The sequence below is a fragment of the Dermacentor albipictus genome, chromosome 7 (genome assembly GCF_038994185.2).
Source record: "Dermacentor albipictus isolate Rhodes 1998 colony chromosome 7, USDA_Dalb.pri_finalv2, whole genome shotgun sequence".
NCBI lineage: Eukaryota > Metazoa > Arthropoda > Arachnida > Ixodida > Ixodidae > Dermacentor > Dermacentor albipictus.
Window position 1 is genome coordinate 48,773,577 of NC_091827.1, and position 72,089 is coordinate 48,845,665.

General features: G+C 45.9%; 1 protein-coding gene across 1 annotated transcript; it reads right to left on the minus strand.

Moving 5' to 3' along the window:
* Nucleotides 1-11,956: 11,956 nt before the first annotated feature.
* Nucleotides 11,957-30,378, minus strand: LOC139047421 (uncharacterized). Its single transcript, XM_070521248.1, has 5 exons — nt 30,273-30,378; nt 26,762-26,891; nt 20,739-20,891; nt 19,145-19,276; nt 11,957-12,432 (listed from the first exon to the last, which is right to left on the minus strand). The coding sequence occupies exons 2-5, from the start codon at nt 26,870-26,872 to the stop codon at nt 12,289-12,291; spliced, it is 540 nt and encodes a 179-aa protein (XP_070377349.1). The 5' UTR covers nt 26,873-26,891; nt 30,273-30,378; the 3' UTR covers nt 11,957-12,288.
* Between the last annotated feature and the right edge of the window lie 41,711 nt (nt 30,379-72,089).

Here is a 72,089-nt window from a genome sequence, read left to right on the forward strand (position 1 = left end):
GCACGCCGTATAGTAGAAGACTGGGGATTAATTTTGACAACGTCAACATGCCTCCAATGTAATGGACAGGGATTTCGCTTCCGTCAACATGTGGCCACAGCATCCGGGATTTGATGCTGTGGGCAGTCACCGAAAAAAAGAACAAGTACAAATGTCAATATGACATCACTAGGTTTCAAAGCGTTTCCTATAGGAACACTGAAGCTATTGAATTCAAGGGCGTTATTCTCGGATCATCAGTTTTGAGAATTCTGTTGCCAAACGTTGTATGACAAGTGCCAGACCTGTCGGCGTGCAACCATTTCCAGCTTTCTGAACGCAATGTATATATATCGTAACAGTTGCACTTCAAGACAGTTTGCGTGGCATCAAAGAACTCTTTAATTAGGCGAGGTCTTCATAAGTGTATTTAAAAGACCTCATAGTAGAGGGGACAGTTCAATTTGACATCCTGAGTCCCCTCGCACCACCAAGAGAGTAACGTCTTTTGGATATTTCTTTTTTTTTTTACTGTGAGTTCCACCATAAGGGCTGCTGCACACAACTGCTATCTATTCTGATTTCGAGTGAGTGTGGTTTGGCCTAATTGCAATTACTGAGTGAATTACATGTATTTACGATCTCTGCATGCAATCGGCAATGTTTCAGTCCTCTATTTATGTTGTTAATTATTAGAAGAGCATTTTTTCTTAAGTCGTTAGCATTGCTACTGGACTAGAAGCAATAATGAGACGCATTCAATTCATTGGCATTTCACCCACCGCGTGCTTGGCATTGGGCCAAGAATGCTTTCGCTCGTTGGCGGCAGGCACACACCGTCGACTGGCACAAATCGCGCGAAATACCGCGACTGGCGATACCGGAGCCCCTCACTGTGACCGATGTTAGGACCGGCGAGAGCAACATGCCCGTCCGAACACGGAAATGAAAACGCATCCCCTTTGGAACTCTTCACGTACGTCTTTCTGCTCGCACAGTTATTAGAGCCTAAAATTGCCATAAACGTATTTCGATGTCAAGGTCCTGCACCGCACTTGGTTTAATAGATTTGTGATTCCACTCACAAAGCTGATGAGAAAAATTGGTCATTGAATGACGTCATGAAATTATTCACTTTTTATTAAAGCGACCATTTAGGACTCTTTCTTTGCTACAAGATTCCTAGCGCGGCATTCATGACTTTGCACTTGTCAATGTACACGTTGGCGTCCGGCGTTAGTCATGTTAAATCTCGCGGGAATTCAACCTTCACAAAAATGGTCGTATGGCAATGAGGCCCTAGGCTACGCGGCCCGTTTCAAGTTTTCCGACCAAATCAGCACCAAAGCAAACCATTCATCCATGAATCAGGTATCTGGATGGATAGCTTGAGTTAGTGTCACTCACGTTGCTATAATTTACAATGTTATTGTTGAAATCGCAACTTTCGTATTCTCGTGTCGCACTCAAAAGCGCGCCGGTGCAGGACAATGGTCAATCGAGATATCATGTTCAATCAATGTTCAATCAATCAATGAATGTTCAATCAATGTTCGATGTTCAGTGTTCAATCGAGATAGTACAGTGACTCACTGTCGTGTAAAAGTTGCGATTGCCGCATTGGCATGTGTGTTTTACTTACCCGACTGCGACACCTCGGACATCATTGATTCCTCCCCTAGAAAAACAAAAGAACCAAGAAACCGGTCAATGGATATGCGTGGTTTAACAGGTTGCAAAGTTCTTTAAAAACATCAGTATTTTCAATACTTTAGCGAAAGTTGAAAACAGGTATTGAAGACGTGGTTGTCAAATTATTATTATTCATATCAAAATATTATTATTATTATTATTATTATTTTTCTATATCATATTATGAGAAAATGATTAGCCAAATCTACCTAAAGGGCCAGCACATTTTAAACCTCATATCTACTTCCAACCACACTGCACGCAGATAACATCAAATTAGGAAAAAAAAGACATTTTATTCTCAACGTGAGCATCAACGAGTTTCACATTATAGTTTCAGATCACTGTTTTTTACAACTAAAGACCATGCTTGAAATGCATACAGTTAGCAACTGTCCTTGCGCAGGAAAATACAGGCAATGGTCAGCTGATCTTAAAAATATTTAAAAACCTTGGTTGATGCGTTATATACATGTCGAATATTTGATTTTATAGTAGAAGTTATAAGGCGTTCGCCAGGTATCATTCGAAGGCAAATAATTTCTAAGCGGGGTATGTTCTTAGCAAAGTAATAGCGATAAAGTGAAATTTCGAAAATCCATAGTGCCTAAGGCGGCGCTAACTTGACCTTCATTATAGGAACCCAATTAAAGCGCCGTCTGCAATTAAAGGGGAGAGATATACAGAAATAGGGCAGGTCAAGTTGAGAGTGTATCGCCATATGGGTAGGGGTTGTATGTCAGCTTGGCTTGTAGGCTTCCCTATGTGCCGCCATTCACCTTCCCTTTTTTTTTAGCTGTTTGCATCCTTTAGCATCTGTTCCCACTTTGCGGTATATCAGTATGTATCTGCTATTTTATGTATAGCTAACTCCGCTGCTAACCTCTGCGCTGCCTACATGGGTCACTGGTTAATCGATGGTCAAATTGGTAGAGCATGGCCATGCTGTCCTGGGGGAGCCCGCCTCAAAACCGACCATTGTGCCAGTTTGGTTCACTGGGTATGCGTCCCTGGACATATGCCGCGTTTCACAATAGTTATTACATGAAGCATATCTTGGGCTATTGTGAAGTAGCCTTCAGATGTATAACCAGTACCCTTGAAGTTGAAAACCAGCTATAAATTGTAAACGAACCACCAGCGTCCCCCCCCCATTGTGAAGGAAAACACAACGAACCCGGACGTGACGAGCAGGCTTCCCCAATGTCGAGGCGGCTCCGCGTTTGTGGCTTCCTTAAGGTGCACCCAGTGCGTGCGTGATTGCAGACGTCACGTCGCAGCCTTACCGCTGATTAAACGTGTGGCCTAGTGCCTTGCGTCATTGGGCACGTGCGACGCAGACAATGCGGAGGAAGTGGCGCCACGTCATGACTGTATAAAATGAGCGCGTTCATGACGTTCCGAGCTGCACAAACGGTTTAATGATTTCGCATTCCACCACGTAATCAGTCGTGTCTCTGCAGAATTTTACGCGCAAGCGTAACTGGCCAGCTCTTCAAATCGGTGGTGTATGAGGCCGCGAAGCATTCCATGCGGCATTAGGGTGTTCTTTTATCACAAAAGTTGCTTATAATTTGTCCTACACTCTATACAAAGCTATTCCTCGGAATTTTGAGAATTACACACAACAAATAAATGTCATGAAACAAAACGGTGACAGCACATGCCTTCTGTATTAAATCGTCTCAGAATGAGATATTAAATGTGCGAAACAATAACGAAAGATTGGCCCACGCAAGATGCCGAGTTTCTACCCGAAAGCTCGCCTTCGTGCACAGCGTTCGCCACCAGCCGTTCCCGGTATACATAACGTTTACTTAAGCGACTCCTCACGCTAGCCTTTCGACAGCGAGGGTCCGCAGTCATTGCGTGTGACGCCTTCATGTTTGCCTGTGCCGTTTGACACCATGCTAGTTAATAACAATAATAAGAGAATGTTTAGAACAGGGCGTTATACTCCGGTGGCGGTTGCGTAGGGCTCGCCAGCGCGAGCCCTGTCTTGAATAAGATCTGCGATGCGCACAGTGTAGGCGTCTAGGCGCATAGAGGGTCGATAGCGTCATGGGCGCCATTGCACTCATACAGTTGCGCGTCAGCCGCGTCACAAAGTGAAACAATACTGTGATTATTGCCGTGTTCTGCTTTACTTTTATAAAAATGCCAAACCCTTGTAACGCCCCCTCAAGGATGATGTGACCTTTAATTAGGGCCCAGAGCAATCTCACGCTTTCCATGAGCTTCAACAATTATGGCAGACACCACCGATCCATGGACTCTTCAACACAGAAGCCGACACAGAAGTACACACTGATTATAGCAACGTTGGCCTAGAAGACACGCTCGTGGAATATCGAGCAGTTGTCGAGCGTGTTTCTGAGCCTCACTTTGCCCTATGGTGAGAAAAGTGTTTCGACAAATGAAAAAGAGTGTCTGGCCTTCGTGTAGGCTATAAAGAAGTTCCGGCCAAACGTGTACGGACGCCCCTTCCGAATCGTCGGATACCACCACACTCTCTTCTGGCTGGATAATTTTCCGTATAATTGTACCTGCCTCGCAAGATGAGGCCTTCAGTTACAGGAACATGATGGAACAATTGTTCACAAGTCCGGCCAGAAACACACCGACGCTAGCTGTCTTCCCCTGCCCGCATAGAAACCACTTCAGCAGACACTGAGGAGGAATGGGGGCTTCCTTTCTGAGCTTACATATTGTAACCTTGTCGCACAGCAATCCAACAATTTAGGGCAGAAAACACTGATTGAATATCACAAAGGACTACACCCGAAACCATTGCATAAGTTCACGCGTCACTTGTCACCTTTTTTTCTTCGTAACAACGTTCGCTATGCTGGAAACTTCCATCCTACAGAGAACATGTAGCAGCTCTTTGTCCCTGGTACACTTCGTGAATACATTTTACGTGCATGCCACAACCAACCATCTTTCGGACACCTTGGTTTCAAGCATACTTTCGCGAGGATCAAGCAGAAGTACTACTGGTAAAAACTTAAACCGCCAAGCACTGCGTCAGAACATGCCGCGACTGCAGGCGCCACAAGGCTCCACCCATGAAACCAGCTGATGTCCTCCAGCCCGTATGTGCCGCTCATGTACCCTTTGAATAAGTCGCGAATGATTTACTAGGCCCGTTTCCCAAGTCAACTGCTGATAACCGCTGCATTGTTCTAGCCTCCGATTACTTGACACGGCACTGCGAAACCCAAGCCGTTGAGAATGCTACCACTTCCAATGTGGTCAACTCCTTCGTAAAAACATCGGGCTCCGCCATGGTGCCCCAGCTGTAGTTATCACAGATCGCTGTTCATCGGTCACAGCATAGCTGCTGCGAGAAATCCTACAGCTCAATGAAACCCCATACCGTACAGCAACTGCGTATCACCCCCAGACCAATGGTCGAACTGAGTGACTCAATAAAATGATTGCAGATTTGATTTCCGTGTGCGCCGCCACTGATTACAAAAAGTGGGACAAAGCGTTTCCACGTGTCACATTCGCCTGTAATACTGCGCTCAAGGAAACGACTGGCTTTAACCCTATTCGTCTGGTTGGCGTCCACAAAGTCACAATGCTGGATGGGATACCTCTTCGCACAGCGTCTACTGCGACCACGCCAGATACAAGCTCCATTCTTCAGAGTGCTGAAGAGACACGGTGGATGGCGCGGTTCCATATCTTGTTTCAGCAAAGCAATGATGATCCCCTATACTACAGCCGCCCCAGAGCCGTAACGTAAAATGTAGGTGATCTTATCCATGGTCTCCTATTCGTCAAAGCGAACACTCCGAAAAATAATTGCACCGTTACTTTAGACCTTACAGATTTCGGTGCCGCCTTAGAATAGTTTGCCACGAAGTTCCCTCAGCTTAAACTTGGCATCGTACCCGTAGATCGCTTAACTCTTACGTCGTTCACGTCATCGCGTTGAAGCCTTATCACTTGCGTCGACTGAAGTCTTCAAACGTTGTGGTATTTTGCAAGCAATGAGGACCTTCTTTTCTTGTTTTTGTTGATTTGTTTACTGCTTGCTGCTTTACACGCAACTGAACTTTCCTGGCTTAGTTCATTCCCATCCCTTTGCGCCGGGGAATCGAGGCCATGCCGTTTTTGTCGGGAGCGGATAATATCACGCTCTTTTCGGCGACTCTACATCATGAGGACGAAGAATTATTGGCTGCTTCTGCTGAATAGTAGACAGCCGTTCGCTCCGATCTGATTGGTTTGTCGTTTCCTCTCGCGACAGTACAGATAATTACGCCGGGTTTCCTCACGGTAGTCAGTGTCTAATGGAAAAGCAGCACATCAGTGGCATGAAACAGCATGAGAGTTTATAATAAATTATGGGCTTTTACGTGCTCAAACAATATATGATTCTGAGGCACGCCGTATTGGAGGACTCCGGAAATTTGTGCCACCTGGGCTTCTCTAACGTGCAGCTAAATCTAAGTACACGAGTGTTTTCGCATTTCGCCCCCATCGAAATGCGGCCGCCGTCGCCGGGATGCGATCCCGCGAACTTGTGTTAGCATCCCAACACCATAGTGACTAAGTAACCAAGGCGGGTAGCCTCAAAGTTGGCGTAAAATGGTTTCCTTTATCAGCGACACATGTGCGATGTCACATTCCAATGACCTAAGTTGGGCCGACGCTTGCTTTCAAAAACGTTTCGCTTATCATAAAGCTGCCCGATCATCTAACCCTTAGACCATGGACGCCCCAGTGACCCAAGTATGCGAGAACACGCTTAAACGCACAGACAGGCCAATAGGCAGCCCCCGGAAAGTGAATGAAGTACCGTAAGAATGCTAATCGCTTTAAAATGCTGATTGTTCGCCGCCTGCCACAACATTCACAGAAAAATCGTTCACGAGACACCCATGGCCAGAAGCCTCGGTGCATAAGCGTAACCGATAGGCGTTGCTCTTTAATTAGCCCATGTAGAGGATTTGCGCCGTTCGGCGGCAGTAACGCTTGCCCCGGAATAGCGCAAGCAATATAAAAATGGTGAAGTCGCGGAATGTAGACCTCACTTACCCATGGTTGCAGCGGGCAGAGCCGAACCGTTCCACTGCTTGGACTTCTTCTTTGTCAAGGCCTCGCACCTGCTGAGACCTAAATGATGATTGCTTGGGAAATGACTGAAACCCACTGCGGGGCATAGGTAAAGAATGACTGCAGATTTGATTTCCATGTGCGCCACAACGGATCACAAAATTGGGATAAAGCACTTCCACGTGTCACATACGCCTGTAATACTGCGCTCCCAGAAATTACTAGCTTTAACCCTTTTCGTCAATACAAAATAAAGCGGGCATAAGCCAAACAAACTTATGCGTAGCACAGTGCTCAACCTTGTAAAAAAGGAACAGAAGGAAATTAAAGAAATTCATGCAGAAACTCCACTGGTCTGGGTATGCGTGAGCACTGTGCAACTTGCTCATCTCCACACAGCAACTTGTCATTATCAGCGTTATGGAACTTCATGCGACCAGCATGAACCCTTATCAACCCTCATCGGCCTTGCGCTCCTGACATTCCATAGAAAACATAATAAGGCAGGTTTGATTAAGATAGAGTTTATTACGGCACTCGAACCCACAACTATTAATGTTAAGGTGAAGTTAATTAGTCACAGGTAATTTAAATAAAGCTTATTAAGGGACTCGAATCATCGACCTTTAGTGGGAATTGAACCCACGATAATCGGTTGTAATTAAGGTAAATAAGGTTAATGACAGCGTTTTTCCCTTATCTCTTTTTTTCCCCTTAACGTTTCCCACCTGCCCTGCTGCTGTCGTTATAAACGGAACCTGGGGCCAATCAAGCTGCTTTTCCGCAGCTTTTTTCCCCTTGTTTTTCCGCCACAACCACGTAGCTCCTTGCTTGTGGAAACAAATAAATAAAATGAAATGAAATAACTTAGCGAAGCTCTTGCAAGAACCTGACTACGTTTGTGGAAGGGCATTTGCAATGCTTTATTCTTGGTTCGCGTGTTTCTTAATTTTTCTAGTTTGTTCTTTAGTGAAACGTATGTTATTCTGTGTGGATGGATGGAATCAAATTTATTTTAAATCCGGCAAAGTTTGACGACACGGGCTCAGGTCTCCCATGAGGGGACTTCATGGCCTTGCCTCGTCGCCGCCTCTGGGGCCTGCTGGAAAGCCAAATCATGCGTCTTGAATTTGGAGCTGCGCAGAGCGGCGGCACATTTCGACGCAAGAGCCTCCGGAGCCACTGTCATTGTAACTGATGTAACATGACAGTCCCCCAACATGTGTGAGAGCATCGCCCTATTTTTCTGACATAATTTGCAAAGAGCACCCGGGTATTGCGCGGGGAAAAGGGACGCGATCGCACCGGACTGGGGAAGGTTTATGTCTGCAGTTGTCGTCAGGCGACTGCCTGGCGACGTTTCAGTTTGGGTTGAGGAGGGGAAGTAACCACCTGCTTAGCTGGTAGTGCTTGGTGATGTCATTGTACCTGAACAAGCTTTCTGGCGTGTTTTGAACAAGCGTTCCGAACTCGAAGAGGTGGTCTCCGAATCTGCGCGGCGGGTCAGTTCTCGCGCAAAGCGGTGTGCTACCTCGTTCAATTTAGGGGGGGGGGTGGGGGAGGCCACATCGGTCGGAGTGGCCACGTGCGCAGGAAACGATATGATCGCGGTGCTATGGAAGAGCGGTCCACCAGCTTTCCTTAAAATCTGAAGAGCTTCGGGGGAAATGCGCCCCCGCGCGTAGTGGTGAACTGCGAATTATCAGTCGCTAAAAACTACCCAGCAGAGGGCGGTTGGTAAGGGCAAGCGCAATCGCTACCTTTTCCGCTGCTTCGGGGTATTCCGCTGCGCCACTACACGCGTGTGTAAGCTGGGAGTTAACGTCTACAACTACCACAGCGAACCGGCGTTCTCGTGTTTATGCTGCGGCGTCCCCGAAGCGTGTATTCCTCTTTCCAACGAAGGAGCCCAGCAGTGCCTTGGCGTGGGCCCGGCGTCGGTGCCGATTATATTCGGGGTGCATGTTTCAAGGGATAGGGGCGACAATCACCGTGTTGCTAAGGTCGGATGGAATGACCTCTTTCTGAACGTGTTGGACGTTGTAAATGAAGCCGAGTTTCTGCAGGATGTGCCGGCCCGTGGCTGTCAGAGACATTTGTTCGAGTTGAGAGGCTCTTTGCACGTCCACGGATTCATCAAACGTGTTGTATACCTCCAGCTGTTCTGTGTGCCGTATGGGTGAATTCAACGAATGTATGCACCGCTCGCTTCACTTTGCTGAACGCTTGTAGCCTCAGCCCTATGTGTGTATGAGCCATTGCTTAAGGGGGCGGAGGCGGTATGAGCCATTCATTAGGGACTTTTAGCGCGTCCGGTATCCGGGAAAGCGCGGGCGGTTTTCCGGTTTAGCGGGGGCGTAAAGGTGAGCGGCCCGATCGGTGGCGCCAGCTGGTGGCGCAAAGCTCAACCACACAACCACGGAGCTAATTACTGTATTCTGCTTAGCTGCTGGGGTAAATATTCGACAGTGGCGTAATCGTGTTCACAATTACGCCGCTGCCAAAAATTTGCACGAGTGGCAAAGCAGGATATGGTGAGTTACTGCAGTTTTAGCTATGCGTTTGTCTGGTTGAGCTCTACAACACCAGGCGGCTTCACCGCTCAGGTTTACGCCCCGACCATCCGGTAACCCGCCCAAACCGCTCCCGTTTACCGGATTAGCGTACAAGCTAAACGTCTCTATTGTCTTACGTAACGGATAAATTTCTCGTAAAAGAAAGCTCCAGAAGCTTGAAAATGTAGAAAGATTTCATTAGGGATATTTCATCTCTTTGCAATTCTCCTAATTCCTAGGGTGGTCGCCTGACTAGACTATATTTACAACATATTTCGGCACGTTTCAATATTTGCATAAACGTGCATCGTATTGCCTTTCTGAAGACTATCAGTGCTCCCACACTTCTACCCTCCTCTTTCAAAATTATTAAATAACTGCGAGGCACGGATCTTAGGATGCTAGAATCTTCCTGAGCCTACTTCGGTATAGTTGTGCGTGCACTAATGCTGCTCGACACTCCTCCCTTCAGTGTTTTCGATAATATGGCAACAGGGGAGGGGGGGGGGGGCGCTCCTTTCGGCAAAGCTGCAAATAATCTTAATAAGCAAAGAAAGCATGCTGTGCCAGAAGCGATTGTTCTAGAGAAGCTGAAATGCTTTCGCCTCCTTATTGTGTAGACATCCATCTTGTCATGACGGATGACCTCAAGCTAACGACTAAGCTCGTTACATAGCTAAGACACCTGTCATATGCTTCAAACAGGTCGCACAAAACTGACCCTATGGGCTCTTCTAAAGAAAATGCATAATGAACGTTCACCGTACTAGACGAAGATCTTAAAAACCATTTCTAGGAGAATTCTACTGAGCAGATGGCTGTGATAGCATTGAATGCGGCCGATTCGAGGTACTTAAAAATTTTTTTTCTGTTTGGCAGCTATTCCTTCATTAACACGTTTGTGCATCACTCTGCCCCTGCCCGACCTCAACTGACGATCACCCGCCGATTGACACATAGTTATCATGTATGCACTGTTTATCGCAAAAAAAAAAAAATCGGTGCTGCCTTCTGTTTGTCGCCTTGGAGATGTCTCTTGAGGATGATAGAACAAGCTAAGGATATTACAAATTTTAAGAATTACCTGCAATAAACTCCTGCGGAATTTCGTTATGATACGTTATCATGTTTTTAGTACCATATTATCTCGACACAAAACCAAATAATAAAGAAAGCTACAGACACTTTCAATATAGTCTGCTAATTATTTATCAGCGCATTGCACCAGGAGAGCTATGAAGAACATTTACTAGATATAGCATGTTCTTTTCGACTACCAAGTATACCCGTTGTACGAAATAAAGAAAGGAAGTTGTTTTTGCTGGAATGCGAAAGATGTGGATCAGGGCCTCTTGATAACCTGTTTATTATTCGTAAATAACTGTTGCGACAAAAATTATGTCAGTAGAGAACTGTTGAGTACAGCAAACAGTTTAGCTATTTTCTGTCCATGAGAAATTGTAGAGAACCGCATTATATATTGACACGTGGACTCGTTTATCCTTTACGGGTGAGCGCTTTTAACGTCTAAGAAATGTTATCGCTCAGCGCGGGATCGCTCACCCGGACTTGGTCGCAAGCCCCAAGGGTAGCGTTGGTCTTGAGGCCTGGGGCACAACTGGAAGCATGCGAAGGTCCTGGCAAAGCATGAATCTACTGCTAACAGAACAACTTGTTTATTCTAGCATCGCAAAAGAGCGGCCGGTCAGGTCGACCGAAGTGGAGAGATGGGAGAGCACGCTTCTCGACGGAAGAATTCGGAGCCTCTCTCTTGGCGTCCGGGGGCAGCTGCTTTTATACTCTCGGAGTCGAGGGCAAGAAGGAAGGTCACGGGACGAGGCCACGTGACGGCGGGGCACGGACAAGCTGAGATACATGTTGAGACGAGTGTAGTGACGCATCAGCCGGGCCGGCGCCGGTCAGACCTCCTCGCTTCACACTTGGGGAGCTCCTCTCCCCGGCTGCCGCGCTTTGACAAGCGTGGGCACCAACATGCACACACACACACACGCACACACGAATACATGTGGCATCGAAACATGCCTGGACGCGCTTGGCGGGGAGGCGTTGCGGCAGCTCCGAACGGGCCAAAATGTCCGCCGCTTTGAACGAAGCCCCGGCGTCCGTTGCATCCGCGCTGGCTATACCGCGCGTCGTAGGCGAAACGTAACAGCATCAATAAACTGTTGCCGCGGCAGCACGCCTGATTTTATTTCTTCTCACGAAATTTTGGCCTGCCAAGCACACGGAAGCACGCGGCACTCGTGACGGAAGGGATTCCCATTTAATTGGGGGGTATTCCAGCACACATGGCTGCGCTGAAACTTTGATAGATGCCAGTATACGGAACACTGTTCCTGTTGAGACTGACTAAGTAGAGCATGGGCTCCCGTGTTTAATATGTCACATTAAACATCAAGGTGCTCAAATATACAGAATGCCGTTCACCAGTCCATTTTTTTTAATTTTGTGACACACCGTTTTGCTTAGGTAAGTGAAAGGTATTTGAAAAAATGGTCAGCATATGGCTGGAACCTGAGGGAAACAAGACTAATAATGCTTGGACGGCCACCACCGTGGCACAGTTTAACATTCAAATATGCCTATTTGGAGCAACATGTATTGAACAACGGCTTTGCCCATTGCAGATAAAGTCAATGTGAATGGGGCAATAGGGAAAAAGAGCACTCTTATTGCATGAAGACAGAGAAAAAGAGGCAAACACACAAACAAAACGAAGCACACAAGTGTGTTTTTCGGTCGCGGTCCCTCACACAAGCACTTGTCCTTGAGCTTACCTTCACCACAGTTTTTTTTTTGTTTCACACCAAACTACAGCCACTATTGGCTCCAGGCTAAATTACTCAACCCTTAGCGTCAACGACAGGAACCCTTCACTTTACATATTTTTTTTTGCTCGTGCTCTTCGCATGCATTGCAGTTGAAAAAAAAAGTGCCGTGAATGGCCTCCAGGACAGCCTCACTACGTTGTTTAGGCAGCCTCGATTTGGTCTCTGATAGCTTTGAGTCGTGCGAATTTTTGGACGTCGCACGTGCCGTCGAAGTCATCCATCTCAACGTTGTACGCTGCAATGCCGGAGTAGTTCTTGGGCAATATCTCGAGTCTTGACTTAGCCTGCATGGAACGGCACGTGGTTGAAATTATTGGGAGAGAAATATGCCTATTTGACGAATTCTCGCTGAATAATCAATACTAGCTGAGCACACGGCCGGTTCTTAAGGTACTCCTACGCTGATCGCAACGGTTCAGAGCGTGGTTTAGGCTAGTGCCAGAGAAGGCTTGAAAAAGGTTCAAGTTTAAGTAGCTTATCATTGCAATATATGAGACCAGAAGCAGGAAAGCTTTGGCACTTTCAAGATTTCACCAAATATACCAGATGATCTAATGGGGCAGTCGCCGTGGTAGGTACCGTGAGAGGAACTGAAGTTGGAGCAACCACGTGACCAGAAATTGTGTGAGGTCTAAGAGCTGGGCTAGTAGGTTTGCATCCATCATGAGTAAAGCAGCGCAAAAGCGAGAAGAACAAATATGGTAGTAGTCTGTCCATGGCTTCTCGCGCGACTTTTCACATTATGGACCTGAACTCGATTTGGGCAGCAGTCTCCTGCCTAAAGAGAGATCTAGTGCCTCTGAATGTTCTGAGACGGATATTGGGTGCTCGGATAGAACCAGCAGAACGCATTCCGAACGCTCAAATTCGTCCTGTGAAATGTAACGCGCTTGACGAGCGCGCTACTTTGGCTCGAAATAGACGAACCAAATCGACGTTTGTCATGTGGCAGTTAACAGACATGCATGCTCGTGTTAGTTGGTTGTACATAAAGGGTGTTAAGGCTTAAAGGTACTCTAAATTATTTCCGCTCCGTTTCACAAATGTTCTTTCTACGATGGGTGACGCAGTTTTAAGGCCTGCGGCCACATCACTTGTCTGTCAAACGGCATCTCAAAAACCAGGAATGCTCCCCACTTGATATGATTTGGACCCAGTAACCACACATAATTTGGATGAAGGAAAGAGAATTAATTTTTTGGGATTTTACGTTTTTTTTGGCCGTCACAAAAATGCGAACCCTCACCCTTCAAGATGACGTTCACGCACGCATTTAACGATGAGTCATCATGCCGTATGAAACTGAATTGCTTTCGTAATAGCAGGAGACTGCCCAGTTCCAAAAGAAATAGAACAAGGTTGCCCGCCAATCCATCTGGCACTGGCTGCTCGAATCTGACGTGGAAAGTAGATTTATTTGCGCGGAATATTTTTTTATAACAGTATATGGTTATCGAGCCCCGTCGGCCACATATGCGACATTGCTCTGCCAATAGATCCTTACTGAGGATGTGTTGCCAACACATCCTAGAGCCCTGTACCCTAAATATACTTCAATCTGCTTAAATTGTTCAGGTTCAATTTACGTATTTAAATACAAGTACACGTGTACGTATATTTATCGTGCGACAATGGTTCGCCGCCTAACAAATGTAATCGCACAGCGTGGGACGCACCTGCATGTATCCGAAGTTTCTGGAAAGTTATCGATGCTTCTATCCGATGTCTGTTGTCGCCGAACCTTATGTTATCTGATTTCGTCACCTGCCGCGAATGGTGTAGAACTTTGTGGAAGGCACGCGGGTCCGAACGATTAGTCTGGAACATTCGACGACTGCTCTATAAAAGCCGATGCGCTTGACCCACTGATCAGGTTTTCGACGATCACCGAGCGTGTTCGCCGCTATCGTTGTGGTATAAGTGTAGCCTGTTTTGTGGGCACAGGTTCGCCCTATAAAAGTTAGTTTTGTCGTTCACAGTATTGATACTGTGTTCCTTGACGTCACGACCACGTGACAATATGCGTGAAATTTAATCTTGCAATGTGGTGACGTGTTGACAGAAGGCTAGAAAATCGAGCCTAGAAATGTTAGAAAAGGTCCTGTGATGTCTATGACACACAGCAATATGCGCCTTTCCTCAATATCAAGTTAGTATTGTTTATATAATTCTTGAGAAAAGCTTCCTATATATAGATGAGTTTGAAGCGGTAACGCGTAATAAGGCTTTGTAGTATAGCAGCTCCTTTTATTCAGGAATCACCGCAAGAGCTAATCCCACGTCTCTGTTTGCTGAGGGGCATTGCAGTCGATAAGGTTCCAGTTTTCTATTTTACCGAAACGATGAAAGGAATAAAAAATGCGAAATATTGACGAAATGTTTTTTAGTGACTGATGCTTTAAGTTTATTATCCTTAGGCCTTAAGCTTAATACCTCAAGCCTTAATAACTGGGGATTTAAGGTTAATGTCATGACCAATTACAATTTGCTAAGTACATGTGAAACGCCGAAATACCACATCCAAACAAGAGCTGCTAAATTAAGCAAAACGTATCCTACCGACTTTATGAACGAAAATTTTGATTTAGTTCTGCCCCATTTATAAAATACTGGTGAAACTTGGTAACATTATTAAATATATACAAATGCACAATAGTAAGAAACCAGCAACCTCAGTTATATAACTGAATCTGTTAGATATTCTTAAGCGAACACCTTATGGTATATTAGTTTGTTATTGTTGTTGTTAGTTGTTGTTAGTTGTTATTGTTGTTGTTGTTAGTTGGTATATAGCTGGGGATTTAAGGTTAAGTCACGACGAACTACAATTTGCTAAGTACATGTGAAACGCAGAAATACCACACCAAACAAGAGCTGCTAAATTAAATATCATGTATTCTACCGGCTCTATGAATGAAAATCTTCATTTAGTTTTGCATCATTTATAAAAAAAATCTGGTGAAACTTGGTAACTTTATTAAAAATTTACAAATGCACAATACAACAAAACCTGCTACCTCAGTTATATAACTGAGTCTGTTAGATATTCTTGAGCGAACATCTTATGGTATATTAGTTTGTTCACAGAATAATGGAAATTGACACAAGACGCTTACGCAAAGATTTTCAATATATCCTGCTATGATATGATTGGAATACTTGTAAGCAAAGTATAATATATCTGTTTTCTCTGCTTTAAATGTCTCAATGACTGAACCTTACAAAATTTAGATTTCTTTTTATTGCTAGGTGCGATGGTTTCAAACATGGCGTTGCGGTTTTCTCAAATTTTGTTATTATTATATATGATTAAATGGAAACTGCTGGGCAAGATTAAAGATCTGGCGCGGGCTGCTGTTATATTTAAAATATTCCTTTATATTCAGCGAACACCGTAAAACTCGGTTCAGTGGATGCCGAAAAGCACTAATTTTCCGTGACAACGCATTTAAATAGGTGTTCTTGCCGTGAAGCGCCTCAGAGGGGTCCTAAACCTCCTTTCGGCCTCGGCGAAAAAATAAAGGCCGCCCATAGCGTTCGCGGCACCGAACATCTCAACCAAATTTGATCGTCGTGTGCGGCCCACGGAGCTAGCAAGCGGAGCGCGAAGCTACCTTTTCCCGGATCACTGTCTTTTCGACATAGGCCTTCTCCTCCCTTTTTTCGGGCTACCTCTTGTTACTCTAGGCTCGCAGGAAATACAATATTGAATAGAATCACAGGCAACGCAAAGATTCCCTTTGGCGGCTGCTATTGGCCATAGGATGACATCAATCACGAAGGGCGCTTGGACCAGTGCATTTCTTTGTAATTTTAATGCGTATATTTGTTGACGGAGTTTAAGAAAGAGGCTTAAGAGAAAAGAAATCAGTTTCGATTTTCGGTGGGAATGGCACACTTCCGAATGGTCGACTATCGTACTATCGGTGACTCTCATCTACTAAACATCGGTCGCGCCTGGCTGCGTGGGAATGAAACTTCGGCCGCAATGCTTATCAGTGACGTAGCCGCACGTCACGTTGATTCCTGTTTGCTTTGAAAGCTAAACTAGTCTCGAACCACGCGAAACATGATGTGAGACCAGACGTAGGCTTGCCAGCGCGCTCTCATTCCTGGCCGCTCCTGGCTAGACGTCTTGGCAGACTTCGCTTCTTGTCGACTTATTGCGGAAGTTGCGAAAATTGGACGCCATAATTGACCTTCGGTTCAGCTGGCACAGGACAAAGCTGGTCCGCACCACATGATTCGACCAGACTGGGGCGCAGGAGCCCGCTGTTGAGCGTTGTCGTGCACAGAGTTAGCTATAACAGTTGCATGTAGTTGCTTCTGCAGCCTAGCATAAGTACCACGGCCGCCGCGTGGGGTCGCGACGAGTGCCCTAGTTGAGTCGGTGCGGCTCGTTGAGGACAACGGCGTGTTCTAACTGATATCTGCGGGCGACGCGACTCGAGGCCCGAGCGCCAGCATTGACGAAAGGGTCGTCTACCATGTAGGTGTTGCCATCATGGCCGAGGCTCCTTACGTTGGGAGTCCTTTTGACGCGACTCCGTAGTGCGGCATTCATTCCTAAGCCGATGTACAGTCGCGTGCAAATGTTTAGGGTCAAAACGTGCGGCAATTCTTGTGTGTGTATTTTCTTTAATTTTCTGCCTCCTGGGCATTCGGGCTGAACTCTAGAGCGCAGGCCTACGTGCACGTGTTTGACTTATACAAACTATTAGAAAAATCCAGGCCGCTGAGCTGGCTTAGAAGAGGTTTAATTTCTTGCGGATACCGTTGTCTCCAAACTATTTCTCGCGACTGTACGCGATGGCGGCATACTCGTACAAGCGAACACGAAGATGAAATTTGTTCGACCATTGGAAATTATGTTAATAACTTATGTTATTGGTTTATGTTATTGATTTAACTTATTGATCATATTACAGATAAGTGGGAAAGGAAATGCGCTACTCATGTCACTCGGTGCGAGAACAGCCGCGGGTAGCTATTTGGTACACAGTTGCACAGCAAAGGGACGAGACAACCTGAACCCAACCGCAAGCTTAGGTTGTAGCCCCTGAGCTTGGCGCGTTGCAGTCGGCAACATGGGAAGTAGTGGCGTCTGTGCGAACATCGAAAATCAAATTGGAACTGCGCGCCATGGTGACAATCCGTTCGCGTGGCGTTGTGGGGACCACCACGCTTTGCCCTAGCCTTCGCAGTTTAAATCATTTGAGAAAGAGCGGGAACACCGCAAGGGGTTCAAAGACGATCTTTGATTGCCTACAACTAAGCTTTTGCCGAATGCAATGAAGTACTTTTTTGCTGCAAAAATATATCTGAAATAGTATCTTTTACCGTAAAACGTAATTCTCAAATTCGATAAAGAATGGTTCAGAGCCCCTTTATTAGATTACTGTAATGAACACCAGTGTCTCGGAACGGAACAAAAAAAAAAGAAACAAAACGATACTTTTGAGTGGAACAAAAACGTAAGAGAAACGTGACATATCATTTTGTTCCGGAGTGAGACAAATATTTTTTATCCGTTTCCGGTTCGCGGCGAAAGTCGGCAATCGGAAACAACCAAAGCTAATCAAAGTTAGCAATAGCGCGTATCTCAGGTAGGGATAGTGCGAGTAAGAGCCGGTCGAACGCTCTATTCAGCTGAGTCGCTCGGTGCATTACGAGATTGGCATCGCACTGAAGCCCGGGGCTTGCGCGCTGAAGAGCTTATGGTGTCGTTTTCTGCGGCTTCAATGCTTTGTTACGTAAGTTTTATTGTTTGTTTAAGCTCGTAAAAGTCCCTATTATTGAAACAGCGGCCTTGCATTTTGGCAAGTACACTCGATGACGCGCAGCTTTTGAGGAGATGCTCAGTGCCGTCACTCAAGGCACTGAGCGTGATCTTAGAATTCATAATTCACACATTGACAAAACTACGAGGGCGAGTCATGAGACATCTGCCACTGTTTTTACTAGCCAATACAAAGTACATAAAGGTAACTCCAAATATACCTATTAGTTTACGTACTTTACACTATTTTTCCATGTAGTCCCCGCACCCCTTCAGACATGTGTCCTATGGCAGCCGTAAACTTGAGGTGCCGCTGTCGTCAGTCAGCGATGCACGCGGCCTCCTCGAAGGCTCATCGTCATGCAAGTCTTCACGGGTTTTCGCGAACTGACAACACCGCCACCTCACGCTTCCGACAGTGAGACACCTTTCCCCATATATGGGCTGCATTTGCCTGCGGATTTCGATGGGCGTTAGTTCCTTGCTCCAAGGAAAATTAATCACACTTTGTTGCTTGTACGCCGCGGACGTGTGAAGCACAACCGCCATCTTCGAAAACTGGCTGCAGTGCCGTGCCGCAGAGCTGCCGGCCGATAAGGACGAGCTGGTCCAAGAAAGGTCAACTGCTGAGAATGGATATGCTGACTTTGCATTTAGAGCTCCAATTTGGCTAAAGATGAAGGGCGGTGGGGAAGACTTCTTAAATCGCCCTATGTGCAACACTGAGCATCCTTGCTTCGAACATTTTTGCATGCGAACCAAAATCGTTATGAAGCATTAGGGATACGTTTTTTTTTCGTTCAGGAGTAGAACCGGAACGGCACATTTAATTTCAGGGCAATGAAAGTGAAACCTGAACGAAAAACGTTTCGTTCAGACACCCTGACGAGCACTCTCCCTAGCTAGACAGGACTCAAGCCGCTCTACGGAACACGTCGTTAAAAGCTTATGGCGAGACTCTTGTCGTTACGTTCTTGACACGCCGCGGTTACTTGAGCACTGTGCCGGTTCTGGTGTTGAGCATGCCGTTGCAAGTTCAATTACCAGAAAGTCGCGCCCATTCTGAATAAAATTTCTGAAAAAGTCTGTTCCAACTGGAAATGCTTTTCTTGACATCGATAAAAACTTATTGAGGACCCTTTTAGCTTGACGGATATTGGGTCATTGGTACAGTACCGAGCGTTATTAGAAGACAACGATGGTACATGGGCGTTCACCTTTTTCTTTATCTGCTTGGTGTCGTCGAAAAAGACCAGGGTATTTTTGTCCCAAGCTTGAACTGTTGCATCGACTTTGTTGAAGACGCCACCCGTGCGTAGTTCACACTCTCCAGCTTCGCACTTGCATACCTGAAAATGCAAGCAAGACAAAATTATATCGACTGAAATACAGGCGACCTTCGAGTAATGGAAGATTTCGTCACTATAGGGGACGTGAGTTCCCGATTAACAGTTGGCGCCGGGACCTATTGTCTTCTGGTGCTTACTGACACTGAAGCACCGTTCGTTGCTCAACCACATCGCAAGGCTGGCACCGTCCGCTTGCAGGGCGCATTGACAAAGTCATCCCCCACGTGTGCTGATCATCGCAAGGCAGAGCGGAGGGCTCCAACATGGTTATACATGATAAAAAATAGCAGGCTTTAAGTGCACTAATGGCTGCCTCTAACCCACTTGAACAGTCATGTAGTGATGGCCCTTTCAACACGAACTGTGCGCATCAAGTAATGCGACGGCATAGATCATGTCATTTGCTCTGAAGCAGTTCGTTGCCACCAACGGACGTGTTGCTCTGCATAATACGGCCTCCAGTGGCGTTGATTGCGCTTCACGGTGAAATTCGGCCCGCTATCCTGTTTACTCCCACGATAAACAGTAGGAGCCTACCGCCGGCGCGCATATGAGAAAAATTGACGCCGCATGGGGGCCATGACGTTTTCGGGGTCCCGTGACCGCTCTCTGCTGCTTGCAGTATACGAGATCAGGCGGCGTGCTTGTAAGCAACGCCAGATCTCGGAGGTCGTGTTTAAACACAGCAGCTTTCTCCAGCATCCACTTTTGCCGCTTCATAGGACGAGTAGCACTACTAAGGGGCGGCACAGTATGCAGCCGAAGTGGTCGCGTGCTGAAAGGGCAACCCGAATAAAGGAACTTACTTCCCTGCCACACATTGCCTCGGCACACACACACTAAGCTTAAAAAGCGAATTTTGATGCATCAGTTTTGTCGCGGTCAACACTGGCGGCTGTTACTGCGTGATATTGCTGCGTGATGTTACTGCTTGATGTTCTCAGAATACTTGGGCTAAAAATACACCACGTGTAATGTACGAGAACATTTATTATGCCATTCATATTACTTGTCACTCTTACGTACTTCTTACTAAATATTCTCTACGTTACTGTAAAGTTGTTTCTTTTGTGCCCATGTGTACTGAAAAGGAAAGATGCATGCAGGAATTTCAGTTGCTGATCCAGTTCGACCCCTGTTGCATTTACGTTCTCTCTTTCTTTCAATCCTATCTTTATGCTATGCAGATAAGGGCTCCGGAGCGCCTAAGTGAAATGCTCTCACTTTTTCACGAGTAAGCCTCCATCGTAATGATGGAAATGGGCAGAGGTTGAAGACCAACTATATCGTCAACTGCTGTAGTGACTGCAAACTTTCCGTTTCCCTTCTCGACTTTCTTTCCTCCACATTTACGAAAATGGTTGCAAACTGATCCGTATTTCCCTGCGATGTATATACAGATCGTATAATACAATAGAATAAGTACATATAGCTGGTATTAATATCGGGACGTTGCACTCACCGATGGGTAGTCCAAGGGGACACTTTTTATAGCGATGCCCACCTGGCCATCCTTGGTCCAATAACCGCGTGCGAACAGACCCAACGAGAGCATCAGATAATGTCCTTTCATGGTAAAGGATTCCAGGGAACTCATATGGCCCGCGACATCCGCCTGTAGGCACAGTGTGAAGATACAATCGCCGAGCGATGCACACATTGAAGTATTGGTCTCATGCGAACTCATAATTTTGCACTCCTTTACCCATCCTGCTATTAACAAAACGCAGATCGAACAGGAGCTTTCTGGAAGGAACACTTTGGAGGTCTGAATGGCATAATTCCATTACATAAAATGGATACATTATGTCGTTATTATTAACAAAGTGGATTAGCGAACGATTTACAGTGCTGATTTGTGATAGAAATTTGCATGGTTAATCTGAGAAATCACTGACAAAGACTCTTATGAAATCATTAAATTTTAGTTATTCAATAGATGCTTATGCCATACAATGTGTGCACACAACTGCCAGTGTTTATTTGCTTTCTGTTTCTTTTTCTTTAGTAAAGGTTCCCTGTCTATTAGTTCAAAGGACAAATATGTGTGGTTCTTAAGATTACGTTCGTCGAGTAGTCCAAATTGTAAGAGTCAAGAGGCCTTCGAGGTCAGCAAGGAAAAGACGGGGAGAGAAATACCAAGAAACTTATATTGTAACAGAAGAATAGCGAGCTACTCGAACGCAAGGCGTTAGGTACAGGAGAGCAATGCGAAGCGTCGCTACACAACGTTCGTTCGGGTATTGCATGCTGGGGATTCGTCGTTCTATGAAACTGACGTGACATCACTCGATGAATCGACCCAGGAGACACGGCAGGTCGGCATCTGCTGGGAGACGAGAGCGGAAAGCCTGTCGCTTCCAGGTTACATTGGGCGTTGTCGCGCGACCGGGTCACAAAAATAGGTGGCATTTCGAACGTTGGCGTCCGACCAAGCCAAAGCGTCTTCGCTGCTCTCTTCAGCGGAATCTCCGCTAGGCGATCCCGCAACTGGACAACATGCTCCTTGTTATCAGGTCAAGTGCGTATCTTGTTCTGAATGCGTTAAACGTAGTGAGATAATGTCGGACATGGCGGCAATATAAGAACTCGTAGGGAGAGAGTCCTAATTTGATGTGGAGCATCCGGATATGCGAACAGGATATGGTTAAGGTATATCTGTGACGGCGCATTGGCTGCTATTGGCATATATTTCACAGAACATTCGTTTCTGCACCCCATTGAAACGATGTACGAGGCCATTGTACAGACTCTAAAAACAAAGAGAGTTCCGGAAACTCCCTTCGATGAGGTATCTTCTGGTCCCACATTTCACTCCCTTTTCGTGAGTAGATCGAGTACCCTTGAGAGAGAGTAGAATAATTCCCCAGACAGAGTTTTAAAACTCCACCACAAGGGAGTGCCAGTACTCTTCCGTAGAGTGCTAATACTTTCCCTATAAGGGTAATATCACTCACCCAGGCAAAGTGGTTCTACTACTCCCCACCAAGTGTTCCTACTCAAGGCGGTGGTGCCGGCGTCTGCGGTTGGCACGCTTTTCCTTACTTAGCTTGCGGTGGCTCGTCAAAAATCGTGGCGGCATGCAATGGAAGCCTAAGAATGACGCTGAAACGTAACCTCAGCAAAAAAGATTTGGCAGAAAGAGGTCGTCAACAAGTCGAAAGTGCTCGAGAACGTTACACGGCCAAGCAAAAACTTTTATTATACACGATTAAACCCGTGCTATCCGGCAGGTTCGAGTGGCCAGAGCCTGAGCGATGGGCGGCAGCCATGTTTTATTCCTTTCCTAACGGGGCAACTTGCGGCTATACAGAAGAAAATTCGGTTTCGTTCGGCATATTAATGCATCTTTATTACCTACACATCACTTTGCCGCGTAAGGTTTTGCGGTTTTGCGACGTCGCATTATAGGCAGGTGAGCTTTTATCCAACAGCAGACGGTTGATGGCGAAAAGAGGTCGAATCGGAAAAAAAAAACAATTAGTCATTTGTTCGATCAAATCATGCATATCCAGGGTGTACACGTCATATCAGATGGGGAGCTATCACGGTTTTCGTGAAGTCGTGTAACAGACAGGTAAAGCGGGAGTGGTCCAAGAAAGCTTTTGACCAATCGTGGAGGGCTGATGGCAGAATTGGAATAGAAAAGTTTCGAATAGTTTTACGTTATAGAGCGCCTATTTCAGCAGCGTTCCATGCACAGTAGACTGCCAAACTGAATAAAACGCGCGCTAAGCACGCTTCGCATAGGCTCGGAATCATGGGCTGCTAAACACACCATTTCATGCGTTCCCTCACCTGAAGTCTTATTGAACATACGATGGTTCTGGCAGCGTTTGTTATATTCAGAATCTCTTGCTTGTAGCAGCAAGTGATAAAATTACATGCAGTTAGTGCGACGACTGACTGTTTCGATTGAGGTCGAGAGACGCAGCGTATTTGCCTAGTCCGTTGTCAATCGCGTTGGATAAACATTGCGATGACTTCCTGGCGATAGCATGTGATACTGCATACGGAGAATGTGCACGTAAGTTACAATGCACTTACCGTCGAGAATTTAATGTTATATCTGACGAACGACGAATGACGGTCCTGTTTGTTTTCGCGGCGACGTGAGATGGCTGACACAAGGCCTTCCTTGGATGGGCTTCTTAGCTGCTCGCTAGACGCATCACTTTGCTCGGGTGCTGTGCTGTTCCACGATGTTGTGCGCGCGCGCGGTGAGGCGACTCGGAGTGAAAAAGTAGAGCGCTGGCTCCACTTCCGATTGCACTGTGGCTGCCTGTTCTCTTTGAAGGAAAACAGGTTTGCTCTTTGCTCAGCGTGCCTCAGTGATACATCACTATGTTCGGGGCCAGCCTCCTACAGTTGAAGCAGGTACTTAGGCTACGTTATGTTCTCTATTGCCCCAATAGTAGAACGGGTATTCTACTCTCTCTCAGAAGGGCGGAGTGAAAAGAACATTTCATTTTCCTTTACCGAGGGAGCGAACAATGTACTTCAGTCCACTCGACAGTTTGAGAGAGTAAAACAATGCTTTGAAGAGTAAATCGGCCCCTTTAAAGCTGCGATACTCTCCCTAGTTTTTGATGTGTATTATTTTGATGTGATATGGGTTTGTAGTTATCTAGTCGAGGGATAGTAAAGGGTTTGTCCGTGCCATTATTTTGAATTATATGTCAGGCTCCCATGGCTTGAAGTATCGTCGAGGGAAGCCAACCCTAGAAAGCATACGTAGTAGCGCCCCTGCCATTGCTTCTATTCTTATTGCTGGCAAAGCCACGGCATCAGCATACTGTTTAGCAAATCGACCATGTCAGAATATCTTTGTTCTCACTCTAGGAACGAGGCACACACATATTTTCTTGATGGCTGTGTATTAATCCGTGGTCTTAGTAGGTGGACTAAGAAGGTGGACTTGGTGCTCTGAATCGGTGCCCATCATTTGGTCATGTTGGTATTGACGATGCCATTGTGGTCACTATGGCATACTATGATTGGCTCAGACCGAACCTGAGCAATATTCTTTGCCAGAGTGAGATCTATGCAAGGCCGTTGGTTTGTGGTTGGAGTCGCACAATGTGTGTGGCAGTCTAAGCCAAATTGGAACATAAATTGTGGAAGCCACTTCCTTTCCGGCCTCGAGATAACGAGGTTTAAGCCGCCGCCTACGACAATCGGCGAGGTGGCGTGTTCCCTAATCCAAGCAAAGAGCGACGACACGAATCTCTCGATGTGGCATTCGGTTGCACCCGGCGATATATATACAAAGTGCATGCCGCGATCCCGTCCGTTGTCCGCACGGCACACACATCGGCACATTTGGTGACACTGTCCTGAGGTGGTTAGGGGAGGTTGCAATGTCGCACGCCCAAATTGTCTGTCCAGAAAGTACCTTTTGAATTTAGGGTGTGCTCATTTGAAGTTGCGCAATATGTCCGCGTGGTACACCCGTCTTTCTGATGCATTCTCCGCCTCACGACGTTGGGCGCCTCGCCTGACTTGCCGCATGCACTTGTTGCTTTTCGTACGCTGTTCATCGGTGGTATTTGCCGCCCACCGCTGCCGATCACATTTTTGTCTTTGTTGTCGTCGTCGGTCTTCGTAGGCGCGCTGCTCCTCGGGAATGCGAACTATACGCGACCTCGCCATGGCGACGATAGAAGACACGCGAAATCGAAAACGAAGAACGACCGCTTGTCTTTGTCGTTTTATTCATGTACACGCGCGGTGAGACTGGCCACCGGAGCCAAGTGGATACGACGCGCATGACGGTGCCGCCTACTCAGCAGATCGGAAGGAAGCGAGATGCCTATGGGCTTAGAACCATGACCAAGAGATGGCGGTGTGAGCGCATATGAGGCCGACGCGGGTTGCATAGCGGTAAATCTTTGATAAACATGTATTGCCTACTTGACGAGTCTGGCGATCTTGAAAATGGTGCCTACTGATAACTAGTTTACTAAACATGAATATGCAAGTGATGAGACAGATAAGGTTTTGCGTGGAATGAAGCGGTTTCTCTTCAACTTAGAGGCCGCATTTTTTCTTACACACGTGTAAATTTCAAGGAAGGTTAGCCACTTAGAGCTTCATTGTAAAGGTGTTGTAAGGAGACTTAAGAGATCTGGAAGCAGCGGTGGGGATTAGAGACGTGACCGGGACAGCAGATGCTATTCCATTAAAACTTCTTTCTGGGCGAGTTGGTGCATACTTGACATAAAAACGTTTACAGCGCAAACACATGCAACCACAAAGTAAGGGACAGGACACAAGCGCTGACTGTCAACTAACGTTTATTAACGGAAGACGGGTGCCTTATATAAGGGGAAAGGCATAAGCGAAAGGGGAAGGGAGTGATACAATCGGGGAAAATGATGATGCGCATCGATAAACGAACGTGCAAGCAGTCAACGCATTCAGGCGCGAAGAAACAAGAAAACGATAAAACTGTTAGTGTTTGTCTAGTTTTATCGTTTTCTTGTTTCTTCGCGCCTGAATGCGTTGACTGCTGGCACGTTCGTTTATCGATGCGCATCATCATTTTCCCCGATTGTATCACTCCCTTCCCCTTTCGCTTATGCCTTTCCCCTTATATAAGGCACCCGTCTTCCGTTAATAAACGTTAGTTGACAGTCAGCGCTTGTGTCCTGTCCCTTACTTTGTGGTTGCATGTGTTTGCGCTGTAAACGTTTTTATGTCAAGATGCTATTCCAGTTAGCAATAACAGGAAAAAATTAACGAAATTAGGCAGTACACCTAGTGGATGTGACCGTTAACCGACGGTCTATTACAGATTTAGAATAGGTACCAAGGAAAGGGAAGTGTAGTGGGCGACGGTAACAAATTTGGTATTGCGAAGCAATGAGGAAATTCACAGGTATAAAATTGTGCCAAGTGGCAGACGACGGAGGTAAGTGGACAATGCAAGGAGATGGCTTCATCTCGTAGGAAACGTAAGTGTGGCGATAATGATCACGATGATGTTGATGACTATAACGAATCGAGTCACCATGCAGGAAATTCAACACCAACTTTAGCTCTCTCTTATGCGCGCATATTATGTCGCGCTATAACCAGAGCCGTTTTATACTTTTGTACTGGCTACAAAACTTCACCACACTGTAGCAGAGCTTCACACGGTGCCAAAAATGACCGCGCAGTGGCGCCACCGGTTCAGAGGTGAGACTGAGCGAGCGGCACAGGCACTTGCCATGCGACACGGCCTCTGGCACAACACAGCTGTCACAATAAGGCGAATACCAAATCGGCGTTGTGTTGGCCTATTGTAACCTCTCATAAATCCATCTCCCAAACAAACAATCGCCCAAACAATGCACTATACTGGCGATAGTAGCCTCCTCATTTGCAGTGGCGCCTCTAGCGGCGGATTCTGTCCCTGTTCGTAGCCAGTAAAAAAGTATCGCCACTGCAATAGCAGTGCCGGCACTTTGGCTGATTATGGGAAAGCGTACGCAGACTCACCAGCGTGATCATGCCGCCCTTTTTGACGTCTGCATTGTCGGGGTTAGGTCCCATGGTGAGGAGCTGGGCTAGGTTGGATGACCTCTCACTGTGAACTTGGATGATGAGCATCGTGATTTCCGGGAAATCGCTGTTGGAAAAGAACAGTTATAATTGTCTTCATCGTGCAGGCATATACGGCTGCATTCTGTCCGTCTTTGACTGTTTGGCGCTGTTCAATCATGTATGAAAAGCCAACCATTGTGCCAATTTCGCAATATAAAGGAACACCGTCATAACGAAACTAGAATACATGGAATACATGTGCATGGGAAAGCAGCGCTCGTTCAAGGCTAAATTCACGGATAAGGACCAAGCTTTTTATTGCTTTTCTACAGTGGTGAGGCGTTCCTTACCAGCAACCTGCATGGGTATTGAGTTTTCCCAGTCTTACGAATTTCCGCATATATGGCTCGCTCATGTGATTGCTGTGGTACGTTTACTCGGGCCCAAGAACACCGCTTTACTGCAGCCGTAGTTAGGACATATGAAGAGATTGCGTCGGGTGTATTTAATCAAGCTTACGTTCGTCCGGTTAACTCGGAAGGTTGCCGCGAGAACTCGGCATTACTCCCCGCAAAGGCCATGCAGACCTTTGCTGCGAACTTTAGAAGTGTGAAGCTGGCATTTCGATTAAAGGAACAGCAATACAGTTAGAGCAATACCAAATCAACTCAGAATAATAGAGTGCCATTTCCCCGCTGTATCTTTATTATTTTAGAGTGGTAAGTCTAGTAAGAAAGAAAAAAAAGGCACAAATATAGTTTTCGAACTTCGTGAGGTATTGCGTTAATGTCCCGTCAAAGATTCCAATGCATACTTTCGTGCAATTTGGCCTTTCTGGCTCAATAATAGCATTTGAAGCTCAACCGGGAAGTTGATCGTTTGCCTTTTTGAAATGCGGTGAGGTTCATTTTTTACACATAAAACATTGAACTATGCCACAGCAGAAGACTTCATTGTGAATGAGCTAGTGCGAGATGTGCAGAACGTAATGACTACCTTTCTTTTTTTTAGGCTTATCAAGTCTCTTTTGATGGTACAGCTGGCTTTTTTTTCTGGCACTGTAGAAGTGGGGCGCTATAACGTTAAACTATTCCAAACTTTTTAATTCCATTTCTGCTATCAGCCATCCGAGATTGGTCAAAAACTTTTTTGTACCACCCCCACTTCACCTGTCTGTCACGCGACGTCACGAAAACCGCGAAACCTCCCCATTTGATATGATTTCTACACGCTGATTATGCACGATTTGACCGAAAAGAGAAAAAACATTTATTTCTGATTCGAGGCCTTTTCGCCATTAGCCCCCGGCTATTGGTGAAAAGTTTTCGGACAGCACCCACTTCACCTGCCTGTCACGCGATGGCACAAAACCGCGAAAACTTGCCATGCCAAAGTGACGTGTACGCATTAAAGATGCATTAATATGCCGGACAAAACTGAAATTTCTTCTCAATAGCCGCACGCTGCCCCGTTCCAAAAGGAATAGAAGATGGCTGCCGCCGATCGCTCCGGCACTGGCTACTCGTTCCTGCCGGAGAGCATGGTTTTATTTGCGCATAATAATCTTCTTGCGTGGCCGTGTATCGTTTTGGAGCACTTTCAGCACGTTTACGACCTCATTCTACCAACTCTTCTTTGCTGAGGATTCGTTTTAGCGTGATTCTTAAGCTTCCGTTGCATGCCGCCGCGATTTTTGACCAGCCACCGCAAGCTAACTTAGGGAAAGCGGAACAATCGCAGACGCCGGCACCACCCTTTTCATCTGGTTATCGATTTTCAGTGTACTCGTTCTGCCCCATCGAATCCCTCTCCATTTAAATGTTCGCCTCCCCTCTTGTCAGCCAATTAGATACGACAAGTCGCTCGGTGTAGGCAATGTTATTCGTTTTTCAAGTAAACAAAAGTGACCTCCTATGAACGAGGAGAGCGTTTCATTGGTCTGTTCAGACAACCCTGTGGGTGACCGCCCGGTGCTTGCGTCGGTGGTTACACAAATTTGATGTCAGGAGATTGGAATAAAAATATATTGGAATAGTTTTACGTTATAGGTCCCCTGGTCTACAGTAAGAGTGCTGAAATTGTTTTTGTCTTCAGTGCCCTTTGAAACCCGTAAATCGTATGCCGATAGCGTTGATAGTTGGGCTAGCTGGTACCTATACAGTGACTAAAATTGCGCTTGTCCGTGCTCTTACTTGTAGGTAGTTTTGTCACGCAGTTTGTGCCAACGTGTATTTCAGGTTGCTTTATATTAGTGTGGCGGATTTTTTTCCTAATATCTCCTGCCAGAAATACCGCCACGCTCTACTCCTAGAGCGGGTTTGCTCGAAGTTTGCGGAAGTTACCTTTAGGAAATGTTGAAATACAAAGTCGAATTATTTGCAAAATTTGGTGTAGTCATCTTTCTTACTATATTTACTTTAGCTCACTTAACGCAGTTCACGAACAGGGGCCGTTGGTTTAGAAGATCATGTCTTCTAAGACAGAACCCGCAGGATGACGAAGTTTCCCAAGTTTTGCGAAAAGCTACGTACTCAGCAATTAAGATGTGATACCAGGAGCATGCTGCGGGAGGAGGGGGGGGGGGGGAGTTGCGCTACCGATGAGTTCTGGGAGGACCGAGCTTGTGCCTTACGTTATGCTACGAAAGCTCGAGCCTTTGGAACGCTGTGTGATAAATGTTGGCTCCCCAGCGTCCAACCAGCGCTCCTCGAAGCGAAAAAAAAAAGCTGGCCACGTCCGAGTACCCCGTTTGAATCGTTCAGCACTACACAACGGTGCCGTATTAAAATTTGACCTGGGCTGCATAAGAGTGCGCTCTGTACTTAAGAGCAACACGATTCAATTTTACTTCATCTTTGATGGCGCATATCTAGAAGCTAATTGGAGGTTCATGTCGCGGAGATGTACAACTTGACAGGTAAATCCCCACCCCCACATATCTATTTTGCATTGTTGTTACGCTGCTGCTATGCTAGAAGACGTCGGTTGCTTCCCAGTTTCGAATTGAATTCTGGGGTTTTACGTGCCAAAAGCACAATTTGATCATCAGGCACGCCGTAGTGTGGCTCTCCGGATCAATTTTGATCACCGGAAGACTTTATTTGTTTAGGATTTCATGTTCGCCCTTGCAAGGTTCTGTTCTTGCAGTTCCACTTGCTTGAAATGACATATCAAGTGGCCATATTTTCCCAATGAGATCTTGCTCCCCTCCTCTACTCCCATCACTTCAGCCCACGTGGGCACGGATGGTCAACAGTGCTCAATCAAAAGATGCATTCGCCAACGTCGATGAGAAATGGACTAATCGAAACACTAGCTCCAACGCCACCCATCTCTTGTTCGTTTCCTGATGACAACTTTAAAGTCTCCTTCTGGCTGTGAAGCTGTGTCTTGTAACGTAAACACACATTTAGAATAGCTCACACTGAAATACACACGGAAATGTACAGCTAGTGCCACCACTTACGTTGTTGCCGACTTCGCTGCATTTATCAGCGAGGATCCATCACTGGCGTTAAAAATTCCCAAGAAGCAATGATGCTCTTCCTTTCTTCCTCGGAACACTTCCCCAATGAGCTGCAAAGTTCACTCTGCGTTAGTTGAGACTGCTATAACATCAAGCACGCGTGCACCTGCGAAAGCCCATGTCCTGGTGCGACCCATCGTAGAAAAATAAGTGCTTTCAAATCTTTTTTTTCAACACTGACACGATTATGTAATATATTAATGCCCCACATATCACCATCGTCACCAGCCTGTCTTTATGACTATGGCCTTTCCCAGTGATATCGAAATACCGTTTTTTTTGCGCTAGCTTATTCTAGCTTGCGCCTGCAAATTTCCCAGATTCCTCACCCACCTACATTTATGCCGTCCTCAAGTGTTATTCCCTTCGCTTGGTAGCCATTCTGTAACGGTAATCGTCGGCTGGTTATCTGTACAACGCATTAGTTGCCTGCGCAGCTACATTTTTTTCTCCTAATGTCAAGTAGAATATTGGCTATCCACGTGTGCTCTCTCATATACAACTCTCTCTTCCTTTCTCTTAACCTTGCACCGAACATTTATCGTTCCATAGCGCTTCGCTCGGTCTTGTTCCGAGCTTTTTTGTTAGCCACGAAGTTTTGGCCCCATATGTTGGCATCGGCAGAATCCAACGACTGTACACTTTTCTTTTCGTGGACAGTTGTAAGCTCCATAATATGGTTTGGTAATGCATGGCGTATGAAATACAAGCCATTTTTATTTTTCACTTACTTTTTTCGAATATGAAGGGTCACTTATATTTAATTGACTAAGACAAACGTATACCTGCATAGTCTACTGGCACACTGGCGACGATGAATTGTTGTTCGTATGCCTGGCTATTGAACATACCCCTTTCTTCTGCGTAATATCCATCAAGCCTACCCTTACACATTCTTGATTAAGGTCCTGAGTCATTTTTTTACAATTCATCGCCAGTCGTGATGAAGAAAGCGACATAATCCGCTAAAACAAGGTTTTGAGATATTCGTTTTTGAATCTCACTACTAAGCCTTCCTAGTCAAATAGCTTCCATAGACCAGGTTATGATGTATGCAGTGAAACAGAAGCAGGGTCATGTCATCAGCGATTTGAATGAAATAGTAAAAGCAGCAGACAATTTTGTACGGTGTTCTAGAGTAGCGGGAGGAGCCACGCAACTCTTACTCGAAGTTGTGATGAACGGAATACACAGGCTCACTCATTCTATAACTACCATTCAAGATAGAGGAATGAATGATTGAAACCACGTTTATTTCACATTAAAATGCGCCGAAGACGCTGTGGTGGAAAGGGAAGAGTGTTATTGCAAAAGGGGAAGGGTAAGGCTGCCTCCGTTTTGTTAACGAACGTCCTGGAGGCAGCTAAGTGGGGGCCGCATGGCGCTTGTGGCTGTCGCGGAGCCGATCGCCGACGGGTGGTGCCACCGGGTCCTGTAGGAACAACAGCAGTGCTCGCCAGAGCTCGATGGCATGGTGCGGAGACGTGGTATCCGGGCAAGCCCAACTCCGGAGGGAAGAAGGCCAGGGTCCCCGCTGTATGGTGGCCAGGGCACGAAGCATTGGTGGGATGTAGAGGGGGCACTCCCAACAAAGGTGCTTGAGATCAGCACGACATGTGCACATGGAACAGAACCCACTTACGGTTGGTGGTATGCCACCTCTGTGGAAACGGTTCGAGAAGTGAGGAGTAAGGAGGGTGCCTGTCTGAATTCTCCGAAGCAAGACTAACTCTCGCTGTGTGAATACCTTCGGTGGAACCGACGGTATACAGAGTGGATTGCACACTGCTGTGAGGTAGGCGGCACGTCGTTGTTTGGTCGCGTGCTTGTCTGCTATCGGGTCTGCTACCTCAGGTGTGGTAGCTAGGAGAGGATAAGGAGTATCGGAGGCTCTGGGTAGCGCGGTAAAGAGATGAGCACGCGCCAGTCTATGAGCCTTCTCGTTTCCGGGGATGCCGCAGTGCGCAGGGACCCAGTGGTTAGTAACATCGCGACCATATTCGTGGAGCAGGCGTGCCTGGTGCCGGATCTTCTGCAGTATGGGATCTGTGTAAATAACATTAGGAAATGCCCGATGGGCAGCCTGGGAGTCTGTGTACACATGATGGTGAACAGGTTCAGTTTGAGACGAAGGTGCGAGGGCCCACTCCAAATAATCTAGGATGGCCATTAGCTCAGCGCGGGTACTGGACATTGCTTCTGCTGATACATGATGGCGGCGGTTCTGATTTTTATTTGTCTGGTCGTACCACGCAGTGGCATTACAGATGTTACTAGCGTCGTCTGCAGGCAGTGCAGCGTCCGTGTATACTATGCGTTCAGTCAATGGGAAGGAACTCGTAGCTTTAGCATGCCTCTTGGCATATGCAAGGCGCCGCATTTGCTGAGTAGGGTCCATATTGAAAGGAAGCAGCTTGCCGTCGGTGAGAGCCGTGATTTCCCACGGCGGCGTGTTGTTGGGCATAATGGGCATTTTGTGGACGTCATACCCGAGTAGCATGAATGTGTGTCGCCCGCATTTGTGGCGCGAAGTCTCGTCTCTTGTGTATAAATGTGCATGTCTACGAGCTCGAACAGGTTATTGAGTTCGCTACAACTTTTAAGCGCTTCGAGGCTTGTGTATCTTGGGAGTCCAGTTACAGTGCATTTGGCTTCATTAAGTAGCCGGTCGAGCACGTGCATCTGTGTGCCGTTGACTGGATGATATGGCAGCCCGTACATGATACGGGAGACAAGAAAAGCTTGACCGAACTGCCGCATTGCATGTTCATATGTACCCCATGGCTGCGGGTATAGATTCTGCGTAAAGCATGCAGGATTTGTTTGCTGGTCTTCGTAACGCGTTGGAACCAAGTGTTCGCTGTGGAGTTCTTGTCCAGGTGCATACCGAGTATTCGGATAGTAGATTTCCGTGTGGTAGGTTGGTCACCGATGTACAGTTTAAAAGACTGCTTTTCTTCCTGCTTTCTAAAGGTGGACCTGCAACCATGAATGATGACAAACTCTTTTTTGTCTGGGGCAGTGCGTAAACCCGTTTCCGTGGCATAGGCGTGAATTATGTCGAGAGCTCGTTGTAAGACGTCCTCCTGCTCCCCGATGCACCCTTGATGCCGTGTTTCCGGTCCGGTACGTTGGCAGGGTGCTTTGGTAGCTGGTGCATAGCTATATTAAACAGTATCGGTGAAATAACCGAGCCCTGGGGGACGTCTACGTGGTTGGTTCATAAGGCACTGGCGTTGTGACCAACTTCTACTTGGTAACTTCGCTCTTCAAGGAAACCCGCTATGAAGTTGTACATCTTCCCTCTGATGCCAAGGGAACGTGCTTTGATCACGATAGTGTTATGTGGGATGGCATCAAATGCCTTGCGTATATCCACTGCGACAACGGCTCATGGGAGCACGGAATTAGAGTCGAGGACGTCCTGTTTGAGGCCGGCTAGCACATCCTGAGTTGATAGCCCACGGCAAAATCGATACAGTGTAGTAGCCAAAAGGTTGCGATATTCAAGGTACCACCTCAAGCGTGTGTTGACCATGCTCTCCACTACTTTACAGACACACGAGGTCAAAGAGATCGGACGGAGGTTCGATAACGTATGTGGTGGTTTACCAGGCTTTGGAATGGGCTTGACCACCGAAAACGTCCAAGTGCAAGGCAGTATCCCGGTATCCCAGACTGGATTAAATTCTTCGAGAAGAGCGTGCTTGTGCTCAAGGGGCAGATTGCGTAGATGAGCTTTGCCCACCTAATCGACCCCTGGAGCACTACGTAATTTAGCACGCAGGAAGGCGTGCTCCAGCTCGATAATGGTGAAGGGACTGTTAAGTGGTTCACTATCTTCAGAATGTGCATCCATCTGGGATGTGGTGTCTGTGGGGTGAGACGTCTGCGGGAAAAACACTTCAGCAGCCTGTTCCGCAAGTTCCTGAGCGCTGATGCCTTCGCGGAGGGCCACATGAGCCGCGCCGTTGTTGGTCTTGCGCTGGCCGAGAAGAGAGTGCAGGATGGCCCAAACCTTGGACGTATGAGTGTGTCCATTGATGGATTCGCAAATTTCCATCCAGCGGTCTTACGCGAGCATAGTCGTATATTCTTCGATCAAACGCTGTATTTTGCGCAACCGTGCTTTTTGGTGAGCAGTGCGACCAGACCACCTGCACTGAGCGAGAATCCGGTGCCTTCTGTTCCTTAAGGTGAGCAGATGTCTAACAGGCTATGGGTGGTCAGAAGGAAGCCGTAAGTGCTTGGTGGCTCTTCGTTTCGCTACGCATAGCTGTGATACCAGATGGTCAAGATACAAGACCAAGATACAAGATAGAGGGGCATTCATGGACATGTCCCAAGGAAAAGTGGCAAGAGAAGATGAACTAAGAGTCCATCTATACAAATATCGAGAAGATATTGGGACGGGTCGCCAAATAGATGAAGAGAAAGGGCCATGTGGAACACCGCTAGCACAATCAAGGTGACCGAGAAGTGTGATGTGACGTCGAGCGAAACGACAACTGGCTGAGTCGACTTGCAGCACAGCGCTGCGAAATAGTGCGAGAATCGCCGGTAGGTGGGTCAGGTGATCCTTTAAAGCAGGTAAAAAACAATCACGTCATCTAGATAAAACAGATAAGTGGGCCACTTATAGCCCTTTAAGAAAGAATTAATCATCCGCTCCAAGGTCCCAGGGGCATTACATAATCGAAAACGCCCAACCTTGAACTGGCAATGTTCATCCGATGTGACGAACGCTCTCTTCTCGCGCTCCAATGCCTGAACGTTTACCTGCCAGTATCCGGAGCGCAAGTCGCTGGAGGAAAAGCACGCTGCTTTGTGCAGGCAGTCGAAGGTGTCATCCATTCGATTCAGTGCATGTAGATCCTTGTGTGAGATGTTGTTCAAGGGATATATTTCTTTCTTTTCTTTCTTAGTGTTTCTTAATTTTTCTTTGGTAGTAAACACAAAAGCCCTAGCTGCTGTCTATTTTTGGTTAGCACCACAGGGGACGCGAACGGAGGGGAATGGAGGGGACTGGAGGGGAATGTTCGATAACGACTTTTGTGAGCACTTTGTCGACTTCGTCTTGGATTACAAGACGTTTGGCGAGACACACACAATAGGCACGGTGGCGGATAGGGCTCATGTCACCTTTGTTGATTCGATGCTGGACAACAAATATTTGGATAAGAGAACAATTGTCGAACTCTAAATATCAATGCAAGAATTCAGAAGGGGGTGAAGCTTGGTAGCTTGAACAGAAGAAAGGCTAGCGGGGTCATTCCGGCCTAGGCATCCCGTGGCAGACTGGTTCTTTGGCAGATGAAGGATGAACTAGAGGGAGTGTGGGCTCCGTTGTGCAAGTATCTTATCCCGGTGTCCGGCAGCAGGATGTGGGAGAGCAACGTACCTGTAGAAATTAGCCTAGAGGCATGTTGTCTAGAAGACAGAATGGGAGTGGAGGTGCGATGGCCGGTTACAGTCACAAGTGTGTTAAGTATGGTTACATTTTTGGAGAGTAAAATGTATGTTACGGGGAGAGCATGTAAGTTCCATCATCCTCAAGAATGCTGGAGATTATGGAGATATACATAGTGACTTGGGGGGGGGGGCGAGCGCATAGTCTACACAGAAGAGACGAATGAACGTGTAGTTGGAGCGCCGGCTATAGGCGAAGTGGTTTGAGCTGTAGGTCGCCACTGGCACAGTAACTTAGGGCTCAATGAGTTGTCATAAATTACATACATAGTATAACGTGATAGGAGCCTTGCTCATGAAAACCAAATGAAACAGAAGTTGGGTTACCGGCGATGGTTGCGACAGAAATATGAGCCCCGGTGTTGACAAGTACAGATATAGGCATGCTATGAATGCCTAATTTCACCATACACCATCGAGTCGGCAGAGTTATGAGAGGGTTTTGGGGTTGAGTCGTCGATTCAGTGTTACCTTCGGGCGTTGCATCGTCTAGTTTTTCGGAGTAAAGGAGGCACGGTTGCTCGGAGACAGCGGAAGGTGAAGTGATGGGGAATGGGAGGATGTACCGAAAGGAAAGGTGACGGCGAGTGGTTTCAACTTGTGGTGGCAGCGTCAGGAATGTAAAGGTCTGTCGCAGACAGCGGCAATGCTCAATGTGTTGCCTGCTCCTAACTGCGGTAATGCTTCGAGGGCAACGCTGAAACCGGCGAGCATGCGCAAGGAATGGAGCTCATTGCGAGAACAGCCACTGTTTGCTACAATAGCGATGAATCTGAAAGAGACGGTTGCAATTACAGGAGGTAGGATAATCTTCATCAGGTCTGCATTCTACTGGGTTCTGAGATCCCGAAGGGATCGCTGATAACGAGGGAAAGATGTCGGTGAAATAGAAGTTCACGTAGGGCTACTAATGGCGTAAACAGCGTGAATCCCGAGATTAGCGACTTCCTTTCACGCGGTGGCTTGGACGAGTGAAAGAACTGACGTTTTGGAGTCCCCGGTGTTGCAGTTGCTAAAGAGCCGCCGCTTCCATTTCGCGGGGAAAAACACTCTTCAGTTCAACCGAAGGCGGCGAAAGGTAAGAGAGTGGGTGATTTTCGTGCGAAGACATCACGGGAATCAGGAATGCAAGTTGCCACGAGACTGACTTAGTGCCTCGATCACTTCGTCTGGTAAGCTCTCTCTCATAGGCAGGATGTATTTGGCTCATTTTGCTCTGAACACCAGCTATCTCGGGCTCATTTTTGACCAATAATACGATCTTCTCGCATTGTTTCATTGCCTTACATGGCACGTTTCGTTGTGGCAGTTTTTCTAGAGGTTACTTGAGTAGTTTTTCTTGTCACTGTACCTGCATATCAGATAGTTTCGCTTTGTGGGTGTTTCTCATTTCTGAAGAAAGACAGTTCTAAGTTATTGCCTATTTGCAGAAGTAGAGAAGATGGCTGAACATGCGCAATGTTCCGGTCGTCATCGTCATCTTCGTTAGTCTAAGGAGGAGGCTCGTAAGGAAAATATACTTCAAAAGCTTCCTGTCTTTCTACACCATTCCTCTGGACTTCATGTGTACCAGAGAGCACGAAGAATGCCAACATTATACTATTCGAAGAAAGAGAAATGTTAGAGAATTGAATAACTATAGGTCGATTAGTCTGCTTTCAGTATTGTATAAAAAATTCACCTGGATATGTTGATTCCCAGATATCAAGAACTATACATGCGCCACTCCACGGAAGCGACCTAATTTGTACAGGTTGGCATCAATTTGTTAAGAATTGTGTTTTTTTATGGGGGGGGGATGACGACTTTCACAACGGACTGACATGGCATCGTGGCGAAGGGGGCATCATGACAACCAAATTATGACGAGGTTATGACGACATGACGACGTTGACAAAGTGCAGATGACGAAACGACGATGACGTTACCACAACGAAGGAAGGATCACAATGGCATGAACGCAAAGAAATGGCGAGAATGGCCTGGCTATGTTCGGGCTATCGTCATCACCCGCCGTTTTGGGCCGCATCGACTCGTACCATGTTCGTTGTCTGCACGCGGTACGTGCAGGATCTGCCATTCGTACAAAACAGCAGCGAATAGCCAGCGCCACAAAGACATGAGGATACGGAAACAAAAGCTGCTTTCTGTGAATTATGCAAGTTCTACGTGCTGTGTGGAACATTTGTGCATCGAAGCTTTAGTGAAGCTGTTAAAGAATTATGTTTGAGCTTAATGCGATAGCGCACTATTTGTTTTCATTTCACCCTATGTAATGCCAAAGCTTATACATTGTTTATGTTAATGCATTACACCATTCCTAAGCGATGCCGAATTGCAAGTGCTTAACTGGGCGGATGCAGAGTGTGAGGCTCAGGCAGAGTAATGACACGATGATAGAAACACGATGTGAGCAGTTGTTGTTGAGGGAAATTGTGATAGCAGCTGTATGCACAGAATAGTACGATATGTGTTTAGATACATTTATGCATTCTAAACCGCGAGTGTCAGACTGACACATACCTGTTCGAGGGGTATGGTTGATCGTGGCGTAGCCCTAATGTAAGACACGCACGAACATCAAACATGCCGTTGATTACTTAGCGGTATTCCATTAGGTGTTGCTTACGCTTGAGGGACGTCTTTGAGCCGACTTCCTAAATGGAAGCTTTGTGCCTTGCTTTATTTCTTTCACACAAGATGGAGGAACTCTCACTCACGCTAAGTTCTCTGTCGAAAATGTGGCCAACGTACACAACGATTAAAAGATAAAAAGCTTCGAAAAGTATCTAACATTACAGACTCAATCGTAATTTGCGACGTGGTGCTGGACTAGTAATATTTGACACTGTCCACCTATTTCATTTCTATTTAATGACCCAGAAGGCCTCGAGTAGAGGAATTAAGAGACGTGGGATCAGACTAATTAAATACGACTGGGTTACCGTACCTTGACAGTTCAAAAAGTGTGCATGTAAAGGCGAACATGCATAATGAAGGTTCCAGTTTCAGTAACTACCTTTCGAAAATAATTGCAAGGCAGATAAAATGGGAAGGGTAACATAACATGATAGTCATCGAAGTATAGAATGGATGTTAAGGACTGATCGAACGTGACCTTGGAGGGGGAAGAATGCACGAAGCTTACAATGTATTTTCGCTGCGGTCAGATGAGCGATAGTGCGACATAATGCTGGCTTGTGGAAATAAATAAAGACGGCGATACTCGTGATAGTGCAAAATAGTGGCAATCATTGGGTGGTGCTCGTGAGTGCAAAGGAGAATTCGCCTACTTAATTTGGTTACTCTACTTTGTGAAAGGGAGTCTGGATTTTTAGAACGGTCACTCTTTCACTCGGTCGTTCTTGTGGTTTGTTTGGCAGTATACGCGCGCACTATGCATCGAGGGCGCGATGGTGGAACATGCATATTATAAGAAGAAAAAAGTTGCTTGTCCGATACCTTCGCTGATATAACAGAAAGTGCAATAGGATGAGGGCCAAGTGCCACTTGGTGTACTCGCATATGAATGTTCTTTAGACTTCTTTTCGTGCAGGCGGTGGCTTTACACTATAAAGATATTGGTACGTACTTGTTCAGTACAGCTACTACGCACGTTGTATATTTACCCTTCCGTTTCTAGTAAAGAATTACGCGCTCAGCAATTCGAAGGAAGGGTCTGTAAAGTTGTGTTAATTGTGACTGCTCATACAGTTCAAAGTATACTCTCTCTTAAAACTGGACGCTTTTCATTTTTCAACAATCGAACGCGTGAAGCACGGGTAGTTCATTGTGTAAGCAGGTTTAAAGACGTACATTAAAATTTCTTTCATTTTTTTCTCTTTGTCATGTAGCTGCTGACAACACAGCTATGTTGAGGCCAGGATTCCACAAACACCAAAAGATAGCCAAGAACGCGCATACGCTAGTTATTGCGATCAACTCAACACCAGCAGCAATTATAGGGTGGCTCCTAGGAGTTGACTTCGATAACAAGGGATCCTGCATGTGACTCGAATAATGGAGGCACTGGTAATAAGGTTACCACACAGGTGACTAATGCATCTGTCAGCCTGGTGTATTGGTTGGCAAGGGAGAAAAATTTTTAAAAAATATAGATAGATAGCCGAAAGCTGGATGCGTAAATGTCATTAATTGCCATTTCACTTGGCGCCTTTTAGCACCTGACAAGGAAAAATGAGTTCACACTTCAGCGGCATCTAGTATCAGAATTAGTTGCAGCGTTCTGGCCTCTCCCATATCCTTGTCGGAAGCTTTCGACAAAACCATCATAATGCGACCTTGACGACTGCAACGACTCGTGCATCGGCGGTACCACGGCATTACTACGCCCCGATTTGAAGACGTCTCAAAGAGCCCTTGTGTCCAGCCGTTCATAAAAAAAATGCCGCACGCTATTATGCACGTGTTTTCAATTAGTTGGTTATAAAAGATGGCATGGCTAGATATTTATTACGCATTTGCATAATTTAGGTCATATACCGTCTGTAGGAATTTATCAACTACCTCAGGAAGCAAAAGAAAAGCAAGGCAAAGATGTTGTGTCAGTACTCCTTAGAAAAGAATGAAACAGAAAATTAAACCTAAATAGTTTGTAAGGGAGCGCATTAATTGTTTCGCAGGACACCATGAAACTCCCCAATGAGTTGTACGATTTATGTGTCAGAAATTACAACCAATTCTCACCTTCGTCCTACTTTAATTATATGGTGTAACATCGTTTTAATGCCGATGCCACACTGAACGCTTAAAATATCTTTTTTTTTACACTCATCTCGTTAGCCTTGCTTAGATTATGCTAAATATTCAATACTTTCAATGTCAAAGCACCACCACTACCTGAATTTTTCAGCACTTCGTCCTTGAAGGAACGTTGAAAAGCTTTTTTTTTAGTGCTAGTATAGACAACTGAAATTTGATACGTGGCTGCGGTAACGAATTGCCACCTATTACGTTTCTAAAATATTTTAAATGTTCGCACAGCGCACCTGGTTTTATTGCCATTTCTATGCTTCCTATCGCACTGTTTTGTGCGCTTGCATTATTTCACTCCTTCTTCTGGCCCAAATTTCGGCTGCCGAATGTAAAATTAATAATATATAAATCAATTTTGAAGTTTTGACACTCCGAAATGAACAATGCATGGTACGTCACTTTTCTAATGCGTTTCTTTTTCAAAAAGAAAATCATGCTAGAGAAATCTCCAGGGCACTTGTACACAACACCGAAGCGAACTTGTATCTAATTGCAAGTGCTGCTCGTTTTGCCAAAAACCGGTGCCATGAGAGCCTTTCTTCTTTTTTAAACCCGTTTTCGCATAAATTATACGGTTCAAAATGCTCCGGACGGGTTCAAATCATTATGATTTTCACTCTGGAGCTAAATCTGAACGGAACAGAAAAGCTTCAAACCAAGCCTGAATGAAACCTAAAAACATTTGCTTCAACATCCTGGCGAAAACCATTGCGGAACATTTTTCATTTATGTATACCTCCGAGTATTTTTTCGAATGTGGAACTCAATGCATATGGCTTAGGATACATCGGCAGGTGAGCCTTTTGCGAAATTCTCACATGCCAAAACTAAGGGCGAACAATGAAGATTAAGGCGCCCCGGGTGGCGTATACCCAATTGGCGGCCTTATAACTACGGCCTCACTAATTGTGTTTTACAGTTGGGGGTGTTAAGGTTGTAGGGCATATTCAAAAGTAATTTTTTTCTCAAATTATATTTTTTCCCCATTTTATGTATGCCGGAACGTTCAGCAACGTGTAGCAAAGAACTGTCTTGTTATCATCATCAGTTTGCGAACTACGATGAGTTTTCTGACCAATACCCTCGTATTGCAATGCTGAAAATCACTATTATTTCTTTCATATAAATCATGTTCAAAATAGTTTTCCGTATTATATTGTCACCGAGCAGTTACACGAACAAAAGGAAACTCTAGAGCATCATATGGGGGATCCTATTATGAAGGCCTCTCTGTAGCTCTGAAATCTTTCACACGGTTTGATGTTTTATTTACGTTTTTCTCAAAACAACATTTTGCTCCAACTCATGTTGCGCCAATCGTGATAATTTTCTTTTGAATGAAATTTTTCATATGAGTTCTGCACACTCATTTTTCACATACAGATGTATACCGCGAACTAGAACAAAAGATATTGATGCAAGATTTTTGCATACGCAGCTCATCTGGCAAATAAACTTGCTCCCAATCGGCATATCTTTCGTTTCCTTAGTTTTTCGAACATTACATTCCTAATAATTATCCCACTGCATTTTTCCTAGTTCGTTGGACAGGCCTCCCACGTAGCTAAATAAATGCCGCAGCTTTACTGAATTCAGAAATACATTAGCTACTTATCACTGGTGGTACCCGAAGCACTTTTACCATATCTTATAAGAAAAATTACCCGCTTCAAAATAAAATTAAACATTTCCTGCAGCTTTATTAGTTGAACAAGCTGAATGCAACATGCATACTAAGGAAAAAAAGTGCTTTAAATCCTGTCTTTTATGTGTGGCCTGCCACCCAAAAGTAATCCACTCAAGCAATGTATGGGTATGTCGCTGGTTGGTAGATAAACATGAATAAACACAATCATTAATATGAACATCAACAGAATGCACAAAGAAGTTGTATTGCATGTTCTATTACGCTGTCTTTCGTTCTTTAGCAGCCAAAATGTTATGGGATAAATAGCAACAAGACCTAGTTCAAGTTCTTCTTCTAAAGTAGTACTTGAATATTGATGATGTGCAAAATAATCCTTAAAGGGTCTTAGTTATAAGCATGCTACTGTACAAATTTCACCTGACATGCTTCAAGTATCACGAGAGCACTGCGCCTGCTTTCACCAATTCACTGCGCAAAGCGGGTCTAGAAGCAAATAGAATTCCCTTCGGCATTCAGAGCATGGCATGCTTTGTACATGCTTCCGCCTTAAGAAATATATTCTATGCTCAGAAGCTGTACAAAATATTTGGATTCGTGTAGACACGAGTGCGTTGTTATTGTGCGTAGAGAATGTAAATTCGTAGAATCTAATTTCCATGACTCCAAAAGCACCAGCTGCTGCGAAGTGCTCGCCTTGAGGTACTGCAGTCCGCCAGACTTGGCGGCGGCATAGTCGCGGACATCCACGTCCAGGGCGCCGAAGTGCTTGTATGCAGATTCAGACAAGCTTGCAATGACCTTTTTGATGGCATCCTTTTCCCCTGGTGGAAAGGCGGGCATGAGGCTGCACAGAAAAAAAATCCACTCAATGTCACATAGGATGCCATGTGCCGTGGTTTAAAAAGTTATCCGGGCAGATATTAGGCACGAACACCTCGGTTATGTGTGTCCTACAGCGAAGCTCTCTATTGGAAACCTCCTCGACGTTGTTGGCGTCGTCTTGCCCACTACCTGAACACGGGGCAGCGCATGAGCACTCAGTCGGCTTAAGCATGGTGTTCTTGTTTTAGTTGCAACCAATGTTTCAAAATTGGCCGTGGCATATAGCACGATTCTAACCATTTATCTACATTACTCCATGATACGGACCTTCCTTCTACGAAGGCAATCAAGATGTCTAGTTTATTATATGACATAATTAAGCTAATTACGTTAAGTTTAAGTGCCTCACTGAAACATTTACAGGAATAGTTAGAATTGTGTAATTGATCATGCGCAGTTTTTAAACGTTCGGCGCAGCTACAAAATACCCTCTGTAGCCATATGCAGTATACGCCTGCAGTCGTGCCGCTACCAATTCTGTTTCCTGCGAAATTATTTAATGATAATAAATGACGCTAATTTATTACTTAGACAAATACGTGCCTCCAGGCGCATAACTTTTCTATCGGAGCGAAGGCACCTTTCTCGTGACTCCTTGGGTTAGCATGTCTGCGCTACCCATTTTAAGTTTGAGCGATGACGGATGCAGCACGCGTTGAAAAAGTAATTCGCAACAGGAAATAATGCAATCAAATCTAGTCATATCTCGTCTACAGCGTAATTCGGGCAAGCCAGGATCATGTCAATCTCACGCAGGGAGTATCCGCGCGGTGACGGCCTGTCTGGTCGGCATGCATTCGATGAGCTGCAAAACTCGGTGCTAAACAAGCGACCACATAGGCACGTGGGAGATCCAAACCAAACAGCACAAAACGGCTGTTATCTGAAAGTAAAGAGTTCTGTGCACACATAATCTTGGGATCTTGTGGCCAATACAGGCCATTATCGAGCAGGTGTCGTGTCAGCACATTATAAGGTATAGAACTAGCAGGATATAAAATATAGGTAGCATGAAGGCCCCATATACCTAACCCTACAGGACATTGAAACCGGCGGGGGCCATTGTGTGGTGGGCAGGAAACCGGCCGCTTGGCTGTCGGGTGCTGTCGCCGCCGTTTTTCTCCCAAATGATCACGATTACTACACTGAAATTTGGGGGTGGGCCAACTTCAAACTTTGGTTAGGCAAATAGAAGTTTGGGCATGGGCGAGCTTGAAATTTGGGGGCGGGCTAATTGAAATTTTAGGTGGGCCAACTTAAAATGGAGGGATTGGCCTGCTGAAACTTGGGGATCGGCCAACTTGAAATTTCAGGGTGGACTAGCTTGTAATTTAGGGGTGGGCTTACTGAAATTTCGGCGTGAGCTAACTGAACTTAGGGAATGGGTCAACTTGAATTGAGTAAATGGGCAAAATATAAATTTGGGGGTGGGCCAACTTCAAATAGTGGTGTGGGGTAATGAAATGTGGTGGTGCTGCAACTCAATCATGGGGTTGGGGTACTTGAAATTTGGGGGTGGACCAACTTAAAATGGTGATGGGCCAACTCAAATGTCGGGGTAGCCCAACTTGTCAAATGGGGGTGGGCCAACTAGAAATTTAATGGTGTCCAACTGACATTAGGTGGTGGGCTAACTTGAAATTGGGCGGTGTTGCGTAGGCCAATTGAAATTTGTTGGGGTTCAACTTTACAATCGCGAGTGAGCTAAATTTAAATTGGTGGTTGGCCAAATTGACAGTGGGGAATGGGTCAATTGAAATTTTGTGTGGGGCTTACTGAAATTTAGGGATGGGACCATTTGAAACTTGTAGGTGAGCCAAGTTGAACATAGGTATGGGTCAGATTGAAATTAGGATGTGTGCCGAATCGAAATTTGTGGGTAGGCGAACAGAAATTTCGAGATGGCAATCATGGTTGCACAAACATGCAGGATCGAACCATGTTCGTAGCAACCGGGCTGCTTGCATAAGAAGGGGCTGCAGGGGCACCTTTGTCCAGAAAATGTCGCCGTGCACTGCAGTCACTGCACACAATCGGCCGGCTGCCGAGGTTTTTGCCCACCACACTATGGCGGTGCTGGCTTCGCTTGAAGAGCGTCCCTTCCATTGGAGCATTTTTTATGCCCTCCAAGGTCTAGATCTGGCGTCATCGGCGACAGTGTGTGCAAGGGCCCGAAGCACTCTGTATGAGCATCGCCTGCTTGGTTGTTCTCATCAGGAGCACGCACACCCTGAAGCGTAATCTGTGCAAACGTGCTTGTGAAACTGCGGTGCGAGAATAGATGTGCCTTGACATAGCTTCTCTGTAATGCGGTTTCCAATTGTTCGGCGTTTAACTGTAACCCTCGGATTTTCAAGGGAATAACAATAACAAAGAGAGAAAACTTATTAGCACACAGCACTCCTAAGAATGAAAAAAAAACAGAAGCATTGATCGCAAGTATTCGTAGCGGCGCGACCTACGTTCTGGGCCCGAATCCGTAGCTTTCACAACGGTGGCACGAACGCAATGTGTGCCCGGTGTTGTCGGATTGATATTGGCTTCTCTTTTAAAGAGGGATGGTGATAAATTTTAATCTAGCCTCCTTGAACTTCTCGGACTGCGTTCTCATAAACGTCCTGCCATGGTTTCGTAGTGTCGCATTCCGATGGGGAGAAATGCGAAAACACCCGTGCTCTTAGAGTTAGATGCACGAATAACAACCACGGGGGGTGTCCAAATTGCCGGAATCGCCCACTACGGCGTGCTTAATACTGAGATCGTGCATTCGGCACGCAAAACACCATGATATCTTTTTCTAATTAAACGCGGGTTGGACTCAAAGGACGTGACGCGAGCGGGTGCAGCAAAACTTTTGACATGATTGTAATAAAGCTCCTTAAATTCGTAAAGTAGCGCCACGCCTTGAAGAATGTCGCCTCCCCGTCGCGCGCTATCGCCAAGGTCGACGCCGCGTCGCTATTGGCCTAATGCCATCACGTGAGCCGTCGCGCCGGCTTTATTTGTTTACAGTCGCGCTTCAGCGCCATTTTCGCCTGCCATGAAGCTTTATTACGTATTGAAAATGCGTGAATCGGCGACACGTTAAAGATCTACTAGCGGTCAAAATTAACCCGGGGTCCCCCACTATGGCTGGCGCATTACCAGATTGTGTTTTTGACACGCAAAACCTCAGAAATAAGTTCAAGGCTTTCTACGAGTGTGCCCGTAGGACATTGCAAAGTGTTTCCTTTTCTCTTTCACAAGAATCGATTTTGTAACAGTCCTACGTCGTGAAAACGCAATGATGGGTGTGGATGATTTTTTTCCTTGTAGAAAGCGTTGCAAAAGATGCACGTGCGATCGAAAGCAGTTTAACCCGTCCCGTGACCTTGCTAACGCCCACTAACGTCCCATTGCACCTATTCATTCCAAGAAATTGTGTACGTCCCTGTCTTCTTCAGGCTACATCCGCTATGACATCCAAAGTGGAACATAATTACTTTCACGCATAACTAATCAGCTGGCGCTTCGTAATGACGTCGGCTATAGAGAGCTTGTACGGCAACTGCTCTTCCTAAGCAGCGAGTGCTGGTGAATGGTTAAGTAGAGTAGAACTTGGGTTGTAGGAAGTAAAATCGCAGAGCGCAGTGAAGCCGGCCCGAGATGAGCTATAATATCGAGGGCAAAAGTGCTGAATACCATGGCCTAGTGAAGAAAGTGCTGACAAATCATCGGGAGCGATTATATGTTCTGATAAACAATAGGTGCTACGCGGGAATGATTGGAAGAGCCTAGCAGACGATCGCCCGGCATGAGATGCTCTACGTGACTGCGCCTAAACTGTAAATTAATTTCCCCCCCCCCCCCTTTAAAGTAAGTAAGGGTGCAAATATGTTTATAACTAACAATCTTAGAATGTTTTTCGGGTAACGCTGTTAGTTCTATATGAAATTACAAATTTGTTCACTTTTATGGTCGTATAAAGTATTTTGCAAGCCATCGCCGCTAGATTCGCAGGTGCACTCGGTCTAAGGGCGCTGACTGACGTGTCGGTCGAGGCTACGGTGAAGGTAAAATATTTTAGAGCTGTACCGCTGTATTCCTAATGTTTGATCAAGCGTACGCGAGACACCCGGTAAATGAAAAGCCGCATTCGTGCCTGAATTGTCCGTATTGTTGCTATGAGAACAAAACCAGGGGCCCTATAATGTAAAACTATTCCAATATGTTTCTATTCCGATTTCCTGACGTCAAATTTGTGTAACCACCGACGCAAGCACCGGGCGGTCACCCGCAGGGTTGTCTGAACAGACCAATCAAACGCTCTCCTCGTTCATAGGAGGTCCCTTTTGTTTGCTTGAAAAATGAGAGAGAGAGAGAGAGAGAAATAACGTTTATTTGCACCCGCAAAAAGAGCCCCAAGGAGGCAAGAGTCTTCCTGTCTCCTCGGCTTACTCCTCCCCTTTCAGCTGGCTGATGCTCCTTGGAGCTCAGCGGTGTCTAGGGCCATGCGGATGACTTCTCTTTGGTCAGCTTCCTTTGAGCTGGTCATTAAAGTCTCCCAGGATTGTCTATCCCTACCTGGCTTATTGTATCTAGGACATGTCCATAGTATGTGGATCATGTCCGCCTTTGCCCCGCAGTGTTTGCAACTCATGGCCTCAATGCTATCGTGCCATCTCTTCAGAATGTAGGGGTTGCAGATCACCCCCGCTTGGAGTTGCCTCCATGTTATCTCTTCCTGCTTACTTAGTTTCTTATGCGCCTCTGGCAGTGTTTTCCTTCCCATTCTATAATAATCGAGAATTTCGCTGTAAGTGTTTATACCTTCCTCTTTTTGTAGGGGCTCCCTGGCTGTAGAGGCTGCATTGGTGGACCGGTAAATAAGCTCTCGGGCCAATGCATGCGCTTTCTCATTGCCGGGCAAGCCTTCGTGGGCAGGAGTCCATATAAGGTTCACTAATTCTTCTGGAATTGGTCCTTTCTCCAATATGTTGAGCGCCTCTTTGGAGATTCTCCCTGCGGTATAATTCCTGATAGCTGTTTTGGAATCTGACACTATGATTTTCACCCCTTTTTGAGTCAAAGCTAGGGCTATGGCCACCTCCTCTGCAACCTCCACACTGTTTTGCGGGGTACTGCAGCTCTTTGAGTTCTCACCGTTAACCTGTGTCGTCACTGAGACAAAACCTCGTCTGCTTTCATATTCTGCTGCATCCGTGTAGAACACCCCTTGCTGTTTATCTAGTGATTTTTGTAACGCTTTAACCCTGTCTTTCCTCCTGTCCTGGTGGTGAGTGGGATGCATATTCTTCGGGAGTGGTGGTATGCGTATCCTGTCTCTGATTTGTGACGGGATGGCTCCCGTGTTTCTTACTTTGTTGTTAGTTTTGTATCCTAGTTTCGCTAGAATTCTCAGACCACCTCTGCTTCGCATTAGTCTCTGTTGCTGGGAGACTAGTGTGGCTTCGATCAACTCTTCTAGGGTGTTTGAAATGCCCATGTTTAGTATCCTCTGCGTAGATGTGCATGGTGGCAGGTTTAAGGCTGTTTTAACTCCTTTCCTAATAAGGATTTCTATTTTGTTTTTCTCGGCCCTTGTTAGTTTAAGGTACGGTGTTGCGTATGTAATCTTGCTGATCGCGAAGGACTGTATTATCCTTAATAGGTTAGCCTCCCTCATGCCTGCATTCTTGTTGGCGATTCTTCGGAGGAGTCGGCAGGTTTGGCTGACGCTCATTTCAAGCTTTCTAATCGTTTCTGTATTTCTTTCATTGTCCTGAATGTGCATGCCTAGCACACGTATAGCTTTTACGTTTGGAATCGCGTCCCCATTAACAGTGAGTTTTATCCCGTGGTTATGGATTTTCTTTCGCATGTTCTGTGGACTGATGAAGAGAGCCTCCGACTTCGTAGCTGAACATTTAAGTCCGGCTTTTTCTAAGTGCTCTTCAATTATATTGATGGCCTTTTGCAGCGTTTCTTCTATGTGGGCGTCACTGCCTCTATTTATCCATAGGGTGATGTCGTCCGCATAGATCGTATGTTCTAGCCCCTGTACGTCCTTAAGTTTGTGCGGGAGTCCAATCATTACTATGTTGAAGAGAGTGGGTGAAAGTACAGAGCCCTGCGGTGTCCCCTTATTACTGAGCACTATCCCTTTCTCCTCGTTACCCCCTAGACTGACCGTTACTGTTCTGTCAGTCAGAAAGTCCTTTATATACTCGTAGGTACGTCTCCCTACGTTTAGGTTATTCAATTGTTCTAAGATTGCCCTGTGGTCTACGTTGTCGAATGCTTTGGCCACGTCTAAGCCAACGATGGCTTTCGTGTCCTTCGTTTTGTGGTCGATAATTTGCTCTTTAAGCTGTAGCATGACATCACACGCAGATAGGTGTGCTCTGAAGCCTATCATTGTGTCAGGGTATATGTCTTGGTCTTCCAAGTATCTGCCGATTCTAGATTGTATCACATGTTCCATTAGTTTCCCGACGCATGACGTGAGGGATATTGGTCTGAGGTTTTCGAGACTGAGCTTTTTCCCCGGTTTTGGAATTAGGACTAATTTAGCCTCCTTCCATTCTTTGGGGATTTTACCTTTCTACCAACACTCTTGCATAAAATTCGTTAGGTTTACTATCGACTTGTCGTCTAGGTTCCTCAACATCCGATTGCTGATTCTGTCCGGTCCTGCAGCTGTTTTCGTTCTAAGTCGATTCAACTCGGCCCTGACTTCTCCTACCGTGACGGGGCTGTCCAAGAGGGGGTTCTCTTCGCCTTTGTAGTCCGGCAGCGTTTGTTGCGGACCACATTTAAGATATCTATCCTTAACTTCAGCGAACAATTGCCTATTACTACCTTCGTACTTATACACTAGTTTCTGCATGTTGCTACGCGTCTCTGATTTGCTGTTTTGGGGATCGAGTAGGTGCCTCAATAGTTGCCATGTATTTGATTTACCAATTGTGTGATCCATCTGTTCGCATATGCTGTTCCAATTTCGTTTCGTGAGTTCGAGTGCGTATTCTTCAATCTCTCCGTTCAGGTGCGCTAATGCCCTCCTAATGTTTCTATTGCTTCTATTCTCTTTCAATTTTTGCTCTAGCTGCCTCTTTTTCCGCCATAATCCGACCATTTTCCGGTCTACTGTTAAGTTGGTTGAAAGTACAGAGCCCTGCGGTGTCCCCTTATTACTGAGCACTATCCCTTTCTCCTCGTTACCCCCTAGACTGACCGTTACTGTTCTGTCAGTCAGAAAGTCCTTTATATACTCGTAGGTACGTCTCCTTAACTACCTCTTGCGTTTCGTCCGCCTCCACCTGTTCAGTGGCCTCTTCAACCGCTTCCAAGAGGGCTTTGCTCCAACTGCTTAAAACCTTGAGCTCCACTTTTTCGGCACATTTCTGCCTAAAGAGGTTCCAATTTACCGCTTCGAACTGCGTGGGTTTGGGAGTTGGTATGCCGTGTTCTACCACCGTCTCTTATTCTGTGGTCGCTCCCCAAGTCCTCTCCCGTGTTACACCATCGTGCGGTTATGTGTCCCCCTATGAGAGTAAGGTCCGGTGTGGTGTCCCTGGAAACGCTCTTTCCCTTTCTAGTCGGGATTTGAGGATCTGTTAGTAGAATTAGGTCATGCTTGGAGATAGTATCCCATAATTCTCTGCCTTTTTGTTGCGAGGTTTTGTACCCCCAAGCCGTGTGTTGCGCGTTAAAGTCTCCGACTATGACTATGGGGCTGTTCCCTGCAATGTTTTTGGACCTGTCGATGAGCTGATCGAAGCCACAATTCTTTTTTTGCTTAGGAGAGCTGTATACGTTGAGAACGTATAGGCTTCTATCTTTTCTTTTCCTCGGTACTAGTTCAATAAGGACGTGATCAATCGTATTTGTGTCAGTCTCGTGGAGTACTGCTGCTAAGTTTCTTTTAACTAAAATAGCTGTCTGCCGATTCTCTCCTTGCCCAGTGTAGGCTGTGTAGCCGGCCAATTTTGCATTTTTCCCACACTCTTGCAACGCAATGACATCTGGTTTATCGATGTTAGTTAGGAATGTTTGTAGGACTGCTCTCTTTTTCAGGAAGCCCCTACAATTCCACTGCCAGATCGTGTTATTTTGCCAATGCATTTTGAATGTTAATTAATTGTGTTTTAAACCAATCGAATTCCGCTTTTAAAGCGAAGTCGCGTTTCTCAAATTCTGCTTTGAGGGCGATGTCGCGCTTTTCGAATTCCGCTCGAGTTTGTTCCATGAATTGCATCATAGCTCCGTTCATCAGGGTAATATCCTGAGTAACTTTGTCCATCTTGCTGTCTGAGTCTGTCTCTCCCGTTCTCTTCTTTTTGAGCGGGGGCCGATCTGTTTTAGGTTCTTGGTCCCCTACACTCTCTTCCTGTCTCGTACTCTTTCCACCCTTCTCTCTTTTCATCTCCTCGATTATCTTTAAAAATTCTTCCCTCTCCTTTTTCCTATCCTCAATCAGTATTCTGATTTGTTCTTCCTGCCTCTTAATAAGCGCTTTTAGCTCCTGATTTTCTCTATCCTTTTCTGAATCCTGGGAGACTTTGCCTGACCAGCTCACCTTGTTACTTGTTTCCTTCTGTTGTGTCTGCTGTTGCGGCGTCTGTAGCCTCGGGAAGGACTCCGAGCGGCTCCTGGTCTTGCTGTTCGATCTCTCGCTTGGCCTGCTTTTACGAAGTTCCTCTTGGTTCGCCTCATCGTCCGCTTGTTTTTGCTCCCATCGTCTCTTCTTCACGATGTACGGGGTGCGGAATAAATTCCTGCACTTCTTATCCCCGGTGACGTGGTTTTTGCCGCAGAGCTGGCACTGCGGCTCGCATTGATGTCCTTCTTGTGGTCTGGTTGCCCCACAGCCTCTACACCTCGGTTCGTCATTGTCACACACGTCTGATCTGTGGCCGAGTCCGCCACACTTGTAGCATACTTCGTACCTCTTCTTGTATAGGAAGCACCATAGAATAGCGCCCATGAAGAAAACCGTGCGTGGAACTTCCTCGTCGTCAAAAGTTAGGAGGAAAGTTCTGGTTTTGCCCATTCTTCTTGCTTCTAGGATTGTCGGGTTGTCTTCATCCTCGTTGAGGTTGAGTAGGACATCTTTGTCGGAGTACATTTCCTCTATGCCGTGAATGACTCCACGCCCACAGCTTTCTGGTGCGTTCACGTACGTGACGACCCCGTAATCTTTGTCTCCGATTCTGATCTTCTCTATCTTGCTTATTTTTTTAGCATTCTCCATCGATAATGTGTGGTAGATAATCGTACCTTGTTTGGTGTTTATCACGAAGCGGTCTCCCTTGGCTTCTTGTAGGCTGACGCCCGCGCTTTCGCGCACTGCTCTTCCTAGGCTCACTTCCGGTGCCTTCTGAAGCACCGAGAGGCCTTCTCGTAGTCGTAGAGTCACTTTCCAGCCCGTGGCAGGCAGTCTCGGTAGGTTCGATGCTACCGATAGCTCCGCTTCCTTCTTCCCTGCTCCCTTCTTGAGCGCGTCGCGCCGAGCGTCCGCCGAGCGTCCGATCGTCGTCTCCGCGCCAGCTGGCACGGTCTTCTGCCTCCTTTTCGCCAAAACGGTGAACCATCCTTCGTTGTCGGGTCCCTTAGGATCCTTTTCGTTGCCTTCCACCGTCACTTCCATGTCGCCGCTTCTCGGGGAGCCGCCGCTGGCCTGGAGCTGTCCGTCGACGCCGTCCACGGCCGGGGCCATGCCGAAGCCGGGGTGAGGCTTAGCGTGGCGTTGTGCTCCGGTTACAGTTTTTTAGCCGTAAATCACTAAAAATCGACTCACAGGCACAAACAATTCTGTCCACAGGGTCCTTGTCACTTCCGAAAATCGATTGTAGCACTATCGCAGATCATTTTGCCAGAAAAACCACCAGAATCCTTGGTTGTTCGCGGAGCCGGCGTAAACACGTCTTCACTCCTCGACGCTACCTGGCGTTCCTCTGCTTGAAAAATGAATAACATTGCCTACACTGAGCGGCTTGTTGTATCTAATTGGCTGACAAGAGGCGAGTAGAACGCTCAAGTGGAGAGGGTTTCACTAGGGCAGAGCCAGTGCACTGAAAACCGATAACCGGATGAAGAGGGTGGTGCCGGCGTGTGCGATTGGTCGGCTTTCCCTTACTTAGCTTGTGGTGGCTGGTCGAAAATTGCGGCGGTATGCAACGGAAGCTTAAGAATGACGCTAAAATTGACCCTCAGCAAAGAAGAGTTGGTAGAATGAGGTAGTAGACGTGTCGAAAGTGCTTAAAAACGTTACACGGTCATGCAAGAAGCTTTATTATACGCAAATACACCCATGCTCTCCGGCAGGTGCGAGTAGCCAGCGTCTCAGCGATCGGCGGCAGCTATCTTTTATTCCTTTCGGAACGGGGCAGCCTGCGGCTATTTCGAAAAAAATTCTGTTTTGTTCGGCATATTAATGCATCTTTATCGCGTACACGTCACTTTGACGCAGCGAGTTCGTGCGGTTTTGTGACGTCGCGTGACAGGCAGGTGAAGTGGGTGCAGCCCGAAAACTTTTTACCAATAGCCGAGGGCTAATGGCGAAAAGGGGTCGAATCAGAAATAATTGTTTTTCTTTTTTCTGTCAAATCATGCATAATCAGCGTGCACACATCATATCAGATGGGGAGGTATTGCGGTTTTTGTAACGTCGCGTGACAGACAAGTGAAATGGGGGATGGTCGAAAAAAGTTTTTGACCAATCGCAGCGGGCTGATAGCAGAATTGGAATAGAGAAGTTTGGAATAGTTTTACGTTATAGCGCCCCTGCTTACGCCTTCCTTCCCTTTGCTGCGTTTTGGCGTAACTTACCTAAGGGCGAATGACAAGCCGAATGTCGTAGTCCTGTAGGAGCGTAAGGCACGGGCAAAAACCTCGGCGGCCACATTTCCATACAAAGATGTGAGCACCTTCTTAGTTATGTCGTAATATATGGGCACGTAGAAGAGGTAGTCGCACATTTTGTCGGGGGGCAGCTGAGCATCCAGCACTCCACTTCTGCCGAAGGCACACATCAGTTTGATACCTGCGTAGGAAGATTTAGAACTCGTATGTATGGCTTGTGCAGAGTGGGATAAAGAAAGAGATACAAAGCACGTGTCGGAAATATTTGAATACAGCTTTGTACAGCTTTAGCGAGAGGTTTGTTAACTGCGTTTTTTTTTCACATCTTACATCAAGGTAATGTTTTGAAAAATAAAAAAAAATGAGGAAGAAGACAAGCGCCTTGAGCGACGCCACACCTCTGCACTCCTGGGTGACAAAAGACTGCCTATCCACCAGTTTTTGCTCACTATGTAGGCCGTCTGTTTTCTATTTGCCTTGTTCAACATTTGGAGCGTACATTCCTTAAGGGCACAATCACATCAAATGCTTGGGGTTCAGTAGTGCGTCGGATAATAGACTGCAGCCCCAGAGCAAGCTCACAGATGTGGGCGCATTAGGTGTGGTAGAAAAATTCGATTTGTATTTCTAAGGACAAATGTCATTCTTTAGCGATTTACTCCCATTTTCCCGTGGCGGTGCCGTCTCTGTGGTGCGTATGCCAAACACAGTGAGGCCGAAAGCATTGCGACAGATCTCATCTCACTATATCTGTTGACAGTAATTTAAATAAGAATCGATCAATGTAGCCCGAGGCTATAGTCCACAATGCGGGCTTGTGCAAGACGTGTTGTGTTAATTATGAGGCTAATCACTTCGGCTATGTGTCACCTAATCCAGTTTTGTCCCACTCTACTATGGCACTCGCTAACCTAGGTGTCCCACAAACAAGGAGGCGTGCGAACGAGTGCACGACGCCGACGAAGTGACGAACAATATCGAAGAACGAATTTTTAGTGCACCAATAAAGGCGTGTAACGACGATGGTAGGACGAGAGAGAGTTTTCGAGTCCTTAATTATGACAATGTCCTAGCGACAACAGCGTGGTGACGACGTCACTAGGACATTGAGATGGCAAGTACTGCATGACAATGATAGCCTGGTGACATTTGTCATTCTCACTTATTCATGCGGATAACCACTTGATGGGTGGGAATGATGTCAATTGCACGATCATGACTCCCAGGCGACGATAGCAGGATAACGGCATGAGGACAATAGAATTGAATAGAATTGAAATGACAATAGAGTTGACTGGCCGATATGCAAACCCGTCGAGGGTGCAAGAAGGCATAAATGTAGGCACTTTCTTGATTTTCTTTCTTTGTTGAGTTTGTGCCAAATGGTATCACGTCCCAAGCGTGGTGATTCCGTTCTAGATCGTGTACTGACTACAGATCCACGAAGTATGTATGTACGCGTCCTTGACTGCATGAGTGACCACAATGTTATCCACTGCGAGTACACCATTAGATTCAAAAAGCCTCGTAATGCAAAGAAAAACAATACGATTACAACAGAGGGCATGTGAGCAGAGTAAATGATTACCTTCTAATATTTTCTACGCAGTTTTTATTGACGTTTTCCGAGCATGATACAAACGCAAATTGGCCTATCTTTCAAAGGACGCTCACTGAATTTAAGGAAAGATATATTCCAAGAAATACTGTCACACCTTCAAGTACGAACACGTGGTTTATAACACATGTTAAACGGTGCATTAATAAGAAGAAAACAATGTATTCGAAGGCAAAGCATACGACATTTGCCGAGGACTGGGAAAGCTATCTCGGACTGGCAAGAATTTGCAAAGCAGAAATTGGAGGAGTGAAGAAACTGTTTTACAACTACGACTTATCACAGAGGTTAAACACAACTGTAAAAAATTTGGGAAGTAGTAAATCCGAAACTATCGTAATCATCCCTTGTGTCGATAACGAAAAATGGTGAGCCTCTTCTGCAGTCCGATGTTGCGGAAGTATTCATCGCTTTTCTCTCTTGGGTTTTCACATCAAAAGAACCAGTGCCACCAGATCTGATCATTTACTGCTTAAATACTACAATGAATAACCTCATAGTCACTCGCGAAGGTGCAGAATCCGCTATAGAGCGTCTACCAGTCAATTTGGCACCCGGACCACATGACATTTGCGCAAGATTGCTAAATCTTAAAAAAACCAGCTATATCACGTATCTTGGTTGCTATTTTTCAACAGTCAGTTAATACAGGATGCGTACCTGATGCCTGGAGATGTGCACGCGCGATACACATTTTTAAATCTGGTGATCGCTCCTTAGTCTCAAACGATAGGCCCATCTCATTAACAAGCATGTGTTGTAAATTACTAGAACACATCATATCATCCACCGTCATGAAATTCCTATCAGATCACAATTTCTCCACGAAGCCGTTCATGGTGGATTAAAAATAGATGCTATATTTATTGATTTTGCAAAAGCATTGGACAAAGACCAGCACATCTGCTTAATAATGACGCTAACGAATCTTAACATAAACAGTAGGATTATAAATTGGATAGCTAATTTTTAACCATCCGAAGTCAATCAGTCAAGGTGAATGGGTACTCATCTTCACTTTCGCACGTAAAATTCGGTGTACCACAGGGTTCGGTCCTGGGTCCAATATTATTTCTGATCTACATTAACGGCATAGGAAACACTTTAACTTCTACCATAAGGTTATTCGCAGACGACTGCATCATCTACAGATGGATTAGTAACGCCGAAGACGAGAACTCATTACAGGTAGACCTCGATAAACTGGCATTTTGGTGTTGCCAGTGGCAAACGGACATTAAGATTTCTAAAACTAAGGCCATGATGTTCACGAGAACAGATAATACAGAATTGAGTTAGTACACGATTGAAAGAATCCCTGTTGAGAAAGTGTTCACATTTAGATATCTCGGAGCTCATTTATCCTGTGATTTATCTTGGAACGAGCCCATTAATACCATAAGCAGCAAGACATCCAAAACACTCGGCTTCATTAAACCTAAGTTATACTTGGCGAACTAAGTTATTAGCATATACTTTGCTTGTTCGTTCAAAGGTAGCGTATGCATCCATTATTTGGAATCCGCATAAACCTATCTGATCGATCAGCTCGAAGCAATACAAAATAAAGCAGCACGATTTACACCAAAAGAGTACTCGCGAAACTACAGTGTTACGGATATCAAGGAATCACTTTCATTGCCCTCTGTTTATATTCGCCGACTAATAACATTTCTATCACATTTTCACGCGCTTTATCATAGTAGATCCCCTTTCCGCGAATCTAACATCAATGCAGTTCATAGTATTTTTCAGCGTTTTGATCACCCAATTAAAGTGCAACCCCTTTTTGCTAACACTAATCTGTACCGTCGTTCACTATTACTTTTGACAATATATCATTGGAATAAACTACCGTGGGAAATTGTACCTGCCATTAACCATGATGTGTTCGTTAACGAGTTGAAGGTTTTCCTAAATGTGTAATTATTTCTGTGTTGAGCGCTTTCTTGCGTATGTTACTCTTTCTGTAGTAATTATGTCACTGTGTCTTACCAATGTTCTTTTTTACGCGTTTGTAATTGCAACTGGCTACACACCAAGGTATTTTTGGTGTGTAGTTTAGTGCCGCGTGCCCTTCCAATTGGTTTCCATCTTTGTATAAGATACATTTTTGTATTGTTCCAGACTTCCTGCATAATACATTTTTGTGGTTTCAATGTATTCTGCGTGCGGCATTCGTTGTCTCCCGCATTGCTGACAATACCTTTCCCTTTTCACATTTTCTCTTTGCTTAAATCCATATTTCAACTATAGATTTTGTCTCCCGGCACATTTCTGATTTTCCGGCTACCTCATCCTTTGAATGCATTCACGCCCTCTCTGTTGTTACGATAAAACAAGACGGAAACCGTTGATACGTTTGAATGCTGTTCCGTACTTAAAAATAAAAAGATTAGTTTGCTTTGTGGTCGCTAATGGCGTTATGCACATTTACGATTGCTCCGTGATCAACTTCGGAGACGCCGGCAGAGCACCTTGTAATATATATCCCGGTCGAAAAATCCACTTTCCACGGCGCTTGCTGTCTGCACACCCGAAATTACACTATCGCTATGACTCCGCGGCAGCGTGACCCAACATGGTGGACCTCAGTCGCGAGGAGATGCGACGATCACGATGGTCGTGGAGCGACAAAAATTGATGTCACTTAGTGAAATCGCGCCACGTGAAACTGCTTTCAGGAAAACTTAATATGCTGAGACAAGATACACTGCGACGATGCAGCTATAATTGGCAACGTAACAAGATACCATATAACAAAAGACATTTATATGAGGACGCAAACAGATTCAGGCATGTGATAACAATAAAAGAAAAAAAAAACAGAATTGCCTTAATAGTGTGCAACTTCTTCAGCTGCTTTTCAAATGTCAGAAAACAAACCTGTTAGTAGGCCGCTAAAGATCTTTGGAAACTAAGCGCATCTGCTCAATTCCGAAATCGGTGCAGTAAATGCAGAGAAAATCCATTTCTTAGTTGATATTTATATCATAACCAGCTACGGAGGTGAAAATTCCCCTTAAGTAATCGTCACCAACACACTAATCATCATCTACGTGAGTATCATCCTTTGGTTCTTGCTCTTCCTATATTAACGTTAAGTAGAATGGATCTGCTCCCAGCTTAAAAGTGTGCCAATATGTAGAAGCGTAAAATATCTGTCTGGGCTCAGAAGATAATAAGGCGATGGCATGAATATGAGGGAGGTAAATTCAGATAGATTATAATCTACTAGCGAGAACAATTCATCATCATGATCATCATCATCATCCGCCTATTTTATGTCCACTGCAAGACGAACGCCTCTCCCTGTGATCTCCGATCACCTCTGTCCTTCGTCAACCGATACCAACCAGCCTGTCCGAATTTCTTAAATCCATCACCCCTCCTATTCTTCTGCCATCCTTGACTGCGATTCCCCTCTTGGGACCCATTCTCTATGAAACCCTAATGGCCCACCGGTTATCTAACCTACGCAATACATGAGCGGTCCAGCTCCACTTATTCCCTTTAATGTGAAACTATCGGCTATACCCGTTCTCTCTCTGATCCACACCGCTCTTTTCTTGCTTCTTAACGTTACGCCTAACATTCTTCGTTCCATCTCTCTAGGTGTGGCCCTTGTTTTCGAGATTCTTTGTCAGTTTCCAACTTTCTGTCCCATGTGTTAGCGCCGGTAGAATGCACTGATTGTACACCTTTCTTTTCAGTGATAACGGTAAGCTTCCAGTTAGGATCTGATGAAGTCTGCCGTATGCACTCCAACCAGTTTTTCCCATCTGTAAATTCGCGTCTCATGATCAGGGCCCCCTGGGAGTATTTCACCTGGGTAAACGTACTCCTTCATAAACTCTACAGACTGAGTGGCAATCCTGAACTCTTGGTCCCTGGCCTGGCTTTTGATCTTTGCTTTTGTCTTCTGCATAATAATTTCCAACCGCGTTCTTACACTCTCTCTGTTAAGGTCTGCAATTATTTGTTGTAACTCGGCCCAAATGTTGCTGTACAGTTCAATGTTAGCTGCAAATCGAAGGTTGCTAAGATATTCGCTATTGATCCTCACTCCCAAGCGTTCAAAGTTTGATAGCTTGAATGCTTCTTCGAAGCACACAGTGAATAAAATTGGAGAGATTGTGTCTCCTTGTCTGACCTCTTTCTTTAGTGGTATCTTCCTACTTGTGGAGAATTAAGTGTAGAAGTGGAGTTTCTGTAGATATTTTCCAAGGTATTTACCTAACGTTCCTGTACTCCTTGATTAGGTAAGGCCTGTATGACTGCTGGTATCTCTACTGAATCAAACGCCATTTCGTAATCTATGAAAGCCACATAGAGAGGCTGATTGTACCCTGTGGGTTTCTCGATTATCTGATTGATGACATGTATGTAATTCATTGTAAAGTACCCCTTCCTGAAATCAGCCTGCTCCTTTGTTTGACTACGTCCACTGTTGCCCTTATTCAATTGGAGGTTCTCTTGGTGAACATTATGCATAATACCGGAAGTAAGCTAACGCACCTATAAGTTTCAATTCTTTACCGTCTCCCTATTTGTGGATTAGTATAATGTTGGCGAGCACACCTAGGTTCAAATAAATAAAGATGTTTTAACAGGTGCAGGTTACAGAACCGAGGTATCGTGTTTATTGCCGAGTTGCAGAATTGCAAAATTCATGCTTTAGTTGTTCTTGAATGTGGATGTTATAAAGATGTTTTCTAAGAAATTATTGAAGGCTTATGGAAATCGGTTTGCTTGAGTCGGTAGGTCTTAGTAGTTCCTTTATTTCACAAAGGTTCGAAATATAAGGTTCACGAGAAAAACAAATAATTAGAAATAACGGGTTTGTGAAGCCACTGCGGCACATGCCTTCGGAGAAAGTGTGCAATAAAATTTCGAGACCAAGTACGTTTAACCGGGCTCTTGGGTGCTGGGGATGGCTGCGTGGTCGGGGTTGGCTGCGTGGTCGGGGGTGCCTTCGTGGTCTTGGGCGGCCCTAGAGGAAAGCCGATAATCATTTCGTTAGTCACTGACTGAGTTTATTCAAATGCGTGCAAAAAGAACTATCACTAAACACTGCTGAGCAGAAATTGTTGACGCCATTGAAGAAAAAAACAATTACTATGCGGCCAGTACAAGCATGCACCTTGTTGTGAGACACTCACGCGCAAATATAAACAGACCAGAAATAAGCTGAATGCGCTGATGTGATCTCCAAATGCATCCACTTTCGGCTTAAGCTTTCTGAGGCACAACGTGATGCTCGGGAAAATTGGTCCTTAATCAATCAACTTTTCGGCTCCGCCACGTGTGCCGATGTCCGTGGGTACTTCCGTACACAGTTTTGCCACTATGGTAAAAACATTGTTCACGGTCCCATTTTCTTTTCGAGAATAACAGGTGTTTAGATCCAGCAATCAGATGCATGCACTTTGCGGAGAAGCTCTTTGGAATAAGCCTACAAGTCATTTTCGTCAGGAGATGAACATAGGAGAATTCTTTCTTGATTACGTAAAAAAACAAGTGGCTTGGGGTTGATAGAGGTAGCTTCGACGATTTCAGAAGAAAATTTGAGTCGTAAAAATTTTCTTTGAAATCATACATACAGCCAGTTGAAGTGGCCTAATTTGCAATAATGCACACTGCCAAAATTACACCCTTACATATTGAAGGTGTTGGCAACAAGGTTGAAAATCGCAGACGGATTACGTTATCCCATGCTTAGCTCAAGTGCTAGAAAAACATTTGTTACTTATTATGACAGGCTTCTTGGATAAGCACAGCCTTATGTCCTCTCCAGCAATACGGCATATCCCACTGCTACATTATCTTCACACATGCAGGTACCATTGCTCGCTGTGCAAATATAAAGCTTGAACCTTACATATACAGGGAAATATTTCAGTATTTTGGTCGACAGCGAACATCCTAGCAGCCCGCATCCAGCTGACATATTGTCTTTCCTCCCTTAAAGACCCTTCGGGGTTGTTAAGAACGGCGCAGCTGAGGTGCAAGTTTGCCAGCCGTTATCGACACCGGTTGCAACCTCATCTTTGAACTCCACGGTGACGCCCTAACATCGTCACCATTGTGACTAAACGCGCTCGGCGGGCCAACTATTGTTACTGTGCCCCAACCGCCGCCCTGGTCTGCCGCGAGCGGGGGTGCGCTCGCGGGAACCAAGTTCGAGGCTCCTTCCCACGCGCCGTCCAGACGCAAGACAATGCGCACTCGGTCGCGCTACAGAGGTCAGCTCGGGGAAAAAAGGCACCTTTTCTGGCACAAGCCCCCAGTTCCACGAAGTCCGGCTGACGTCAGCTCCGTACCGTGAATTTCGCGCAAAGAAGTGTGTGCGTGAGCGTGTGTGTGAGTAAGCCGTCCCGGAGAGAGGCGGCTACATTACGATGACTAAACGAACATTCGCGTCACCTTGTATCGGGGAAGGAGCGAGTGTTTAAAAACCGCTGATGTGCGGATGCTGGGCACTCTCTCTCAAGCGGTCATGTTAGACTGGCACTCTCTCTCAAGCAGTCATGTTAGACTGATTCTCTCTCAAGCAGTCGTGTTATACTGATACACTCTCTCAAGCAGTGACGCTAGACTTATACACTCTCTCAAGCAGTCATGTTAGACTGACGTACTTTCTCTCGCAGTCATGCTAGACTGATGAAGCGCATGTAAATACTGTAAATAAACCCATATTCCTCGTTCTCGATGAGAAGCAATCCTTCCCTTCATCGACGTCCTCAGCGTGGATAAGTTGGACGACTGCATGGGCCAGCTACCTTCAAATTCATGCCCGACTCCAATCTTGAGAATGGGTTACGAGCACTGGGATTGAGCCCCTATCCTGACAGGGTGCCTTGGCCGCTGGGCTCCGTGCCTTCAAGAATACAGCTATTCAGTTGTATGCAAGACTGGCCGGTTACGTCAAGATACGGACTGCTTGTCGCGCCATCCTGTCCACCTACATGACCACGCTGCGAACGGCACATCTGTCACTGTTTCTCTCTGTGACAGCGAAACAACGTCAGGACGCCTCCTTAGAAGACCTTATTCTAGGGCAGTCTTCAAGGACGCCCAATCCTTACCTTTGCACGTTTGAAATTCAAGATTTCCTATTGTACCGCTCGTACTCTGTACCCGGACCGCTGTGACCGAATCTTCGTGGCCTCTTTGCATCTGCGTCAGACTCCTCTCGCTCAGCTTCATGATGTTCTGACCTCCACTCACCTTGACATGTCACGGGCTTATGACCACGTTCATCGGCGCTTCTTTTGGCCTGGTCTTTACCGTGAGTACTGTCGTTATTTTGCTACATGTGACCTTTGTCAACGATGGAAAAAGCCGACCACACTGCCTGCTATCCGACTTCAACCACTTGACGTACCATCCGAATCATTCTTCCGTGTAGGTGTTGATCTATTAGGTGCATTTCCTACGCCTGTTTCGGGAAATAAGTTGATTGCTATAGCAACAGACTACGCCACCCGATACGTCATCACACGGGCTCTTTCGACAAGCTGTGCAGCCCATGTCGCCGACTTCCTCCTAGAGATCGTCATCCTTCACCATGGTGCCGCTAGAGGGCTCATCAACAACCGAGGCTGCTACTTTCTTCCTAAAGCTCTTAATGTTATTCTACACTCGTGCGCGACTGAACACCAACTTGCTGCTATTTACCATCCACAAACAAGCGGTCTAACAGAGTGTGTCAACGAAGCCTTAACGGACATGCTCTAGATGCATGTCCCTGCTAACCATCGCGACTGTGGGACGGGAAATGGCCGTACGTTACTTTCGCCTATAATTCTTCTCGCCATGACACCGCAGGCTTTTCTCCACTCATCCTCTTAATTGGCCACGACCTTACGGTTCATTTCAACACTGTTCTGCCTGGTATCCTGAATTTCCGTTCCCCCTGCTACGACACCGTTCTTCCTGCTAGTTATATTCAAAGCAAAAGAACCGCGCCACATTGTCCGACGCCGACTTGTAGAGCCGCAGGAAAATCAGCGGCACTGATATGACGCTATCCATCGTGGTATCCACTACACACCGGTAGCTCTGGTTCTCTTTTGATCAGTGTCACGTCGCGATGGCCTTTCGGAAAAATTACTTTCACGCTACTTACGCCCTTACCGTGTCTTGTGTCAAGTAACTGACGTAACGCACGAAATCGCACCTCTTGCCCACCTGTGTCTCAGCATCGCTCCGACGTTATCCGCTTTTTAAGTCGTATCATTCGACCACTTCCTAAGCAGCACTGGGTTGGTGCTTCAGCCACCGGGGGTCATGTGACAGGCTGGCGAAGCATTCATTTTAAGATTAGTCCGAATAAGACGACGATCTTAACATGGCGAGCTGCCTTCCATCTTGTCAGCTGCTACAGTTATTGTAACTATCCTGTGACTATATTTCTTACTTCTTTTACCCCTGTAAAAATATGTCAAAAGGTGCGTGCTGCGCCATCCAGCGTGTATTAGATAAGATGTCTTACGCTGTTATCGGCCTGAAAAGCAATAGGAGATATTAGATGTAAAAACTAAGAACTAGAAATAAAAGATATTAGAAGCAAAGTTTGAAAAGTTCCCGATCGGCGTTTCGGGACCGCCTCGGTTCCCTCTTCAGTGAGTCACTGAACCTGCCGAAGAAACAGCGTCCTTTAAGCTCCCGTCTTCCTCCTAGCGTCGCGAAAGCCATGGGTGGGCACATGAGGGATCGTCACTCGCGAGCGATTGGTGTTGCCGTGAGAATTTTGAATTTGGCACGACACAATCAAGCGTCTTCTCGCCGCGGTGGTTTCGATGTCGCTCGCAGAGGCACCGACGAAACCGATTGCAGGGTCGTGATTGTCGCAGCGTTCGACGGGAGTACTGGGCTATGCTTACAGTTTCTGTGTGGTGTTTTTTGTGCTGGCGTATTCTGCCAGAAAAGCTCTTGGTTAAACCGATGTCAGTGAAGCTACACTGAAGGTGCGTCTCTTTGTTAACGATGTCTGGACATTTCTCCTTAGGCGGTTGGTTGTTCGGCCATGGGAGAAACTTGGAGAGCGTTGGCAATGAGTTGTACGCGAGGTTGCACCTTCTCACACCAGCACCCGCAAATGTTCTTCGCTAAATAACCTGGCGAGAGTTGGCAATTTCTTGCATGCGAGATAGCACGTTCTCATTACAGCACCCGCGAATGTTCTTCGCTGAATTTGGGAACAAATAGAATGCCGACACCACGAGTTTGCTTCGTCTCTTGTGTCGCTGGCGTATAGGAGTCAGGTGAGTAAGGGATGGGAGGGGGGACGAGTCGGACGACCCTGCCGGAGCTACATCCGGCGAAATATGCCTATTGTGTACTCATTCCTCCATATCTCAGCGGTTACGGTGCTTTCATCTTTATTCCTGTCCTCCTCTGATGTAGCGATTGTTTTCGCACAAAAAAGAAGCGTTGAAAGCACCGAGGCCTTGTAGGCTCCACAGTGATAGGAAGCAGACTAGGAATACCGAACCGGGAGCGTCGACTTTATCGACAGGTGAAATTTCACCCGCGAATCACGTTGCCGGACCAAATAATTCATAAATGGCAAGATACCATCTTCGCGCTCAACGACGAGCTGGATCGCCTGGTCTATGGAGCTGAGATAGGCGAGGAAGCCGCCCGCGGCTGATTTCTTAATGACGCAAAAGCAATTGTTAACATACTGACAAATAATCTCGGCTTGTCTAGAAAACGCCGTAGTGCCTTCCCTTCGATATGCTGTATTGCGTGTTTCGCAGCTGTGACCAAGATCACTGCACCCATCGCTGTTCCGCTTGCTTTTCGTTAGAACTCGCTCTTCAAACCAAAAGTAGGTTGCGCTCAAGCAGAACTCTAGCAGTGGACACAGTCTGTCGATGTCGAGGCTGGTCCTCCCGTACAGAAGTTTCTCTACGTTTGAGCTGACTCAGGCAGCTGGTACTGCAAGTGTAATAGCCATATTTCTGAAAATTTTTTATTTTATTTATGAATACTGCGATCTTGTACACAAGATCATAGCAGGTGGGAAACATTGTGTGAGATACAGAATTAGACACAAAGAAAACAAAATTGCACATAGAGATTCAACAAGAGAATACAGCGACAAGGTCAATTAACAGCAATCAATTCAAATGCTCTTGAAATGAATGTAATGATGTCTGTCTGACAACATCATCCGTGAGGTTATTCCAATCAGTGATGGTCCTTGGAAAAAAGGAATATTTAAAACAATTAACTCGCGGATTTAATGGTGTTATAGAAAGAGAATGGCGATTTCTAGTTTGGTACCCCGAGGAATAAAATGACGCCGAATGAGGTGATCCACTCGTCACCGCCTACCGCCACCTCATTCAAGCATTCTACAAATTGATCGGCATCGCGTACGTGAGTGGATGCTTATCCCACTAGCGGAGCCAAAGTCTTCTGAATGTAGTTGGAGAAAGCGAGAAATGCGATGGTTGTGAAATCGACTATTGGGTGGAGAGCAAGATTTGGCTCGGGGATATGGGAAGCCCATAGAACTCCAGCATGAAGCCGTTTTGACAAATGAGCCGTAAGTACGTGATTTTTCAGGCAGAGTATTCTTTGAAGACGTCCGCCAGGAGCGTGTTCACTTCTTTTTGTATTCTTGGCGTGGAGCTTGTTTTGAGAGTCTCGTAGGCAGGGCTTTGCCTCGCTCACACAACGCAAGCTTTCAAAACGCACGTTTCAAGTTCAAAAGTGCTACAAAGTGGAGCGCGGCAACCATGGTTAGGGCATGTTATTTGCGTGAAATAGCCTCCTTGCCGAATGCCACAAATCTTCTAGTGAAAGTAAACATCTTGTGTAGGCCTGAGCGGGAAACGTCGGGAGCTTCTTTACCTTGGCTTGAGATGTTCTCATTTTTGCCACGGTTAAATTTACCACCCAGCCAGACAGATCTCTGTCGAAGATGTTGACATTTATAGGAGATATGCAACATTCGGCAAGCAGATCTTCCCACACAGCTAACTTGCCCTAACAATGACGGCCGCGTTCCAGGTAGTAGCACTCTCAAACCTCAGACGTGTGTTTCCAAAGCTCGTATTCTGTGAGCAACGGAAGGCAATACGAATAGTGCCCGCCGCCCGCGCGCTGACAACTTAATTACGATTCTAATCTGATGTATGCCACCGTGATTAGGTGAAACGAGGGGCTTCGTAAAATCTGCATACAGAATTTCGCTTATCCCCAATTGTAGATATCTTAGTTTAGGCCATGTTCGTATGGCGTACCGGCTTACAGACATTCCGCTGTTCGATGGCCAAACACTGTACTTTCTCTTGGGTTCCTTACTGAAATCATGGCCTTCAATGTACATATCCCACGTAGTGCTTTTGCCTGGTTTTAAGGCGCTGTCAAAGAACACAGTCGATTTGAGGCACCTATGGGTAAGCCGCGTCAAGGTGTCATACGTTGTTGCTCGTAACATTAGGCCAAAAAAGGCTAACGGATTCGTATACTCCAGCTCACGAATCTCGCCAATCTTATATATAGCTTTCAATGATTATGAGAAAGCCTTTGACTCTGTCGAAACCTCAGCAGTCATGGAGGCATTACGGAATCAGGGTGTAGACGAGCAGTGTGTAAAAACACTGAAAGATATCCATAGCTGCTCCACAGCCACCGTAGTCCTACTTAAAGAAAGCAAAAAAATTCCAATAAAGAAAGGCTTCACGCCGGGAGATACGACCTCTGGAATGCTAGTCACAGCGTGTTTACAGGAGGTATTCAGAGACCTGGATTGGGGAGAATTGGAGATAAAAGATAATGGAGAACACCTTAGTAACTTGCGATTAGCTGATGATATTGCCTTGCTTAGTAACTCGGGACCAATTGCAATGCATGCTCACTGACCTGGAGAGGAAAAGGAGAAGGATGGGTCTAAAAAATTAATCTGCAGAAAACTATAGTAATGTTTGACCGTCTCAGAAGAGAACAGCAGTTTATGATAGGTAGCGAGGCACTGGAATTCGTAAGGAAATAGATGTAGTTAGGGCAGCTAGTGACCGCGGATCCGGATCAATTGACTGAAATAATTAGAAGAATAAGAATGGGCTGGGGTGTGTTCGGCAGGCATTCTCAGATCATGAACAGCAGGTTGCCATTATCCCTCAAGAGAAAAGTGTATAACAGCTGTCTTACCAGTACTCACGTACGGGGCAGAAACCTGGATGCTTACGAAAAGGGTTCTACCTAAACTGAGAACGACGCAACGAGCTATGGAAAGAAGAATGATAGGTGTAACGTTAAGGGATAAGAGAAGAATGGGTGAGGGAACAAACGTGAGGTAATGACGTCTTAGTTAAATCAAGAAAATGAAATGGGCATGGGCAGGGCATGTAATGAGGAGGAAAGATAACCACTGGTCTTTAAGGGTTACGGACTGGACTCCAAGGGAAGGGAAGCGTAGCAGGGAAAGGCAGAAAGTTAGGTGGGCGGACGAGATTAAGAAGATCGCAGGGACAACATTGCTACCATTAGTACGTGACCGGGGTAGTTGGAGAAGTATGGGAGACGCTTTTGCCCTGCAGTGGGCTCAGCCAGGCTGCTGCTGATGATGATAGTGATGATGATGACTCCATCTCACATGGTTTTCACCACTGTGGAAGGTGCAGTACTCCTTATACAATAGAAAACCCGAGTGCCCCTCGAGATGTGTTCATCCGCGCCTCGTCATCTGCTCACCACATCAGTAATTCGAGGTATACGACGTGTATGGGCAGAGGTCCTAGAATTTCACGTGTTGCTGTAACGTATCATTTATACCAAGCAAGAAAGAAACGGACTAATCCTACCAATTATGGGTGATTTACGTCATGTATGCCCAGTAGCTTCCAATGTTTATGTTTTTCAAAAGATGTGCACTCGGTGACCTTGCATTCGGAAACTTGTTCAAATGCGCACGATTATTCAAAATCTTATGACAATCCTGCAGAATTAATTGCGCTAGTGTATTGCAGTGTATTTCAACAGAGTTCAAGAACTATCGGGCATGGAATTTTCCCTGCTGATTTCTGCAGATGGCGTTTGCTTTTTATACTGATTTAACTATTGCTAAAATGCATTTCACCTATTCGATGCAAAGAAAACCTATTCCGAAACTTTCCGCTTTTGAATACCAACCCACAATTATTACAACATTTACTATATATTTACACTGCATACATATTTACATCTACTATACATCAGCACCCACAGCCACCGTTCCTCGTTCGCTCAAGTACAGCACATACCGTGTAGCAAGTGCTGACACTAGATGATGAGAAAATACTGCAAAGCACACAGATTTTCGCTTATGAGCAGCGTCGCATCGAACTGAGGTAGCTGATACGAAAGGCCGGGCTTCCTTGACAGCGGCTGCTACTACTTGGTGGTACCGTTCTCGCTTTACGTGCTTTTCGTGCCGTGTTGCAGCTTTCCCCTGCATGTGCCAGGCAGTGTAAAAAGTGAAGGGTGGCTCGTTTCAATTTGCAGTCGACAGAAAAGCCCTACAAAAGCAGTTTCCTTCGTTGTTATTGCTTGAAATTTGGTTCATGTGTGCCTGTAGTCGGTGCACGATCTCGTCGGCCGTAATTGCTAGGCTCTAGCTCCGCTGAACGTGTTTGGACAACGCCTCAACGCCAATTTGGATGGCTGAAAAGTCGGGCCCCTCGGTTACCGTTCTTCTCATCGATAAATAACGCGGGTCTCGAATCCGGCAACATTGGTACGTTCTAGTAGCTTGTGTGGGTTTACCAACATGTTGCCTTCCCTATGTTTTAGCACGTACTCGTGACGCCTGCAGAAGAAACCTGCTGAAGCCTGCAGATGTTTTCCATCATTGCCATTGCCAAGCTTTGCGAGTGGTGGCACTGGCTAACACTCCCAGGGTTAGATCTAGTAGTAAATCATATATACTCCGGAAAGTGGATGGGAAAACGGCGCCATGGTAACTCAGTTGGTAAAAGCATGGCACGCGCACTACGAAGATGTGGGATCGTTTGTCACAAGCTCCATTTGTTTTTTCATCCATATTTATTTGCATTGATTTGTCATTTCTCTGATTCAGTTAGCATGTACAAGGGGTTGCCTCTATGTTGTCCTTGCTGTCTTTGTTGGTTGGCTTCTTGTGATGTGATCAATGTAAAGTCGGGTCACTCGGTTCCCTTTCCTCTAGTTCTATATATATATATATATATATATATATATATATATATATATATATATATATATATATATATATATATATAACTAGAAGAAAGGGGGTTAACCGAGGGGCCCGATAATTATTAATCATATAATGAGAAGCCAACAAACACTGACACCAAGTACAACATAGGGGAAATTGCATGTGCTTAATAAATGAAATAAAGTAATGATAAATTAATGGAAATTAAAGTGGATGAAAAAACAACTTGCCGCAGGTGGGAACCGAACCCACAACCTTCGCATGTCGCGTGCGATGCTCTACCAATTGAGCTACCGCGGCGGCGTTTCCCCATCCACTTTCTTGGGTATTGATGTGTACTAGTAGAAGTAGAGTGGGGGCGCTGGCTAACACTCCCAGGGTTCTACTAGTACACATAAATACCCAAGAAAGTGGATGGGGAAACGCCGCCGCGGTAGCTCAATTGGTAGAGCATCGCACGCGACATGCGAAGGTTGTGGGTTCGGTTCCCACCTGCGGCAAGTTGTTTTTTCATCCACTTTAATTTCCAACAATTTATCATTACTTTATTTCATTTATTAAGCACATGCAATTTCCCCTATGTTGTACTTGGTGTCAGTGTTTGTTGGCTTCTCATTATATGATATACATATATATATACATATATATCCAGAATATCCTCAAACGGGTTCTCTCGCTGAGCATATCGTCGCGACGACAAGCTCAGCGAGAACCCCCCCCCCCCTCCCCCCTTGAGTGTAGACGAAATCTGCCGCCTTCTCGACCTGTGCATGTCCAATACCTATTTCACCTTCCGAGGCAGCTACTACAAACAGGTTAAAGGAACTCCTTTGGGGGCCTCAATTTCCGTTGCCATGGCTAACTTGACTATGGAGAGAATCGAGGAGAGAGCTCTAAATACTTTTTGCCCGAAACCAAAAGTCTTTCAGGTACGTAGTTGATTGCTTCTGCATCGTGAAGACGAGGCAAGTGGAAAACTTGCAGAAACACTTAAACCCCATAGACCCGGATATACAGTTCACATATGAGCGCGAACAGAACGGATCGCTCCCATTCATAGATGTACAAGTTACACGAAAAGACGGCATTCTAAGATTTTCAGTCTACCGAAAACCAACCCACACAGGCCGCTACCTTTATTTCCAATCCGACCGTCCGGCAAACCACAAGGCGTCTGTTGTAAATTCTTTATTAAAACGAGCCGAAACTCATTCCTTATCGGAATCGGATCAAAAGAAAGAAAAAAGAAGGGTTCTCAACGAACTTAAGAGGAATGGTTACACAGATGACTTCATTCAAAAACAACCAGAAAACAAAAAAGAAGAAGCATAGTGTGGGACCTTCAGCCATTGACTTCTCCCCATCCTCAGAAGCGAGTGTCCATCCCGTACGTCAGAGGTAACAGCGAAGCGCTCAGTCGAATATTAACAAAAAAAGGCCTCAACGTGGCGCACAAACCAATAAACACTTTCAATATCCTCCTCCCTAAACCAAGAGATCGTCCACCTAACGAAAAAGCTGAAGGCGTCGTCTACAATATCAGCTGGGCCGACTGTATGGCGTCGTACATCGGGGAAGCCAAAAATCTAAAAGAAAGTATCAGATAACACGAGAACGACGTCAGAACATTCAACCGTATTCGCAGCACCGTCGCTGAACACTCTGAAGACGCCCACCACAAAATTGCTTTCCAGGAAACTGAAATCCTTCAAACAGAGATGAACCCGCGGAAGAGACTACTACTGGAATCATGGCACATTCAGAATACGGCGAATAAATTAGACCGCGTGAAGGGCACTCTACTATCGTTGTACGTCCATGGCCTTGGCGACATGACGAAAAGAAGAAAAGGACGCACAGCCAGGTAGACTCCCGCTTGTTTCACCAACACAAAAACGTCGGCGCGACCCTGTAACCTCCCCCACCCCGCGCCTCCCATCAAGGGCACCCCCGCGTGCGCTTTCCCCAGCACCGGTCATCCCAGCACCACGACAGCCGTCAACAAACCCCCCCCCCCCCCTTTTGCTTCCCCCCACCTTTCCGTCTGTGAAGTGTCTCTCCACCTCCCGTGCCCTCCCTTCCCTTCTTTACAAAAGACGCTTTCAAAGCTGCGCACCGCCGCCCCCCGAAGAACAACACCCCTGAAGAAGGAGCCGAATGGGCTCCGAAACGTCGGGCTAATAAAATTCAGTTATTGGGTGGAGTTAGTGTCAAGTCCAGAAAACACCCGTGTACTTATGGATTTAGGTGCACGTCAAAGGACCCCAGGTGGTCGAAATTTCCGAAGTCCTCCACTATGGCGTGCCTCAAAATCAGAAAGTG

Coding starts and splice junctions, on each gene's coding strand:
- LOC139047421 (XM_070521248.1), bottom strand. CDS start 26,872: ATGCTCATCATCCAAGTTCACAGTGAGAGGTCATCCAACCTAGCCCAG. Junction 19,277..20,738: donor TCCCCTTGGACTACCCATCG/GTGAGTGCAACG, acceptor TTGCATTTTCAG/GTATGCAAGTGCGAAGCTGG. Junction 12,433..19,144: donor CCAAGCAGATAAAGAAAAAG/GTGAACGCCCAT, acceptor CGTTCCATGCAG/GCTAAGTCAAGACTCGAGAT.